General features: G+C 43.6%; 2 protein-coding genes across 2 annotated transcripts; both read left to right on the top strand.

Moving 5' to 3' along the window:
• Positions 1–21,872: 21,872 nt before the first annotated feature.
• aebp1b (AE binding protein 1b) lies at positions 21,873–45,810 on the top strand. Its single transcript, XM_064972123.1, has 23 exons — positions 21,873–22,787; positions 28,708–28,968; positions 29,115–29,162; positions 29,380–29,538; positions 31,283–31,366; positions 32,731–32,808; positions 33,731–33,787; positions 36,649–36,726; positions 36,861–36,970; positions 37,412–37,551; positions 37,896–37,980; positions 38,137–38,281; positions 38,386–38,477; positions 38,728–38,851; positions 39,025–39,221; positions 40,516–40,692; positions 41,211–41,395; positions 41,507–42,025; positions 42,332–42,462; positions 42,689–42,828; positions 43,732–43,831; positions 44,092–44,258; positions 44,348–45,810. The coding sequence occupies exons 1-23, from the start codon at positions 22,547–22,549 to the stop codon at positions 44,723–44,725; spliced, it is 3,696 nt and encodes a 1,231-aa protein (XP_064828195.1). The 5' UTR covers positions 21,873–22,546; the 3' UTR covers positions 44,726–45,810.
• Positions 45,811–54,593: 8,783 nt separating this feature from the next.
• npc1l1 (NPC1-like 1) lies at positions 54,594–68,776 on the top strand. Its single transcript, XM_064972109.1, has 20 exons — positions 54,594–54,967; positions 56,113–56,274; positions 56,524–57,729; positions 57,944–58,167; positions 58,329–58,429; positions 58,778–58,950; positions 59,190–59,318; positions 59,724–59,906; positions 60,086–60,200; positions 60,581–60,846; positions 60,963–61,052; positions 61,243–61,433; positions 65,669–65,796; positions 65,939–66,068; positions 66,168–66,223; positions 66,320–66,470; positions 66,616–66,847; positions 67,089–67,202; positions 67,356–67,518; positions 67,657–68,776. Exons 1-20 carry the CDS (start codon positions 54,911–54,913, stop codon positions 67,935–67,937), a joined length of 4,152 nt encoding a protein of 1,383 aa, XP_064828181.1. The 5' UTR covers positions 54,594–54,910; the 3' UTR covers positions 67,938–68,776.
• The last annotated feature ends 3,313 nt before the right edge of the window (positions 68,777–72,089 follow it).

Raw genomic sequence — 72,089 nt, 5'->3', positions numbered from 1 at the left:
GATGAAGCCAATGACTGATGTGGTGTACTCCTCAGTGGCTTCGGAGGAATCCCAGAACATATTCCAGTCAAAAACAGCAAAACAGTCTTGTATCTTAGCATTTGCTTCATCTGACCACTTTTTAATTGATCGAGTCACTGGTGCTTCCTGCTTTAATTTTTTGCTTGTAAGCAGGAATCAGGAATTTGCCAAATGGAGGGCGAGGGAGAGCTTTGTATGCGTCTCTGTGTGTGGAGTAAAGGTGGCCCAGAGTTTTTTTCCCTCTGGTTGCACTTTTAACATGCTGATAGAAATTTGGTCAAACGGATTTAAGTTTCCCTGCATTAAAGTCCCCGGCCACTAGGAGCGCCGCCTCTGGGTGAGCGTTTTCCCGTTTGCTTATGGTGGAATACTGAGTGCGGTCTTAGGGCCAGCATCAGTCTGTGGTGGTATGTAGACAGCTACGAAAAATACAGATGAAAACTCTCTAGGTAAATAGTGTAGTCTACCGGTTATCATGAGATACTCTACTTTAGGTGAGCAAAACCTCAAGACTTCCTTAGATATCGTTGACCAGCTGTTATTTATAAAAAGACATAGACCACTGCCCCTTGTCTTACCAGAAGCCGCTGTTCTATCCTGCCGATACAGTGTATAATCAGCCAGCTGTATGTTGATAATGCCGTCTTTCAGCCACGACTCCATGAAGCGTAAGATATTACAGTTTTGAATGTCATGTTGGTAGTTTACTCTTCCGCGTAGGTCATCGATTTTATTTTCCAAAGATTACACGCTTGCTAGCAGAATGGAAGGTAGTGGGGGTTTATTCGATCCTTATGAATTCTCAGAAGGCAGCCCACCCTCCAGCCCCTTTTTCTCCGCCTTCTCTTCATGCAAATGACGGGGATCTGGGCCTGTTTCCGGGAAAGCAGAATGTCATTCACTTCGGGCTCGTCAGACTCGTTAATGGAAACAATAACTCTGCCAGTTCGTGGTGAGGAATCACAGTTCTGATGTCCAGAAGTTATTTTCGGTCATAAGAGACGGTAGCAGCAACATTATGTACAAATTAAGTAAAAAAATAAGTTACATACAACACAAAGAAATGAACAAAAAAACCCACAATTGGTTAACTTTCTTCTCTGGCGCCATCTTTAAATGCTACATGGCTAATACAGAAGTCGGATTGACCATGCACCCAGATGCACAATGCATTTCTCTCTCCAGAATTCTCTCCCCTGCCAATTTGTACCCATTCATTGTTTCATAACTTAATTGTGTGAATTTTTTGCATTTGATTGTTTGTCTTTATCAATTCCCCATTGCATGCATTCAATATTATTATTCCAGTCATCCCCTTCTCATTGTCTGTGTGGACACATTGTTTGCAGAGTGCACAACCTATGCTGCACTTGTGAGAAACAAGTTTTGGTTTATTTCATTCCATTTACGAGTTATGTCAATTTAGTCATTGTCTTTTGTTTGGAGCGCTTCTGTCAATGTTGAGTACGGACGCATAGGCATAGAAGTAGGCCTATAGGCTACTTGAAAAATCTCTTTCAATAACCACTTAAAATGTAATGCTCTGATCCATTGGAAACATCATAAAATAGGCCTACCTGATTACTTCAGTGCTTGGCTTGGACTGAAATAGGATCCGGTACTCATTTTGGGTGCTGGTACTGTTTATATTTAGGTGCAAGATTTCTATAATACCTTTGAGCTAATAATCTACAAGAGGAAAAGAGGATCAAAGCAGTAGACATTTTGAGGTGCAGGTTGTTAAGGGAATTTTTATCAATGATGACTAATTATGTATACATTTCAATCAGGACTGACTAATCCGAATACTATTATGTTACTGTACATGTATGCATTTTCTCTCTTGCTCCCAGTATTGAATATAATGTAGTCAAGAGTTTAGAACAATGACGGTCTGTTCCTTGGTATAAATGAATGAACTATCTCCAGACTGTCTAGAATGCTAATCTACACTGACTGACCTTGGCTCTAGGCAAGGAGGGAAGGCTTGAGATCTATAGAGCCTTTCTACCAGTGTCAAGAAGAGACGGAACATTTAGAAAACGCTGACGTCATTTTCAGTTTATAACCTCTGGTAAAATGTGTATGAACTCAGTACTCTCTTGATTAAAGGCTGTGACTTGACTTTTAAGACCGGGACTCTGTCCATTCCTATGAAATAAGGGTCATACAAATCCTTATGCATTGACAGAGTGTTTAATTTTGATTGGGAATTAAAACAGAGGAATTAAATTCCTTCAACACAGGTACTCAGCTCCGGTGAGCTCCCGTCCAAGTCAGGCACTGCTTCTTATCCCTTGCGCAAATAGCCTATAGCTGTGTCTGTCCTGAGCTCATTGGCAGGGAACTCATTATATTTTATATAATGTTGCAAGTTCGCTAGCGCAAGCTTCGGAGCCTTGTAGACACAACTTAATAGTTGATACAATGTTTCACGTTCATTGCAGCCAGGCCATGTGTAGCCAATGTGATATACAGTGGGGCAAAAAAGTATTTAGTCAGCCACCAATTGTGCAAGTTCTCCTACTTAAAAAGATGAGAGAGGCCTGTAATTTTCATCATAGGTACACTTCAACTATGACAGACAAAATGAGAGAAAAAAAATCCAGAAAATCACATTGTAGGATTTTTAATGAATTTATTTGCAAATTATGGTGGAAAATAAGTATTTGGTCACCTACAAACAAGCAAGATTTCTGGTTCTCACAGACCTGTAACTTCTTCTTTAAGAGGCTCCTCTGTCCTCCACTCGTTACCTGTATTAATGGCACCTGTTTGAACTTGTTACCAGTATAAAGGACACCTGTCCACAACCTCAAATAGTCACACTCCAAACTCCACTATGGCCAAAGGACAGAAACAAAATTGTAGACCTGCACCAGGCTGGGAAGACTGAATCTGCAACAGGTAAGCAGCTTGGTTTGAAGAAATCAACTGTGGGAGCAATTATTAGGAAATGGAAGACATACAAGACCACTGATAATCTCCCTCGATCTGGGGCTCCACGCAAGATCTCACCCCGTGGGATCAAAATGATCACCTGAACGGTGAGCAAAAATCCCAGAACCACACGGGGGGACCTAGTGAATGACCTGCAGAGAGCTGGGACCAAAGTAACAAAGCCTACCGTCAGTAACACACTACGCCGCCAGGGACTGAAATCCTGCAGTGCCAGACGTGTCCCCCTGCTTAAGCCAGTACATGTCCAGGCCCATCTGAAGTTTGCTGGAGAGCATTTGGATGATCCAGAAGAAGATTGGGAGAATGTCATATGGTCAGATGAAACCAAAATATAACTTTTTGGTAAAAACTCAACTCGTCATGTTTGGAGGACAAAGAATGCTGAGTTGCATCCAAAGAATACCATACCCACTGTGAAGCATGGGGGTGGAAACATCATGCTTTGGGGCTGTTTTTCTGCAAAGGGACTAGGACGACTGATCCGTGTAAAGAAAATAATGAATGGGACCATGTATCATGAGATTTTGAGTGAAAACCTCCTTCCATCAGCAAGGTCATTGAAGATGAAACGTGGCTGGGTCTTTCAGCATGACAATGATCCCAAACACACCGCCCGGGCAACGAATGAGTGGCTTCGTAAGAAGCATTTCAAGGTCCTGGAGTGGCCTAGCCAGACTTTATGTAGGCTATTTTTACATAGTTGGCAATAGAAGTACATTTTTAGGTTTGTATAAATTTAATTTAGATTGAGATTGAATGTTCTACCTGCAGGCTGTAATTATTTAATTTTTTACATTTTTATTTCACCTTAATTTAACCAGGTAGGCTAGTTGAGAACAAGTTCTCATTTGCAACTGTGACCTGGTCAAGATAAAGCATAGCAATTCGACACATACAAGAACACAGAGTTGCACATGGAATAAACAAAACACAGTCAATAATACAGTAGAACAAAAGAAAACAAAAGGGCTATATACAGTGAGTGCAAATGAGGTAAGATAAGGGAGTTAAGGCAATAAATAGGCCATGGTGGCGAAGTAATTACAATATAGCAATTAAAACACTGGAATGGTAGATGTGCAGAAGATGAATATGCAAGTAGAGATACTGTGGTGCAATGGAGCAAGATAATTAAATAAATTATGTATGGGGATGAGGTAGGTAGATAGATGGGCTGTTTACAGATGGGCTATGTACAGGTGCAGTGATCTGTGAGCTGCTCTGACAGCTGGTGCTTCAAGCTAGTGAGGGAGATATGAGTCTCAGCTTCAGAAACTTTTGCAGTTCGTTCCAGTCATTGGCAGCAGAGAACTGGAAGGAAAGACGACCAAAGGAGGAATTGGCATTGGGGGTGACCAGTGAGATATACCTGCTGGAGCGCGTGCTATGAGTGGCTGCTGCTATGGTGACCAATGAGCTGAGATAAGGCGGGGCTTTACCTAGCAGAGACTTGTAGATAACATGTAGCCCGTGGGTTTTGCAATGAGTATGAAGCAAGGGCCAACCAATGAGAGCGTACAGGTCACAATGGTGGGTAGTGTATGGGGCTTTGGTGACAAAACGGATGGCACTGTGATAGACTGCATCCAGTTTGTTGAGTAGAGTGTTGGAGGCTATTTTATAGATGACATCACCGAAGTCGAGGATCAGTAGGATGGTCAGTTTTACGAGGGTATGTTTGGCAGCATGAGTGAAGGATGCTTTGTTGCGATATAGGAAGCCAATTCTAGATTTAATTTTGGATTGGAGATGCTTAATGTGAGTCTGGAAGGAGAGTTTAAAGTCTAACCAGACACCTAGGTATTTGTAGTTGTCCACTTATTCTAAGTCAGAGCCGTCCAGAGTAGTGATGCTGGACGGGCGAGCAGGTGCAGGCAGTGATCAGTTGAATATAATGCATTTAGTTCACTTGCGTTTAAGAGCAGTTGGAGGCCACGGAAGGAGAGTTGTATTGCATTGAAGCTCGTCTGGAGGTTAGTTAACACAGTGTCCAAAGAGGGGCCAGAAGTATACAGAATGGTGTCGTCTGCGTAGAGGTAGATCAGAGAATCACCAGCAGCAAGAGTGACATCATTGATGTATACAGAGAAGAGAGTCGGCCTGAGGATTGAACCCTGTGGCACCCTCATATGACTGCCAGAGGTCTGGACAACAGGCCCTCCGATTTGACACACTGAACTCTATCAGAGAAGTAGTTGGTAAACCAGGCGAGGCAATCATTTGAGATGTCGAGTCTGTCAATAAGAATGTGGTGATTGGCAGAGTCAAAAGCCTTGGCCAGGTTGATGAATATGGCTGCACAGTAATGTCTCTTATCAATGGCGGTTATGATGTCATTTAGGACCTTGAGCGTGGCTGAGGTGCACCCACGACCAGCTCTGAAACCAGATTGCATAGCGGCGAAGGTACGGTGGGTTTCGAAATGGTTGGTAATCTGTTTGTTAACATGGCTTTCGAAGACCTTAGAAAGACAGGGTAGGATAGATATAGGTCTGTAGCAGTTTGGGTCTAGAGTGTCACCCACTTTGAAGAAGGGGATGACCCTGGCAGCTTTCTAATCTTTGAGAATCTTATTCTCCATGGACTTTACAGTGTCAGGCCAATGCTAACACGCTAACAGTTAGTAGGCCGGGGCTAAACAAGCTAGCAGTTAGCAGACCGGGGCTGGCAAGATAGCAGTTAGCAGATTGGGGTGGGCAAGCTAGCAGTTAGTAGACCAGGGCTAGCAAGTAAGCCTTTGGTGGACGTCGCGATGGGGGTAAGTCTGTTTTTGCCTCTTTGTGTGGTGGCGTCGATAGACCAGTCATGGAATTAGTAGGGTTCCAAGTAGCTCTAGGTAGCTAGCAGGCTAGCAGAATGGGCCTTCAGCGGGCGTCGCGTCTGAGGGGCCTGTTAGAATCCTCGGGCAGATTATGTCGGTATTCCAGTCGTATATGATCGGCGGGGTTCCGTGCCCCGCACCGGCAGTAGAAGGGGTCCGGATATTGTAGCCCAGGAGTGGGCTTCGGTGGTAGCACAGGAGCACTGGCTGGGCTAGCTTCAGCCGAATTGGTGCTTGCTCCGGGATGAAAATGCTAGCCAGGAGTGGTCACCCAGGATTGCGGTTAGCTAGTTGTGAAGATCCAGATGAAAGTATTCTGAGTTTTGGGTCGGAATCCGCGGATATGAAGAGAAATAGGTCCGTTATACTCTGGTTTGAGTCACTTTGTTCGAACTGGCGAGAGCTTTCCGAGTTAAAGGTTAGCTGATGACCGCTAGCAATGGTTTGCTAACTGATAGCTGGTAGGTAGTTAGCTGGCTAGCTTCAGTTGTGGGATTCCAGATCCGAACTGAATAGAAATACTTTAGAAAAAAGCAGATCCACGCCACATTGGGTGAGGCGGGTTGCAGGTGAGTATTTAGAAGTTGAGGTTTAGGAAAATATTTTTAAAAGATATTTGAAAGAAAAGATGTAAAAAGATATATACAAGGGACACAACAGGACAAAGACGTCTGACTGCTACGCAATCTTGGAAGATCAGTAATGTTTTCATTTGTTGGTTTTATGTAGGCTATTTTACATAGTTGGCAATAGAAGTACATTTTTAGGTTTGTATCGTTTTCATTTAGATTTGGATAGAATTTTGATCAACCACTTGGCAATGATTTTGAGATATGAAGACATTATTATAAATGAAAATGAAATTAAACTGTTTCAGGAAAATGTGCAAATGAAAACAATAACTGGCATGCAGATCGGTAGAAATGGTAAGATAAATTGGCATTCAATATGAGAAAGGTTGCTGTCTCCTCGTGTAGCCTATTACCTGCAACTTCAGGAGAGTAATGGCAGAATCTGCCAAAGCCAGAAGGAGCTGGGATAGAATAGTTGGGTCTGGTGAAGTTTTGCACTTTGTGCATTCTGCTATTACAACTTTCAAGAGTAAGTTGAAGGCTGGACTGATTTCCAAACTGAGTTCCAAATTACCTATCTAGTTTATTGGCCTGTGTGAGGGTAGCTATCCCTCTGTCTAGGAATATGTGAATCAGTGGTACACATGGGTAGACCAGACATGGGGAACCGTAACACGTGGCTCAAACCTCTCCTCTGCTAGAGAAGGAGAGCAAGATAAAAATTAGGTATTGGGATGACAGGGTAGCCTAGTGGTTAGAGCGTTGGACTAGTAACCGAAAGGTTGCAAGTTCGAATCCCCGAGCTGACAAGGTACAAATCTGTCGTTCTGCCCCCGAACAGGCAGTTAAACCACTGTTCCTAGGCCGTCATTGAAAATAAGAATTTGTTCTTAACTGACTTGCCTAGTAAAAAAAAAAAGCAGACTTAGGTTAGAGACACTGTAAAGTAGTTTAACAGACTGCTTAGGAGTGCCTTTACAACCATGACATCAGACCCGTTCACCTCCATTTAACTGAAGATGATCTGTGACACTGGCGCTGAATCAAATATAATAAACTACTTTCTCCTCCAGGAGGAAATGTGCTTTGTGTTAGGCTACATAGACTGCTGTTTTCCTCATATTCTCCAGGTGTACAATGTCTCTCTAGGTACAATCAAATCTGGAGGGAGTGTTTTGAAGGAAAGTAAAGATGGCATGCTGAGATACAGCCAACCCAAGCTCAGTCCCATTCGTCATGGCCACTTGTGTTTTTCTAATAAAGAGACTATGGCGTCCTCTAGCTAAGCCAGAGTGGAGGACAGGACAGCCAGATCTGAGACCCATCCATCCAGCACCTGTTGCTCTTATCTAGAGTAGAACCAGGCACAATGGTTTCTCATCTATATTTTTTTCAAGTGTTTTCTCCATATTCAAGCAATGAAACAGTCAGTATATTTTATGTTTTTTTACAGTACATGGTTTGATATCCCTTAATTTAATTCCACTGGTACTGTAACTAATTTCAATTCATTTCTGCGGAAAGAATTTGTCCTCCATCAGTTCTGTCTGTAGCCCTGAAATGAGACCTGATGTAGTGTGATAATAGAGTGGAGATGACAGACAGACATATGGGCACTATTAAAACCCTGAGGCCTCTGAGTGCATTACAGTTTGCCTTTCAAATGGGTAGGCAAATGACACTTAACAAGCAATTGAAGGTGCTTTTGCACCGTAATAACGTTTTAAACTTCCCCTTCTTCCTTGTAAACTCTACAGTATAGCATACACCCTACAGCTGTGTTGTTTTTCGATCGGGTTAGATGGTGGTTCCAGCAGTCATTGGCCAACCAATGCCAGATGGGTAACTCCATAGTTGCCAAATTCTATAATAGTACATTAATTCTATATTTCACAGGTTTGCTACCTTCAGATCGAACACTATTTCTTTAAAGCCAGAAGTCTAATCACAGCCTATTGGCAGTCAGTGATAGTGATATAATTCCCCAACCACGCACCACAGAGAGGCCAGGCTGCCCTGACAGAGTAAAGGCAGGAACCTGCCAAAGGAGCTTTAGCTCTGCTCAGTTCTACATCTGTGTGTAATCAGGCTGGGAGTCATGGCTTGGGGTGACCAGCAGCAGATGACTGGGCTTTGGAGTCGCTGCATCAGGGCATTATGTGAAATGAAGCGCTGCTATATTCTCAGTTGACCTTAAGATGTGAATGCTACAGGTAACATCTCACAGATTAACATCACAGAAGGATAACTGTTAGATAATCCAACAGGAGGATCTCCATGACTGTTCTGTCGTAAGATGCACACAGCGCTGTTGCAGGTATAGATGTGAACAGTACCATTGTGGCCTCACTCCTGTCTTTAGTACCTCAGCCTCTGCTTAACGGTCTGCTGGACTTTTATGGCACAGGTTCAATGAGACATGTTCCCCCTAAATTGCTGCACTATGTACAGTCGTCATGCCAGCTAGGTCAGCTTATGGAAATCGATTTCACACAGTTGACGTCCACCGTTAAAACAATCAAATAAAAATGTATTTGTCACGTGCTTTGTCGACAACAGAAGAAGTGCTTACTTACCCATTACCAACAATGCAGAGTTAAATACAAGAAACACAATCTAATAAAAAATAGAAATAGTGACATGAGGAATAAATACACAGTGAATAACAAATCAAATAAATAAAAATAACATGGCTATGTATAGGAAGTAGAAAACGACATGGCTATATACAGTCGTGGCCAAAAGTTTTGTGAATGACACAAATATTAATTTACACAAAGTTTGCTGCTTCAGCTTCTTTAGATATTTTTGTCAGATGTTACTATGGAATGCTGAAGTATAGTTACAAGCATTTCATAAGTGTCAAAGGCTTTTATTGACAATTACATGAAGTTGATGCAAAGAGTCAATATTTGCAGTGTTGACCCTTCTTTTTCAAGACCTCTGCAATCCACCCTGGCATGCTGTCAACTAACTTCTGGGCCATATCCTGACTGATGGCAGCCCATTCTTGCATAATCAATGCTTGGAGTTTGTGGGTTTTTGTTTGTCCACCCGCCTCTTGAGGATTGACCACAAGTTCTCAAAGGGATTAAGGTCTGGGGAGTTTCCTGGCCATGGACCCAAAATATCGATGTTTTGTTCCCCGAGCCACTTAGTTATCACTTTTGCCTTATGGTAAGGTGCTCCATCATGCTGGAAAAGGCATTGTTCATCAACATACTGTTCCTGGATGGTTGGGAGAAGTTGCTCTCGGAGGATGTGTTGGTACCATTCTTTACTCATGGCTGTGTTCTTAGGCAAAATTGTGAGTGAGCCCACTCCCTTGGCTGAGAAGCCACCCCACACATGAATTGTCTCAGGATGGCATGACACGGGACTGATGGTAGCGCCCACCTTGTCTTATCCGGACAAGCTTTTTTCCGGATATCCCAAACAATCAGAAAGGGGATTCATCAGAGAAAGTGACTTTACCCCAGTCCTCAGCAGTCCAATCCCTGTACCTTTTGCAGAATATCAGTCTGTCCTTGATGTTTTTCCTGGAGAGAAGTGGCTTCTTTGCTGCCCTTCTTGACACCAGGCCATCCTCCAAAAGTCTTTGCCTCACTGTGGGTGCCGATGCACTCACAACTGCCTGCTGCCATTCCTGAGCAAGCTCTGTACTGATGGTGCCCCGATGCCGCAGCCGAATCAACTTTGGGAGACGGTCCTGGCACATGCTGGACTTTCTTGGGTGCCCTGAAGCCTTCTTCACAACAATTGAACCGCTCTCCTTGAAGTTCTTGATGATCCAATAAATGGTTGATTTAGGTGCAATCTAGTAAGATTGTAGGCAGCAATATCCTTGCCTGTGTTAACGAGAGAATCACTGACATGATGTCTGCTGGTCCTTTTGTGGCAGGGCTGAAATGCTGTGGAAATGTTTTTGGGGGATTCAGTTCATTTGCATGGCAAAGAGGGACTTTGGAATTAATAGCAATTCATCTGATCACTCTTCATAACATTCTGGAGTATATGCAAATTGCCATCATACAAACTGAGGCAGCAGACTTTGTGAAAATTAATATTTGTGTCATTCTCAAAACTTTTGGCCACAACTGTACAGAGAGTAGCAGTACCGAGTCGATGTGCAGGGCTACGAGGTAATTGAGGAAACTATGTCTTGTACATATACAGTAGGTAGGCGATTAGATAGGCAGTTGGCATGCTTAGACCAGAGGAAATGTCATCTTATAAAAACAAACTGTGATCACTTGGCTACATAGCTGATGCCTGCTGGACTGTCCATTAACCACGGTACTCCATTCTGTTTGTTTATGTTTTATCTGTCTGCCCCAGCCGCACTCAGGCTCTGTGTGTAGTTAATCCGACCCTCTATGCCTAGTCAACGCCATTTTACCTGCTGTTGTTGTGCTAGCTGATTAGCTGTTGTTGTCTCACCTACTGTTTTAGCTAGCTCTCCCAATCAACACCTGCGATTACTGTATGTCTCTCTCAAATGTCAATATGCCTTGTATACTGTTGTTCAGGTTAGTAATCATTGTTTTAGTTTACAATGGAGCCCCTAGTTCCACTCTTCATACCTCTGATACCTCCTTTGTCCCACCTCCCACACATGCGGTGACCTCACCCATTACAACCAGCATGTCCAGAGATACAACCTCTCTTATCATCACCCAGTGCCTGGGCTTACCTCCGCTGTACCCGCACCCCACCATACCCCTGTCTGCGCATTATGCCCTGAATATATTCTACCATGCCCAGAAATCTGCTCCTTTTATTCTTTGTCCCCAACGCTCTAGGCGACCAGTTTTGATAGGCTTTAGCCGCACCCTCAAACTACTGTCAAACTGTCCGTCAAGATAGAACTGCCAAAGTGGGAGGAGTTGCAGTCTACTGCAGAGATAGCCTGCAAAGTAATGTCATACTTTCCAAGTCCAAACCCAAACAGTTCGAACTACTCATTTTAAAAATGACTCTCTCCAGAAACAAGTCTCTCACTGTTGCCGCCTGCTACCGACCCCCCTCAGCTCCCAGCTGTGCCCTGGACACCATTTGTGAAGTGATCGCCCCCACATCTTGCTTCAGAGTTTGTTCTGTTAGGTGACCTAAACTGGGATATGCTTAACACCCCGGCAGTCCTACAATCTAAGCTCGATGCCCTCAATCTCACACAAATCATCAAGGAACCCACCAGGTACAACTCTAAATCTGTATCCCTTTTGGCACCCTCATAGACGTCATCCTGACCAACTGGCCCTCCAAATACACCTCCGCTGTCTTCAACCAGGATCTCAGCGATCACTGCCTCACTGCCTGTATCCGCTACGGATCCGCAGTTAAACGACCACCCCTCATCACTGTCAAACGCTCCCTAAAACACTTCTGCGAGCAGGCCTTTCTAATCGACCTGGCCCGGGTATCCTGGAAGGATATTGACCTCATCCCATCAGTTGAGGATGCCTGGTCATTCTTTAAAAGTAACTTCCTCACTATTTTAGATAAGCATGCTCCGTTCAAAAAATGCAGAACTAAGAACAGATATAGCCCTTGGTTAACTCCAGACCTGACTGCCCTCGACCAGCACAAAAACATCCTGTGGTGGACTGCAATAGCATCGAATAGTCCCCACGGTATGCAACTGTTCAGGGAAGTCAGGAACCAATACACGCAGTCAGTCAGGAAAGCAAAGGCCAGCTTCTTCAGGCAGAAATTTGCATTCTGTAGCTCTAACTCCAAAAAGTTCTGGGACACTGTAAAGTCCATGGAGAACAAGAGCACCTCCTCTCAGCTGCCCACTGCACTGAGGCTAGGTAACACGGCCACCACCGATAAATCCATGATTATCGAAAACTTCAACAAGCATTTCTCAACGGCTGGCCATGCCTTCCTCCTGGCAAATCCAACCTCGGCCAACAGCTCCCCCCCCCCCCCCGCAGCTACTCGCCCAAGCCTCTCCAGGTTCTCCTTTACCCAAATCCAGATAGCAGATGTTCTGAAAGAGCTGCAAAACCTGGACCCGTACAAATCAGCTGGGCTTGACAATCTGGACCCTCTATTTCTGAAACTATCCGCCGCCATTGTCGCAACCCCTATTACCAGCCTGTTCAACCTCTCTTTCATATCGTCTGAGATCCCCAAGGATTGGAATGCTGCCGCAGTCATCCCCCTCTTCAAAGGGGGAGACACCCTGGGGGAGACACCCAAACTGTTACCTATATCCATCCTGCCCTGCCTATCTAAGGTCTTCGAAAGCCAAGTCAACAAACAGATCACTGACCATCTCGAATCCCACCGTACCTTATCCGCTGTGCAATCTGGTTTCCGAGCCGGTCACGGGTGCACCTCAGCCACGCTCAAGGTACTAAACGATATCATAACCGCCATCGATAAAAGACAGTACTGTGCAGCCGTCTTCATCGACCTGGCCAAGGCTTTCGTCTCTGTCAATCACCATATTCTTATCGACAGACTCAGTAGCTTCGGTTTTTCTAATGACTGCCTTGCCTGGTTCACCAACTACTTTGCAGTTAGAGTTCAATGTGTCAAATCGGAGGGCATGCTGTCCGGTCCTCTGGCAGTCTCTATGGGGGTGCCACAGGGTTCAATTCTCGGGCCGACTCTTTCTCTGTATATATCAATGATGTTGCTCTTGCTGCGGGCGATTCCCTGATCACCCTCTACGCAGACGACACCATTCTGTATACTTCCGGCCCGTCCTTGGACACTGTGCTATCTAACCTCCAAACGAGCTTCAATGCCATACAACACTCCTTCCGTGGCCTCCAACTGCTCTTAAATGCTAGTAAAACCAAATGCATGCTTTTCAACCATTCCCTGCCTGCACCCGCACGCCCGACTAGCATCACCACCCTGGATGGTTCCGACCTAGAATATGTGGACATCTATAAGTACCTAGGTGTCTGGCTAGACTGTAAACTCTCCTTCCAGACTCATATCAAACATCTCCAATCGAAAATCAAATCTAGAGTCGGCTTTCCATTCCGCAACAAAGCCTCCTTCACTCACGCCGCCAAACTTACCCTAGTAAAATTGACTATCCTACCGATCCTCGACTTTGGCGATGTCGTCTATAAAATAGCTTACAATACTCTACTCAGCAAACTGGATGCAGTTTATCACAGTGCCATCCGTTTTGTTACTAAAGCACCTTATATCACCCACCACTGCGACCTGTATGCTCTAGTCGGCTGGCCCTTGCTACACATTCGTCGCCAGACCCACTGGCTCCAGGTCATCTACAAGTCCGTGCTAGGTAAAGCTCCGCCTTATCTCAGTTCACTGGTCACGATGGCAACACCCACCTGTATCACGCGCTCCAGCAGGTGTATCTCACTGATCATCCCTAAAGCCAACACCTCATTTGTCCGCCTTTCGTTCCAGTTCTCTGCTGCCTGTGACTGGAGCAAATTGCAAATATCGCTGAAGTTGGAGACTTTTATCTCCCTCGCCAACTTCAAACATCTGCTATCTGAGCAGCTAACTGATCGCTGCAGCTGTACATAGTCTATTGTTAAATAGCCCACCCAATTTTACCTACCTCATCCCCATACTGTTTATATTTATTTACTTTTCTGCTCTTTTCCACACCAGTATCTCTACCTGTACATGACCATCTGATCATTTATCACTCCAGTGTTAATCTGCAAAATTGTAATTATTCGCCTACCTCCTCATGCCTTTTGCACACAATGTATATAGACTCTCTTTTTTTTCTACTGTGTTATTGACTTGTTAATTGTTTACTCCATGTGTAACTCTGTGTTGTCTGTTCACACTGCTATGCTTTATCTTGGCCAGGTCGCAGTTGCAAATTAGAACTTGTTCTCAACTAACTTACCTGGTTAAATAAAGGTGAAATAAAAAAATAAAATAAAAATAGCTGGACAGAAATGCATCACTTTTAAGAGGACCTGGGGCCATGAAGGCTTACTGATGTCTACTAACACTTTCAGTCTCTCCACCGCTCTCTGCCTCTGTCCCGCCCATCTTTCATACCCATACTGTTTTAATGGGCAACACAGTCTCCGCCTACTCTAAAATTGAGATGATAAAAGTATGTTGAAGCATGCAAAAGGGATTTATTTTCCAGCAGCCAGACGGTAGCTTGGTATGTCGGAGAAGGGGTTAGGAGGGTTTCAGAATGTTACAAATCTAAAGGAAGATAAGGAGAATGAAGGCGTAAGGCTGAGAGTAGTTTAAATAAATATCGGTTTCCATGTGTACCTAGAGAGCCTTCTGGAATACGGCAGCACTCTCTCTCTCTCTCTCTCTCTCTCTCTCTCTCTCTCTCCTCATTCCTTCCCTCTCTACCTCTACCTCTTTCTCTCCTCTCTCTCTCTCTCTCTCTCTCTCTCTCTCTCTCTCTCTCACACACACAACACACACTTCCCCTCTCTCTTACTCACCCCTCTTTCCTTCCCTCTCTACCTCTTTCTCTCCTCTCTCTCAGGGCTGCTTGCTAGAGGTAGAGAATAGACATCAACAAAGCCATAGATATACAGTACATACCATATAATTATAAGTGATATGTTCAAGGAGCAGGCCAGCTGGAAGGAAGTCATTCCAACTCATATTATCCTGTGACAGACAACATGCATGAGCAATGATAAGACATGACAATGAACAGACATTGAGCAATGATCAACATAGTGTCATGAGAGGATAAGAGAATGAAGATGAATTTGCTTTTTCGACTTGGGTTAGAATGTGACCATCTGTGTCCCATTTTCCGATCAGGTTTCAGAAAACCTGGAAGTTGAACAAAGAAGTGTATTACATTTGTGTGCGTATCTGTGTTTCATTGAGTAATGAGACATCTGTATGGCATCTGTATGGCCTTTTATGCTCACATTTCCTTGTGGATCCAAGTTCTTCAAGTATTCAAGTGTGTGTACGGGCTAGTGCTCATGTGTGTGCACATGTGCGTGTCAAAAATATCTTGAAGTTTACATAACACACTGCTTTTACAGGTTCAGCTCATGAGAATGAGTTTTATAATTGTGGAGTAGTTATCTTTGGCTGGTGTCCATTAAGCATTGTGCCATGCAGTCCCACAATACCCCCACTGGGAGAACAATTCAAGAGAATTATGGAAACTACGCTGAATCAGATATAGTAATGATCACATTTGCAAAGAAGAAAGAAATGTTTTGAGGGAAAATGGAATGCTGTGCGTTATGGTGCTGTAGTCTAAGAACAGACATTTTTAAGGTGCTGAGAAACTTTTCAGCAATCTCGCATACTTTGATTTACCTTTTTCCTCTCACTTTTATGTTTAATCTCTGCATTGGGTCTGTTAAATCCTCCAGTGATGGGGTAGGGTAGGAGATCATGGGAAAACCACAGAAACGTATGAGGCTTTTGTCTCTGCTCCCCTGTCAAATTAGTAAAACTCCAGTCACTCCCCTCTGTGCCTGTAGCATTGCCAAATACGCTGACCTCTCAGTTTGACCTTACTGTAGTCTGAACAGGAATCGTAATCTACAGCATTCTTTGGCTGGAACGTCATCCCTGGAGTCTGAATCCCTCATAGAGAGCGTAGAGACAAACACAGTTTAACAGAGCTCTTTCTGAAATCTAACTCTGCATGAAGTCTTTATCTATTGTTTACCAGTATTTACATATTGGCCTATTTCTCTGCTCTTCGGCCCAGAGGCGTACAAAGTGAATCAGTTCACCACTCAGGGAAGTGTGTGTGTGGGTAAGGGTGCATGCTTCTCTGTGTGTGTGTCAAAAAATGACATGGACGATATTCAGAAATGCTACAGTAGTGTCTGCAGAAACAGGTTTCAAAACTCAACGCCTACTCATCTCCTGCTTTGAGGAGAATAACACAGAGCCATCGATGGGGCCACCCGCTGTTCATGAGGACTGTGGTATCTCCGTGGCCGAAGTGAGTAAAGGACCATATCATCTCTATCTTACCCAACACCCTCGACCCACTACAATTTGCATTCAGCCCCTACAGATCCACGGATGACGCCATAGCCACTGCATTGCGCACAACCATATCCCACCTGGACAAGAGGAATATATACAGTGGGGCAAAAAAGTATTTAGTCAGCCACCAATTGTGCAAGTTCTCCCACTTAAAAAGATGAGAGAGGCCTGTAATTTTAATCATAGGTACACTTCAACTATGATAGACAAAAATGAGAAGAAAAAAATCCTGAAAATCATATTTTTAATGAATTTATCTACCACTATCCTGAGACCCATGGTCATGCCATTCATCTGCCACCATCACCTCATTTTACAGCATGATAATGCACGGCCCCATGTCGCAAAAATCTGTACACAATTCCTGGAAGCTGAAAATGTCCCAGTTGTTTCATGGCCTGCATACTCACCTGAAATGTCACCACCCATTGAGCATGTTTGGGATGCTCTGGATCGCCGTGTATGACAGCGTGTTCCAGTTCCCGCCAATATCCAGAAACTTCGCACAGACATTGGAGAGGAGTGGGACAACATTCCACAGGCCACAATCAACAGCCTGATCAACTCTTTATGATTGAGATGTGTGGCGCTGCATGAGGCAAATGGTGGACACACCAGGCACTGACTGGTTTTCTGATCCACGCCCTTACTTTTTCTTTTAAGTTACCTGTGACCAACAGATGCATGTCTGTATTTCCAGCCATGTGAAATCCATAGATTAGGTTCTATTGAATTTTTTTCAATAGACTGATTTCCTTAAATGAACTATAACTCAGTAAAATCTTTGAACTAGTTGCATGTTGCATTTATATTTTTGTTCAGTGTAGAAAAAAATACATAATTAAATCATTATGGGGCAGTGTGCAGACCAAGCCAAGCCGTGACATTTTGAACCTGACATATTGCGCAAAAGTGTCATCACACAGTTCCGTCGTAAAGGCAATAGACGAGGGTATAGCTTACTATTTTACACTATTGTCCCTATTACAATTCTGTCCACTAATCTTCTAACATTACCATGGGCAATTTTCTGAATGAAACAAACCACTGTTTTCTTTTTTTTGTGCTTGAAGGTCCTCCAAACCTGTTTTTTATGATTAATAAATACTTACCAAATATTGAGAAGTGCGTAGGAAAGGTGTCAATTGTTAAAGTTGGAATCGGGCGCTATGTGCACCAGCCAAAATACTATAAATCCAGCTTGCTTTCATCAAGCAAACAGAAACAAAACAAGATTGGTCAAAAACAACCCTTCTTACTCACTTTAAGTAATTTCCATCCAGATGCTTATATTATACTTGATTTGTGGGCTATAACTCTAAACACATTTCATCAATAGGTCCTTTTGGCCAAATCTCAAGAGACAGTACTACTCATCATCTAAACAATCTTGTTTAGAATCTATTTTTGCTGTTTTGTTTTCTTCTGTAGCTGGTTGGCCGAGTCTGTTATGTACTTGAGTGAAGACCCAAAAGCGGTTTTAACAGAAAACAGAGTTCTTTAATGAAAAAACAGGAATGGCATAAATCCTCTTCCAACGTAGTCAATGGAACAAAAGAACGTAGTATAATGCAGGATGCACCTGCCAGGCAGACTCCGACAGGATAGGACAAGGTCGGGACGACAGCTTGCTTCTGGCATCAAAAACACAAACAAGAATCAGACACTGAAAGTAGCAGGAACAGAGAGAGAAATAGAGACCTAATCAGAGGGGGAAGAGAGAACAGGTGTGAAAGAGTGAATGAGCTAGTTAGGGAAGATGTAGAACAGCTGAAGAATGAGAGACAGAGAAGGTAACCTAAAAAGACCAGCAGAGAGAGACAGAGTGAAGAGAAAGGACAGGAACAGACATAACAAGACATGACAGAGTCTGTGAGTCAGACGATTTGTGTGTGTGTGTGTGTGTGTGTGTGTGTGTGTGTGTGTGTGTGTGTGTGTGTGTGTGTGTGTGTGTGTGTGTGTGTGTGTGTATATATATATATATATATATATATATATATATATATATATATATATATATATATATATATATACAGTGCCTTGCGAAAGTATTCGGCCCCCTTGAACTTTGCGACCTTTTGCCACATTTCAGGCTTCAAACATAAAGATATAAAACTGTATTTTTTTGTGAAGAATCAACAACAAGTGGGAAACAATCATGAAGTGGAACGACATTTATTGGATATTTCAAACTTTTTTAACAAATCAAAAACTGAAAAATTGGGCGTGCAAAATTATTCAGCCCCTTTACTTTCAGTGCAGCAAACTCTCTCCAGAAGTTCAGTGAGGATCTCTGAATGATCCAATGTTGACCTAAATGACTAATGATGATAAATACAATCCACCTGTGTGTAATCAAGTCTCTGTATAAATGCACCTGCACTGTGATAGTCTCAGAGGTCCGTTAAAAGCGCAGAGAGCATCATGAAGAACAAGGAACACAACAGGCAGGTCCGAGATACTGTTGTGAAGAAGTTTAAAGCTGGATTTGGATACAAAAAGATTTCCCAAGCTTTAAACATCCCAAGGAGCACTGTGCAAGCGATAATATTGAAATGGGAGGAGTATCAGACCACTGCAAATCTACCAAGACCTGGCCGTCCCTCTAAACTTTCAGCTCATACAAGGAGAAGACTGATCAGAGATGCAGCCAAGAGGTCCATGATCACTCTGGATGAACTGCAGAGATCTACAGCTGAGGTGGGAGACTCTGTCCATAGGACAGCAATCAGTTGTATATTGCACAAATCTGGCATTTATGGAAGAGTGGCAAGAAGAAAGCGATTTCTTAAAGATATCCATAAAAAGTGTTGTTTAAAGTTTGCCACAAGCCACCTGGGAGACACACCAAACATGTGGAAGAAGGTGCTCTGGTCAGATGAAACCAAAATTGAACTTTTTGGCAACAATGCAAAACGTTATGTTAGGCGTAAAAGCAACACAGCTCATCACCCTGACCACACCATCCCCACTGTCAAACATGGTGGTGGCAGCATCATGGTTTGGGCCTGCTTTTCTTCAGTAGGGACAGGGAAGATGGTTAAAATTGATGGGAAGATGGATGGAGCCAAATACAGGACCATTCTGGAAGAAAACCTGATGGAGTCTGCAAAAGACCTGAGACTGGGACGGAGATTTGTCATCCAACAAGACAATGATCCAAAACATAAAGCAAAATCTACAATGGAATGGTTCAAAAATAAACATATCCAGGTGTTAGAATGGCCAAGTCAAAGTCCAGACCTGAATCCAATCGAGAATCTGTGGAAAAAACTGAAAACTGCTGTTCACAAATGCTCTCCATCCAACCTCACTGAGCTCGAGCTGTTTTGCAAGGAGGAATGGGAAAAAATTTAAGTCTCTCGATGTACAAAACTGATAGAGACATACCCCAAGCGACTTACAGCTGTAATCGCAGCGAAAGGTGGCGCTACGAAGTATTAACTTAAGGGCTGAATAATTTTGCACGCCCAATTTTTCAGTTTTTGATTTGTTAAAAAAGTTTGAAATATCCAATAAATGTCGTTCCACTTCATGATTGTGTCCCACTCGTTGTTGATTCTTCACAAAAAAATACAGTTTTATATCTTTATGTTTGAAGCCTGAAATGTGGCAAAAGGTCGCAAAGTTCAAGCGGGCCGAATACTTTCGCAAGGCACTGTACATGTCAGAGCAATAACCAAGCCATGAGATTGAAGGAATTGACCGTAGAGCTCCGAGACAGGATTGTGTCAAGGCACAGATCTGGGGAAGGGTACCAAAACATTTCTGCAGCATTGAAGGTCCCCAAGAACACAGTGGACTCCATCATTTTTAAATTAAAGAAGTTTGGAACCACCAACACTCTTCCTAGAGCTGGCTGCCTGGCTAAACTGAGCAGTCGGGGGAGAAGGGTCTTGGTCAAGGAGGTGATCAAGTACCTGATGGTCACTCTGACAGAGCTCTAGAGTTCCTCTGTGGAGATGGGAGAACCTTCCTGATGGACAACCATCTCTGCAGCACTCCACCAATCATGCCTTTATGTTAGAGTGGCCAGATGGAAGCCACTCCTCAGTAAAATGCACATGACAGCCCGCGTGGAGTTTGCCAAAGGCACCTAAAGACTCTCAGATCATGAATGCCAAGCATCACGTCTGGAGGAAACCTGGCACCATCCCTACAGTGAAGCATGGTGGTGCGAGCATCATCCTGTGGGGATGTTTTTCAGCAGTAGGGAATGGGAGACTAGTCAAGATCGAGGCAAAGATGAGCGGAGCAAAGTCCTTGATGAAAACCTGCTCCAGAGCATTTAGGACCTTTAATGAAGCTGCCAGAGGACTTGTGAAGCGTCTGTTTCTCAAACTAGACACTCTAATGTACTTGCCCTCTTGTTCAGTTGTGGACCGGGGCCTCCTACTCCTGTTTCTAATCTAGTTAGAGTCAGTTTGCGCTGTTCTGTGAAGGGAGTAGTACACAGCCTTGTACGAGATCTTCACTTTCTTGGTAATTTTTCGCATGGAATAGCGTTTAGTTCTCAGAACAAGAATAGACTGACACATTTCAGAAGAAAGGTCTTTGTTTTGAGCCTGTAATCGAACCCACAAATGCTGATGCTCCAGATACTCAACTAGTCTAAAGAAGGACAGTTTTTTTGCTTCTTTAATCAGCACAACAGTTTTCAGCTGTGCTAGCATAATTGTAAAAGGTTTTTCTAATGATCAATTAACCCTTTAAAATTATAAACTTGGATTAGCTAACACAACATGCCATTGGAACACAGGAGTGATGGTTGCTGATAATGGGCTTCTGTACGCCTATGTAGATATTCCATTAAAAAAAATCTGTTTCCAGCTGCAATGGTCATTTACAACATTAACAATGTCTACACTGTATTTCTGATCAATATTATGTTATTTTAATGGACAGAAAATGTGCTTTTCTTTCAAAAACAAGGACATTTCTAAGTGACCCCAACCTTTTGTAGTGTATGTATATGTGATATTTCTGTATTTAAAAACATGTTTTCACTTGGTCATTATGGGGTTTTGTGCGTACTTGGGCGAGGAAAGAATATATTGAATCCATTTTGAATTCAGTCTGTAACACAACAAAATGTGTAATAAGTCAAGAAATACTTCCTGAAGGCACTGTATGTACAGCAGTAGGTATATTTGAGTGAGATATGTCAAGAATCCAGTATATAAATAAATATGTGGTGTGTATAAACAGTGTAACTAAAATGCAATGTACAGTGGTAGAAATATTAGAATGAACTATGTCGAGAATACAGTATGTAAAAACACAGTACAAAAGCCCAATCAAAATGGATATAATTGCAGGAAATTAGCTTCAAGACCCGAGTCAGGAATATAAATTATAAATGTGTATTTGAATGGTGTGTAAGGACAGTTTTTGAATAGATAATGGTGTGTATAGCAGTAGTTATGTAGTTATACTGTGTAGTTAGTTATATAATGTTCCTCTGTTCCTTAAATATTTGTGGGTTTCAATATTGTTAGCACAAACACACTGTCCTCGACTCCTCCCCCTATTCATTCCTGCCTGTTTGTGGCAGTCTGCAGAGGGGAAAGCAGGCGGAAGAATTGGAAGAAGTGCTCTGCTGCTGGACTAAACTCTCTTCACCTCTTCAACCAGGAGTTACAGCCTCTATAGAGCCAACCTGGATTCTTCATTCCCTCTCCTGGCTTCTCCAGTGAGCTGCTCTGCTCAATCTATGCTGAGATCTCCTTTTGATCTCTGCACCTGTTGAAACTCGTCAGCCAGGTGAAGGGGATTATATCTCTCTCAGCCATAACTTTTTCAGCTGTCGATCCAGGAGAGCTGTGGATCTCGTTTAGTTAAATTGCAGGACAATTGGACTGCTCTGCCTCGCTCTTCCTCCCTCCCTCACTATTTTCTTCTCTCTGTGTCCAGCCCTGCCTCATGCTCTGAGTGAGTCTGTGTCTGGCTGTGGCTTGGAGCTCCAGAATCTTCCTCAACGTAGAGAAGACATGGAACACTAGAAAACTAAGAGGTAGAATTCTGGGGTAGAATTCAGATATAGAACACTTCGGTAGAATTTCTGAGTAGCATTCTGAGCTGGAACTTTTGGCAAGCTTTTGGGAAATCTGAACTAGAATACAGAGCTGGAATACTTAATCGGAACACTGAGCTGGAACTTTTCAGTGGAATATTGAGGTAGAATCCTGAGGCAGGTAGAATAAGGAGGATGGGAGGTCATACTGCAGTGGTGTGGTTGGTTCTGCTGGCCATATGCTGTGTGCTACTGCCCAGAGCAGGGGAGAGTGCAGGAGGTATTGTCTCTTTAGGCCAGGCTGTAGAGGAGAGAGGGATGGAGGCCCTATATGGAGAGGAGTCCCAGAATGAACCAGCTAAAGAAGAGGAACTCACAGAGACACAAAGCCAAACTAGCAAGGAAAAGAGAGCCACAGAGGAGGATGCCATACCAGGTAAGAACAAAGCCAACCCACTGGGCATAGACGTCAGTTCAATGTCTAGTTTGTATTTACATTTGGTTGAGTTGTCAACTAGGATGAATTCAACTCAGCCAAAAATGTCACCCTGTCATTGAGGTTAAAAGTTTAATGAAAAAAAAATACAAAATTCTGACGTTGAAGACTTTTTGCAAATCCGATCAGTTTACCACGTTGAGATTCAAAGTTATCACATTGAATTTGGGGGTTGAAATGACATGGAAAATTTGATTCAACCAGTTTTTGCCAAGTAAGAACATTCATATTATAATGCTATATATTTTACTAAGTGGAGAATTGGATCCCATCTGAGTTGTGGCTAGAAACATGGATGGTTTTACCTACTAGATCGGACTCAATTCAGCTGGTGTACAGGCCTTTGTTCCAGCCCAGCAATAGCACATCTTATCATCATATCAGCTAATGATCAAAACCTTAATAGTAGAATCATCAACAGCATCTGGTTGTTGGGCTGGAACAGATGCCTCCTTCCAGGATGAGGATTGGAGAACGTTATATGACATCATCAGGCAGGCACAGGGGACAGGGGACAGGGCACAAGGCAGGTGGAGGAGAGTGTTGGTCTTGAAAGAAGCCAGCAGTTTCCTGAATTACCCACACACACCTTTCAGTCACTATGACAAGTCCAACAGTGTCTCCACACACACACACACACACACACACACACACACACACACACACACACACACACACACACACACACACACACACACACACACACACACCTGGACTGTCTCTTGGCCCAAAGCAGAGTAGACCTGGGACTGGGGAAGATTCAGTCTGCTGCAGTAACAGTCCTGGCTGGGCTCTGAGCTGAGCATCTTGGAGACAGATTTGTACAGCTAATTTGATTTTCTACTGTACTGTTCTGTACCACAGATCCCAGCTCCAAAATGGAAGGATTCATCCTCTGAGATGGGCTGATGATGCAGTGTTAGTTATAAAACACATTTTGTTTCTGAGATTCACAGCCTAACATCGAGTAAACTTCAGCACACACATCTGTTGGATTTAATCAGTCCCATTTCCCAATTAAATTGCACCAAAACCTTGTATTTACATGGATATTACATTAGCTAGTAGGTACTGTAACTATTTTGTGGGTACACATTGTTACATAGCTTGTAGTGCACTATGTAAAACTTACTACTACTGTTATAGGCTACATATTTATGGCTTGGACAATTGAAAAGATATTAGAAACACCAACTACACAGAATCAGATTTCTTAAGGACAGGGACAGGACAATGTTGATGATGCTCTGACAGTGTGCCATTACAGTTTGGCTGGGTTACGAACGGAGATGAATATTGAATACACATGAATATAACATGAATACAGAGCCTCTGTTCCACAGGTACAGTTGAAGTCGGACGTTTACATACAGTACACCTTAGCCAAATACATGTAACAATTCCTGACATTTAATCCTAGTAAAAATTCCCTGTCTCAAGTAGGATCACCACTGGATTTTAAGAATGTGAAATGTCAGAATAATAGTAGAGAGAATGATTTATTTCAGCTTTTCTTTCTTTCATCGCATTCCCAGTGAGTCAGAAGTTTACATATGCTCAATTAGTATTGGGTAGCATTGCCTTTAAATTGTATAACTTAGTTAGGTAAAACATTTCGGGTTGCCTTCCACAAGCTTCCCACAATAAGTTGGGTGAATTTTGGCCCATTCCTCCTGAGAGCTGGTGTAACTGAGTCAGGTTTGTAGATCTCCTTGCTCGCACACGCTTTTTCAGTTGTGCTCACAAATTTTCAATGGGATTGAGGTCAGGGCTTTGTGATGGCCACTCCAATACTTTGACTTTGTTGTCCTTAAGCCATTTTGCCACAACTTTGGAAGTATGCTTGGGGTCATTGTCCATTTGGAAGACCCATTTGCGACATTTACATTTACATTTAAGTCATTTAGCAGACGCTCTTATCCAGAGCGACTTACAAGTTAATTTTTTACCTTTATTTAACCAGGCAAGTCAGTTAAGAACACATTCTTATTTTCAATGACGGCCTGGGAACAGTGGGTTAACTGCCTGTTCAGGGGCAGAACGACAGATTTGTACCTTGTCGGCTCGGGGGTTTGAACTCACAACCTTCCGGTTACTAGTCCAACGCTCTAACCACTAGGCTACCCTGCCGACCAAGCTTTAACTTCCTGCCTGGTGTATTGAGATGTTGCTTCAATATATCCACATAATATTCCTTCCATGATGCCATCTATTTTGTGAAGTGCACCAGTCCCTCCTGCAGCAAGCACCCCCACAACATGATGCTGCCATCCCTGTGCTTCACGGTTGGGATGGTGTTCTTCGGCTTGCAAGCCTCCCCCTTTTTCCTCCAAACATAACGATAGTCATTATGGCCAAACAATTCTATTTTTGTTTCATCAGACGAGAGGACATTTCTCCAAAAAGTACGATCTTTGTCCCCATGTGCAGTTGCAAACCGTAGTCTGGCTTTTTTTTATGGCGGTTTTGGAGCAGTGGCTTCTTCTTGCTGAGCGGCCTTTCAGGTTATGTTGATTTTGGACTCATTTTACTGTGGATATAGATAATTTTGTACCTGTTCCATTCAGCATCGTCTCAAGGTCCTTTTCTGTTGTTCTGGGATTGATTTGCACTTTTCGCACCAAAGTACGTTCCATTCTAGGAGACAGAACGCGCCTCCTTCCTGAGCGGTATGACGGCTACGTGGTCCCATGGTGTTTATACTTGCGTATTATTGTTTGTACAGATGAACGTGGTACCTTCAGGCATTTGGAAATTGCTCCCAAGGATGAACCAGACTTGTGCAGGTCTAAAAGAAAATTCTGAGTGATTGCTTTTGATTTTCCCATGATGTCAAGCAAATAGGCCCTGAGTTTGAAGTTAGGGCTTGAAATACACCTACAGGGACACCTCCAATTGACTCAAATGATGTCAAATTGCCTATCAGAATCTTCTAAAGCCATGACATAATTTTCTGGAATTTTCCAATCTGTTTAAAGGCACAGTCAACTTAGTGTATGTAAACTTCTGACACACTGGAATTGTGATACAGTGAATTATAAGTGAACATGACTTGTGTCATGCACAAAGTAGATGTCCTAACCAACTTGCCAAAACTATAGTTTGTGGAGTGGTTGAAAAATGAGTTTTAATGACTCCAACCTAAGTGTATGTAAACTTCCGACTTCAACTGTAGGTCACTGGCACAGGTATTCAAATAGCCACGAATAGAGAGAGGGAAATACCAATGAATACACTCCAATGACTTATGTAATTACACAACTTATTGTTTCCCAAAACAAAACAAAACAATGCAATACAATACAATACAATGCCCTCCGTGGCGATTTAGGCAGTACAAGAGCACAATTACAACCACATCCTATACCTAGCATGCAGCATACTATGAATATGTACAGTGAGGGAAAAAAGTATTTTATCCCCTGCTGATGTTGTACGTTTGCCCACTGACAAAGAAATGATCAGTCTATAATTTTAATGGTAGGTTTATTTGGAAAGTGAGAGACAGAATAACAACAACAAAAAATCCAGAAAAACGCATGTCAAAAATATTATAAGTTGATTTGCATTTTAATGAGGGAAATAAGTATTTGACCCCTCTGCGTTTGGCCATCAGGTTTGCACACATCTCGGGAGGGATTTTGTCCCACTCCTCTTTGCAGATCTTCTCCAAAGTCATTAAGGTTTCAAGGCTGATGGTTGGCAACTCAAACCTTCAGCTCCCTCCACAGATTTTCTAAGGGATTAAGGTCTGGAGACTGGCTAGGCCACTCCAGGACCTTAATGTGCTTCTTCTTGAGCCACTCCTTTGTTGCCTTGGCCGTGTGTTTTGGGTCATTGTCATGCTGGAAAACCCATCCACGACCCATTTTCAATGCCCTGGCTGAGGGAAGGAGGTTCTCACCCAAGATTTGACAGTACATGGCCCCGTCCATCGTCCCTTTGATGCAGTGAAGTTGTCCTGTCCCCTTAGCAGAAAAACACCCACAAAGCATCATGTTTCCACCTCCATGTTTGACGGTTTTTGGGGTCATAGTCAGCATTCCCAGCATTCATTATTCAGCCCTTAAGTTAATACTTTGTCGCGCCACCTTTTGCTGCGATTACAGCTGTAAGTCTCTATCAGTTTTGCACATCGAGAGACTGAAATTCTTCCCCATTCCTCCTTGCAAAACAGCTCGAGCTCAGTGAGGTTGGATGGAGAGCATTTGTGAACAGCAGTTTTCAGTTCTTTCCACAGATTCTCGATTGGATTCAGGTCTGGACTTTGACTTGGCAATTCTAATACCTGGATATGTTTATTTTTGAACCATTCTATTGTAGATTTTGCTTTATGTTTTGGATCATTGTCTTGTTGGAAGACAAATCTCCGTCCCAGTCTCAGGTCTTTTGCAGACTCCATCATTCTTCCAGAATGGTCCTGTATTTGGCTCCATCCATCTTCCCATCAATTTTAACCATCTTCCCTGTCCCTGCTGAAGAAAAGCAGGCCCAAACCATGATGCTGCCACCACCATGTTTGACAGTGGGGATGGTGTGTTCAGAGTGATGAGCTGTGTTGCTTTTACGCCAAACATAACGTTTTGCATTGTTGCCAAAAAGTTCAATTTTGGTTTCATCTGACCAGAGCACCTTCTTCCACATGTTTGGTGTGTCTCCCAAGCGGCTTGTGGCAAACTTTAAACAACACTTTTTATGGATATCTTTAAGAAATGGCTTTCTTCTTGCCACTCTTCCATAAAGGCCAGATTTGTGCAATATACGACTGATTGTTGTCCTATGGACAGAGTCTCCCACCTCAGCTGTAGATCTCTGCAGTTCATCCAGAGTGATCATGGACCTCTTGGCTGCATCTCTGATCAGTCTTCTCCTTGTATGAGCTGAAAGTTTAGAGGGACGACCAGGTCTTGGTAGATTTGCAGTGGTCTGATACTCCTTCCATTTCAATATTATCGCTTGCACAGTGCTCCTTGGGATGTTTAAAGCTTGGGAAATCTTTTTGTATCCAAATCCGGCTTTAAACTTCTTCACAACAGTATCTCGGACCTGTAAGTTGTGTTCCTTGTTCTTCATGATGCTCTCTGCGCTTTTAACGGACCTCTGAGACTATAACAGTGCAGGTGCATTTATACGGAGACTTGATTACACACAGGTGGATTGTATTTATCATCATTAGTCATTTAGGTCAACATTGGATCATTCAGAGATCCTCACTGAACTTCTGGAGAGAGTTTGCTGCACTGAAAGTAAAGGGGCTGAATAATTTTGCACGCCCAATTTTTCAGTTTTTGATTTGTTAAAAAAGTTTGAAATATCCAATAAATGTCGTTCCACTTCATGATTGTGTCCCACTTGTTGTTGATTCTTCACAAAAAATACAGTTTTATATCTTTATGTTTGAAGCCTGAAATGTGGCAAAAGTGTGTGTCTGTGTCTGTGAGTAGAGGACCCTGTTGAACAGAACACCCAGCCTGTCTGTCCGACGTTAGCTCAGCTGTGCCCCCTGCTAGGGTGATTCTGTCTGGCAGATTTCCCCACACCTGTCTGGTCCGGGATTTCGGTCGTTCTGTCTGTCTGTTTCCCACTGTTTTTCCTCTGTCACCATCTCTCTCTCTGCCCCCTCTATCACTCTATTTATATTTGTTTATCTGTCTCTCCATCTCTCATCAGTCTACTTCAGTAGCAGAGAGTTGGTGTTGATGTATAGCCTTTGATTGAATGCCATCTTGTCATATCCTGGCTTATCCGACTGTTAGAGGATTGTTATATACTGTTAAACCTGACATTGGACCCTCAGGGATTAACATGTCAAAATGACCAAGTTTATTAACTTTCCTTCCCCCCGTTGTCCATCTCCAAGCCAGGGTCAGGAGAGCCGAAGAGGAGGGCAAAGGGAATAAAAAGAAGGGCAAGAAAGACAAGAAAGACAAGAAGAACAAGGAGCCCAAAGTGCCCAAGGCCACCAAGAAGCCTAAAGCAGACAAAAAGCCAAAGAAGGGCAAAGGAAAGGAGCCACGGACAGAAGCACCTACAACAACTCCACCACCTACAACTACCACACTACCACCCACAACTACCACACCACCACCTACAACTACCACAGAGGTGTACACAGAAGCAGGTAATGCAGTAACACACCACTCTACTACTGTAATCAACGTTTTCTATAAAAACAGACTAGAATTGGTTGATGAGATTTTTTAATGGTTTTGCATTGTGTGAGTAACAAAGTTGTTTGTAATACTTTGATCTCTGTCCCATCTGAAGCTCCCTCAGTACCTGACCCATACCCAGACTACCCCTACACAGACAACGGTGAGATCATGTGTACAGATGACAAACTTTTATATAATTTCTCTGAAGCCGGTGCCTGTGTTCTAACACCACTCAAAACGTTATAGTATAGCAACTTTGTTTATGATCTTATTTGTACCTTGAAAAACCATGTGGATTTTGTTTTATATCTTGCTTAAAAAAAACAAATCTACACACTAATAAAGTTACCTCTACTGTCCATGTGTCCCTCTGATAGAGGATGACTACTGGAGGCCAGATGAGGAGGAGCCCGGAGGCCCAGTGGTCGACCCAGAAGATGACTATTGGAAGGGAGAGAACCCAACAGCCACGCCCCCCACTCCTGTGGTGGATGGAAAGGTGGACAAGGGAGACGAGGACTACTGGGACTCCAGATGTATGTTTCATCCCTCTCTGTGTCCTAAAATGAATGACTCAATTGACCGAATTAATGAATGAGTCAGGGGAGAACGACTCCCTCTTTCATTGAAGCCATGAAGTTCAAGGTCGACCGGGGTACTACGGGCTGTTATTGCCAGAAAGCAAGGTCCTCCATTATAGGCAATTGGAAAATAGCAATCTTCATGGTCAATATTCGTGCTGCTATTACATCAGATGTATGTCCTATAATCGATTATTTTAAAATCACACACAGAATGCCTTTCTAACCAATCAGAAACGAGTACTCAACAATGTTGTGGTATAAATAAGGATAATATTGAATTGTATTGAAATATAAGTATAATTTAGTTTCTAATGGCAGCCTGGAATACTTGAGATATTCAATGAGAAGGGGCAGCACTGAGCTGTTACACTGAGTGCACAAAACATTAAGAACACCTGCTCTTTCCATGACATGACCAGGTGAATCCAGGTGAAACTATGATCCCTATTGACGTCACTTGTTAAATCCACTTCAATCAGTGTAGATAAAGGGGAGGATTCAGGTTAAAGAATGATTTTTAAGCCTTGAGACACTTGAGACATGGATTGTGTATGTATGCCATTCAGAGGGTGAATGGGCAAGACAAAAGATTTAAGTGCCTTTGAATGGCATATGGTAATACGTGCCAGGCACACCGGTTTGTGTCAAGAACGGCAATGCTTCTGGGTTTTTCACGCTCAGCTGTTTCCCGTGTGTATCAAGAATGGTCCACAACCCAAAGGACATCCAGCCAACTTGAAGCATTGGAGTCAATTCGGGCCAGCATCCCTGTGGAACGCTTTAGACACCTTATAGAGTCCATCCCCCGACGTCCATGCGCAACTCAATATTAGGAAGGTGTTCCTAATGTTTAGTATACTGTGTATATATACAGTCTATGGATGGAATAAATGAATGACAAAAAAGGCATCAATGACAAAAAAATAACAATTTCAAATAACTTTACTAACTACTTCAAAATTATTATCAAAGTATTTTTTCAAACACTAGCTATTAGTTTAAACGTGTACTAAAGGTATATAACCTACCAGCCAGATTTTTCTCAAATGTTAAATTGCTAAGTTGTTCCAAATGTTGAATTTCGAAGTGTTAAAGGTTAAGTTCGGGCATTAACTCTAAATTCTCAAAGTTTGGCAGGAACTCTGAATGGTTAAGGTAAGGTTTAAGGTTTCGGATGGGATGGGGTTAAAAATCAATAACTTTTTATCTCTCGATTTCTCATCTAGATCCACTCTAAATCGAACCCTTTATGATATTTGCCAACTGGACTCTTTAACCAATGAGTCAGGTTTTCCACCTTATATGATGGAAATCTCATCTCATGTGAAGGTTTGTCAGTGACATTCATTGCAAAGCTCAGCTCATCTGAACTTTGTGTGATAGCTGCAACAGGTTTTCATTACTTTTGCTGTGTCCATACCTCCACTACTGTTTCACTCTACCATTCCTCCAGATTTTCACTCCTACAGTATCTCTCTCTCCTGCACCTCTCCATTTCTCTCTGTTCTCACTCCACCATCTCTCTCCATTCTCAACCTCTCCTTTCTCTTATTTCTCTACTCTTACTTCTCCATCTGCCTCCTTCCTTACTCTCATGTGCCTCTTCGATCTTGCTCTCTCTTTTCTCTTTTCTGCTCTCTTTCTTCTCTGAGATCTCCATTCTCACTTTCTCGTTTTCTCCGTTCTCCAATAACAGACGAGGTGCCCGAGAATCTTCCTTTCCCTGATGGTACAGAGGTCGTCCCCACAGAGAAAGATGACTGGAGCTATGCTGTTACAGGTGACTTACATCTCAATTAATCAATCAGTCAGTCAGTCGGTCAATCAGGCAGTCAGTCACCGTTTAGAGGGCCACAGTGTATGCTGCTATTCCTCATTTCTAAGAATGAAAGACAACCCCTGTTTTAGGGTTTATAGTGTGGAAGTCGATCCTGTAAACCATACGCTTAGACCTAGATTCAATCAGATCAGTTGATGTTTTGGCAGTGTCTGAGGTGTACAGCAGGGGTAGACAGCAGGGGTTCAAACTGTAGAACCCAGTTCCTACATTTGAATATAAAAATCGATTTATCAAACAAAACGTTGCTACATTTTATCTCTGGGACCATCAGGATGACAAATCAGAGCAAGATTACTGAATGTAAGTACAATATTTACCTTCAGAGTTGAATGTATCAAACCAGTTGCTGTGATAAAAGTGTTTTGTTGTTGTGCACTCTCCTCAAACAATAGCATGGTATTTTTTCACTGTAATATCTACTGTAAATTGGACACAGGAGTTAGATTATACAGAATTTAAGCTTTCTACCCATATAAGACATGTCTATGTCCTGGAAAGTTGTCTGTTACTTACAATGTTATTCTAGTAACATTAGTGAATCTTAGCAACAACCGTCCCGTTTTAGGGACACCGATTCCGTAGAGGTTAATGCAACTCTGTGCAGCCAATGCCAACGTCTGCTTTAGGTATAATGCCTGGAGACGCTTGTGGATTTGATAGCTCTAATGCAGTTCCACCTCCAACACCACCAAAACAACCACCACGCTGATGTCGGCTAAAGCGGATCAGATTGAATAAAGCTCTTAGTCCAGGGAATGACAGAGTAGGAGGCTAGATCATCACCCTGCTTTTTAGAGGAGAGTGAGTGGGTGAGAGTGTAGTTCTAAACAGCCAAAGGCTTTTCATGGTTTTGTTTTTGAGCGAGAAGCCTTTCACAAGATGGCTGCTCTGTGATATTCCTTGTAAACTTAAATGAAACATTTAACTAGGCAAATAACAGGCAGCGTGTTATGCTAGCTTTATGTGGGTCCAAACAGAGTGTCTGTTGTCGCTGCAGAAATAAAGGCTCTGTTCCACCATCACTGTAGTGAGGATTACTGTATTAATGTTTTGAAACTACATACTGCATTTCAGCTTCAGAGAGCTTTGGAAGGCACACATGAAACCAAAGAGACACTCTCTGTGATGTTGTTTAGTAAAAATAGATTAGTACTACTAGACAGGCTGCAATTCTGTTTCTGCTTGAGCCAGGTTGTTGTGGCTTTGCCATGGTGGTTATGTACTGTTGAATCAATGCAGAAACAGTGTGCTACTCAATCTAGGATATTGTAATGATGGGTTTGTGTTTTCTCCTTCCAATACAGAGGAGCTTGTTACACCACCACCCACCTATGAAAGCCCATGGTACGAGGAGTATGACTACGGGCATAGTGGTGGACAGAGTACGTACACACACGGGCACACACACACACACTGTCCTTGTGGGGACCAAACAATTGATTCCCATTCAAAATCCTATTTTCCCTAACCCCTAAACCTAAACCTTAACCGAACCCTAACCCATGAACCTAAACCTAACCCTAACCCCTAAACCTAACCCTTAAACCTAATTCTAACCTTAACCATAATTGCAACCCTAAACATAACCCCTAAGCCTAAAATAGCATTGCGAAATGTCTCCACTTGTCTGTATTTTCCTTGATTTACTATCCTTGTGAGGTAAAACCAAAAAAATACACACACACACACACGCACTCTGCACTGTAAAATAAACCCTTGGCCAAATCTTCAATAGAAATATGTTTTTCATTTCAATGGGACCCTGTGGTGAAATAAAGATTAGATAGACACAATAAAGAACTGGGCCTTTACCACAGAGTCAAAAGTAATGGGCTAACACTTCTCATTCCCCACAAGAATGAAAAAAAGAAGTGTATACTGTTTCAATTATATGGTCTGTTGTCCAAGTTTGGGTTAAGCAAGACTTTGGCAGCTGATGTTCCAAACTCCCAAATAAGAAAATACCAAGTAACTGGAACAAACAACAGTCAGATCAAGATTATTACCCCCTTCAAATACTTTGTCATGTTTATCATTTGGATATTGTGGCAAACCTTAAGAAACACCTGGGCCTGTTCAGGAGGGGGAAACGTTACAGAATGTTTGTGTATATTATGATTGATTGTCTGTCAGGTACAATAGGAAATCATGACGTTATCTTTTATTCTATCTGCAACGTTCTAAATGTTTCACTCCACTGAAAACAACCCACATACACAGTATACTGGTACATGTAATGGGGAGGTGGGGGAAAGTAACCTCAAATTAAGCCACGATTGTTTTTCCCTCCTTTGTTTACCACAGCGAAAAACCAGGAGGAGAGAGAGATCCAAAGGAAAGAAAAGGAGAGAGAGGATAGAGGTATTGTGCACAGCCTATTTTCCATTATGATCTGAATGACAGTGATCTATCTATCTTCAGTTGTAGATACTTCACATATACAGTAACATGTGCATGTTGGTCATTTAGCAGACACTCTTATCCAGAGCAACTTACAGTCAACGCACTCACAAAAAAATGCTGGGTTAAAAACAACCCAATTTGGGGTTTTTGGTAAATATGGGTAAATATTGGACACACTGGGTTATTTTGACCCAGTCAACCGATTGGGTTACGTGACTAACCCAACATGTTGGGTTGTTGGGATTACCCAAACATTAATTTAACGATCAGTCGTTTAAAAAAAATTAACTTTCATTCTGGGTTGACGAGCAATTCTTGGAATCACGTTGTTGATTTTCATAACAAAGTCCACGACACAGAATTCCCTTTTGCAGAACAGAAAATGCGTTGTCAAAATGTAGTTGCCTTCTCAAAACATAAATACATTCATCAAAACTATATTATATCATCGAAATTGCAAATACATTCATCAAAAGGAACACAACTGTCCTGCAAAAAGATCAACGCAACCACACTTCTGTCCAAACAGACAAAACAGAAAGTTAGTCTTTCTTTTAAAAATCCCAGTAGATCAAAACATTTTCTTTGCAGTCACTAAATCATGATGATCAAAATTGGAAGTACAAAAGTATACTAAAGTGCAGAATTATGGGCAATTACTCTCCTTTTATGCATATTTCACCAAACAATTTAATATATATCAAATCAAATTTGATCCCTGATTAAAAAAATAATAAAACAAGCACATTGTGCAGTAGTCATTCATGGGAATCATCACAATCCATTTCCATAGTTTTTTAGTTTCCAATTGGGCACAGAAACACAATCCCACATTAGAAATAGGAAAGGTGAATACAACGGAGGAACACAACTGATATGAATGTACAGTATAGGCCTCAATCCACATCAAAGCAAAATTCTATAATGGAAGGTCACAAAGTTAAAAAAAAGAAAAAAATGTTGTTGATTTTTAAAAAACAAAGTGGCCCAATGTCTGCAACTCATCAGATGGGTCAGCCAACCAACCCAGCATTTTTTGTGTCCATTAAACTAAGGTAGGTAAAGCAACCACATATCAGAGTCATTGCAAGTAAAACTTAGTAACACTGCAATGTCATACTTTGCACTGTCAAAGCTCCCAGTCAAGCAGATGAACATATGACCATGTCACTCACTGATTCATAATGTAGTGGAGGAATATCAGTCCCTAATGGTTCATGTTTCCACTTAAAGCAAATGAGGAAAAAAACACAGATATCAGTCTCTACCTGGGCATTGCAAACATGTAGCTTTGAAGCTTCAGTATGGCTCCACTTGCTAAGACGAGGGACAAAAGTGAATTCTATCTAGAGCAGGACAAATCTGAACCATAGAGATGTGTTGTGAGGGAAGGTAGGGAAGGAAAGGTCGCTGGTTCGAATCCCTGAGTCAATTAGGTGAAAAATCTGTTTCTGTGCCATTGAGCAAGGCACTTAACCCTAATTGCTTCTGTAAGTCCCTCTGGATAACAGAGGCTGCTAAATGACTCAAATGTAAATGTCTTTAACCTGTATTGGTGCATGGAAGAAGCTTTGAGCTGGAGCAGAAAGAAAGGAAGAGACGGGACAGCAGAGAGAGGTTACAGAACATGCTAGAAGGAAAGATGAGGGAAAGAGAGAAGCAACATAAGGGATAAAAACAGAGGAGTAGCGAGTCAAACAGTAATGGAGGGGAGAGATGTTGAAATCATGAGCTTGGAATGAAGATCGAAACACTCGGGATAAGAACCAACAGCTGTTGCCACATGTTCCATTCTGTATTGTACCTCCTGCACAGCGGGGAGAGTAGAACCAGCGAAATGTATAATCAGAAGGGAACCAGGGACTTTTGTCTATGGGAGATTACACTGAGTGTACAAATATTAAGGACACCTGCTCTTTCCATGACAGACTGACCAGGTGAATCCAGGTGAAAGCTATGATCCCTTATTGATGTCACTTGTTTAATCCAATTTAATCAGTGTAGATGAATGGGAGACACAGGTTAAAGAAGGATTTCTAAGCCTTGAGACATGGATTGAGTATGTGTGCCATTCAGAGGGTGAATGGGCAAGACAAAATATTTAAGTGCCTTTGAATGGGGTATGGTAGTAGGTTGCCTGGCGCACCGGTTTGTGTCAAGAACTGCAACGCTGCTGGGTTTTTCACGCACAACAGTTTCCCGTGTGTATCAAGAATGGTCTGCCACCCAAAGGACATCCAGCCAACTTGACACAACTGTGGGAAGCATTGGAGTCAACATGGGCCAGCATCCCTGTGGAACGCTTTCAACACCTTGTAGAATGGGGGGCGGGGATACTCTGTCCACCACTATCCGTGATTGCACGTGTATGCAGAACAAAATCACATTTAATACAAAATGTGACAGCTTTCACATCCAGTTAGAGATGGACACTTTAAGCAGGGTTACCCATAAAATGTGACTGGTGGTTATGAAAGTTTGGATACAACAGTGTGCGGCCTGTCTTAGATTTACTGAAGAAAAAAAGAACAATCTGAATTTAATCAGCACATTCCTGAATTTGGAGAAACATAATACATCTGGTTTCCTGCCTATCTGCAATGTGGATCCTCTGAGGCATTACTGCAGTTGTCGATAAATACACACACACACACACACACACACACACACACACACACACACACACACACACACACACACACACACACACACACACACACACACACACACACACACACACACACACACACACAGAGAGAGAGAGAGAGAATACATTACTGGAATTGTAGTTAGTGATTGACTATGGTCCTGTTTGACAGAGAGAGCTCAGCAGAGGAGGGAGGAGGAAGAGAGGGCCAAAGCCAAGAAGAGAACACACGTATTCAAGGAGCCCAAAAGTAAGTAACTTGCTACCATCCAATGATACAATACTCGGTTAGCAAAAGTTTTAGCAAGAGCTTCAGAGGTTGTCCATTGTGGTTTGAAGTTTTTGTGACGTGTATGTGACTGAGATGTTTTCCCCTGGTGGCAGAGTGTCCTCCCCTGGGTATGGAGTCTCATAGGATAGAATCAGACCAGCTGCTGGCCTCCTCCATGTCTCACTACCGCTACAGCCAAGCCAGGGCACGACTCAACATACAGGTAACCCTAACCCTTACACACTAACACTAACCTTCACACACTGACCCTCACACACGGACCCTAACCCTCACCCGCTAACCTTCACACACTGACCCTCACACACGGACCCTAACCCTCACCCACTAACCTTAACACACTAACCCTCACACACTGACCTTAAACCTTCACACACACACTAACCTTAACCTTCACACACTAACCCTCACACACTAACCTTAACCTTCACTTACTAACTCTCACATGCTAAGTCGAACCCTCTCACACTAACCCATAACCCTTATACACTAACCCTAACACATTGACTAACCCTAAGTCTCAGTACTGCTCCAGCCAACACAGAGCATGACTCAAAATGCAGGTACACTCCTCACACTAATTCGAACCCGACGGTAAGCCCCCTTACCCTCATCTCCAACACTGTATGGTTTCCATGGTTTCCAGGCTTCGGATGATGAGGAGGACATGCATGGTGGGGCGTGGTGTCCTAACCCAGAGGACAATATTCACTGGTTTGAGATGGACGCTCGCAGAGCAACAGAGTTTACTGGGATCATAACACAGGGACGAGACTCACGCAACGAGTAAGACACACAAGCACACACACGTTTATTTTACTATCCTTGTGGGGACCAAAACATGAGTTCCCATTCCTATTCTAACCCTAAACCTAACCCTTAATCTTAACCCTGAAACTGAATCTAACCCTAACAGATCACCCTAAACCTAATCCCTAACCTTAATCCTAACACTAAAATAGACTTTTTCCTTGTTTTACACTCCTTGTGAGGACTTCTGGTCCCCACAAGGATAGTGAAACCATACACACACACACACACACACACACAAACACACACACACACAGTGAATTTCAGAAATATCAAAGACAAAATGGTGACAAAAATGTGTGTGCATCTTTCTGTTTCAGGAGTGACTTTGTGACATCGTACTACGTGCAATTCAGTAATGACAGCAGAGAATGGAGTACCATCCATGACGGTTACTCTGACTGGGTGAGTCTGTCAGCCTCGCTGCTTCAAATGTACTTTGGTCCCAGGGTTCACTCTCGTGCTTTTTTTTTTTAATGGGGCACAAAAGTTCACCATGTCAAATATATTTGTCTCTCCCTCTCTTTTTACCCCCCTCCTCCCCCCTCTCTCTGTCTCTAGTTGTTTTTTGGTAACTCAGATAAGGATACCCCTGTGCTGAATCAGTTAGCTGAGCCCATACTAGCACGCTACATCAGAGTTATCCCTCAGAGCTGGAATGGTAGTTGCTGTATGAGGCTGGAGGTACTAGGCTGCCCACTGCCTGGTGAGTGACACACGCACCCACCCTACTAGACCTCTGGTCCCCACAAGGATAGTAAAACATAAAACACATGCAAACGTTCACACTGTGCATTTTTATTTCCTCAGACCCCACCAGTGCCTACCAGAGGCTGCAGAATGAGGTGACTCCCGTCCAGTACCTGGACTTCAGACATCACAACTACTCAGACATGGTCACGGTGAGACGGAACACTCCCATTTCAGGGGACTTCAAACCTTAAGGTCGTCAGTACCAGCTGTTTGAACTTGAATCAGGTCTAATGTTTTGTCTGACAGATTGTGACAACTGACTTCAACTCTGTAGTGACACTTTGGGGATTCATTTAATAAGATTTGTTGGGCTTGAACAAAGACTTGCACAGACTCACTGAAGGTGTCCCGGACCAGAGTTGGTAAATACTGCTTTCCCCTGTGTGTCTCTTCTGATAGATGATGAAGTCCGTGTCTGAGGAGTGTCCCAACATCACCAGTATGTACAGCCTGGGTCGCAGCTCCAACGGACTGGACATCCTGGCCATGGTGATATCAGGCAACCCCACAGAACACGAGATAGGTGGGATGAAACAAATATTGTGTCTGCATCCACAGTTTTCAGAACATGCATCCATGAGTTATTCCAGGCTAACTGCACCCGTTTGTTATTCCAGGCTAACCTTCATAGAAAGCTCTGTACTCGTGTCCTCTCATGCATGGAAAGACAATGACAATCTGTGTTTTTCTCCTTAGGTGAGCCGGAGTTCCGCTACACGGCCGGTCTCCATGGAAACGAGGCGACGGGACGGGAGATGGTTCTTCTTCTGTTGCAGTACCTGTGTAAGGAGTACAATGATGGCAACCCCAGAGTGCGCCGCCTGGTGGAGGGAATACGTATCCACCTGGTGCCCTCACTCAACCCTGATGGGCAGGAGAAGGCCCTGACAGTGGTCAGTACTGGATATCATACAGTTCATTCTTGGATTGCGATGGTAAATGTTGTCCCTTGACTTTGGCACCATGTAAAAACAATTAAAAATGACCAAAACATTAAAAATAATACATTATAATTTTATTTCATTGTTATTTAATAATAAAAACATATGTAAGTCCTTTAAACTGCAAAACAACTATTTGTATGCATTGTTGAAACTACTGGGGGATAGCAAATTGGCTTGTCCCACTGGTGATGTGTAGGGGTGTAGTGACATGTTTTGGTGTTTAGAGATACTGTATCTATTATTTTGAATGCTAGACAGTAAACAAAAGTATTTAATATACTTTTGATCTCCCAAACTCAACTCTGGACCTTGAAGCCAGTTCTACTGTATTGTTTCATTGTTCCCCTCTAATCAGGGACTGATTTAGACCTGAGACACCAGGTGGGTGCAATTAATTATCAGGTAGAACAGAAACCCAGCAGGCTCTGGACCTCGTAGGGTCAGAGTTGAATAAACTTGCTGGAGATCTATAAAAACACCTATTGTTTTACTAGTATAATGTGTGTCCCTCAGTTTTATGTCGTTGGTGTTACCACTTTGAAAATCGCTGATTACAAAGATATACAAAGACCTTGAGCATTTTCTCCCGTCTTTTCTCCTCATCTTATCACGACCTTTCAGTATGTCATACATTTGAGAATTTAATTTATCATTTTGTGTCAGCAATTTAAATAAATGAAATAATGAATCACGTCAGTAAATTATTTTTAAAGGATTAACCTTAGATTTGAGCATTTGTGGCCTCCATTTCACAAAATCCTCATTGGTGTTACTACTCCACTGGTGGCATAATATTAACATAATGGTAAAAACATATTTTAAGTCATTAAGCTACCATATTAGTTGATTTAGAATGGGAAGATGTACCCAACTACATTTCAATGAAAAATCAAGTAATTATTTTCCAAAATGCCACCGGAATTCAAGAACGACCCTGACATGGAAATACAGCCTGTATTTATACTTTACACTTCCAGGGTGCAAATCTGTTTTCTTCTATTAAGGAAAAGGGGTGCCAGACAGTTTCTGATTTAGCCAACTTGTTGTCCTGTAGGAAAGTATTGTTGTATGCAGGAACAGTCTAGCACCCAACTTTATTTTCCTCAAGAGAAGAAAACATATCTCAAGTCAAGACTAGAAACATTCAAGCAAATCCTAAGACGTTTGGTTTTAACACATTGATATTACTGCAGTAAAAATGCAGCCCATATCTCCATAACATCCTGTCCCATTGACACCATAGGGTTCCGAGCTGAGTGGTTGGACAACAGGCCACTGGACGGAGGACGGCCATGACATCTTCCAGAACTTCCCAGACCTGAACAGTGTTTTGTGGGAGGCCGAGGACAAGGGCATGGTGCCCAAACTGATCCCCAATCACCATGTCAAGATCCCTGCAGATCAAGAGGGGGATGACAGGGTGTGTGGAGGAAGGAGGTGGAGGGAGGGAGAGGGGAGGGAGGGAGGGGATGGTAAGGGAGAAAGAGAGGGGGGAGGGAGGGGAAGGTAAGGGAGAAAGAGAGGATGAAGACAGGGTGTGTGGAGGAAGGAGGTGGAGGGAGGGAGAGGATGGTAAGGGAGAAAGAGAGGGGATGAAGACAGGAGGGAAGGAAATGTAGATGGTGTGAAGAGCAGAGACCGTACAAGCAAGTCCATATCTCTGTTTATCAACTTAACAAGGGGACCCGAGGGGCACAGCGGTCAAAGTCACTGCATCTCAGTGCTAGAGGAGTCACTACAGACCCTGGTTCGATTCCAGGCTGTATCACATCCAGCCATGATTGGGAGTCCTATAGGGCAGCACACAATTGGCCCAACATCCTCCGGGTTAGGGTTTGACCGGGGTATGCCATCATTGTAAATAAGAATTTGTTCTTAACTGACTTGCCTAGTTACATTTTAAAAAGACGGCTGCTGTTTGTTCTTCATGTCCTGCAGATTGCTGTGGAGACTCGAGCCATCATCTTGTGGATGGAGAGCCACCCATTCGTACTGGGGGCCAACTTCCAGGGGGGAGAGAGGTTCGTGGCGTACCCATACGACAATCACCACCTAACCAAGACCGCCGGCACCAGCACCAGAGAGGGCAAGAAAGAGAGGGCACAGAGTCGCAAGAAGAGACAGTACGGGGCGCTTCTTCTCTCTTTCTTTTCCTGCACTCTAGTTATTTTTGGCAAGAGTAATAATGATATGAAACCAAATAAACAAAAACTCCATTTAAATCATTCTTCTAGGTACGAGGAGTTTGACGTGACGGCGTGGGGGAGGGACTACGACCGTGAGGAGCCGGAGGAAGACGATAGAAACAGGGGATACCAGCAGCCAGAAGAAGACCAGTGGAACAGGGGATACCAGGAGCCAGAAGAGGACCAGTGGAACAGGGGATACCAGCAGCCAGAAGAAGACCAGTGGAACAGGGGATACCAGCAGCCAGAAGAAGACCAGTGGAACAGGGGATACCAGCAGCGAGAGGAAGATCAGTATAACAGAGGATACCAGCAGCGAGAAGAAGATCAGTATAACAGAGGATACCAGCAGCGAGAAGAAGATCAGTATAACAGAGGATACCAGCAGCGAGAAGAAGATCAGTATAACAGAGGATACCAGCAGCCGGAGGAGGAGTGGAGGGGACATGGCTATGGCCACAGGGAAGAGGAGGATGACAGAGGGAGAGGGGAGGATGACAGAGGGAGAGGGGGGTACGCAGAGCCTGAGGATGAACCCAGGGCCACTGCAGACGCCTCCTTTTTCAGGTGTGTAGCATGAAGTAAATGTTTTTATTTAACTAGGCAAGTCAGTTAAGAACTAATTCTTATTTACAATGACGGCCTACACCAGCCAAACCCGGACAACGCTGGGTCAATTGTGCGCCGCCCTATGGGACTCCAAATCACAGCCGGTTGTGATACAGCCTGGATTCAAACCAGAGTGTCTGCAGTGACACCTCTAGCACTGAGATGTAGTGCCTTAGATCTCCGTGCCGCTCGGGAGCCCAAGTTAACCACAGATCTAGGATCAGATTACCTATCTGACTGTGTGTGTGTGTTTGTGTGTTATAGGTGGTTGGCCATCTCTTATGCCTCTACTCACCTGTCGATGACATACACTTCCCATGGCTCCTGTCACGGCAATGACATCACTGGAGGAGTTGGAATCGTCAATCGCGCCAAGTGGCAGCCCGTCACCGGAAGTAAGGACCAACAACATCCCTTTTTTATTCCATTGTTTTCTGCTGTTCATTAAGCCATTTTTTATGATAGTCGACATTACATACAGTAGTTCAAAAAGGTTGAAACCTGTAATGTAACATTGATCAGAGTAAAGGACCCAGTTTTGGGGATAATGGCGCTCTCTGGTGGTTCATCATTTGCATTGGGGGTTCTCACCTATCTTCCCCCCTCTCCCTCCATCCTCAGGTATGAATGACTTCAGCTACCTGCACACTAACTGTCTGGAGCTGTCAGTGTTCCTTGGCTGTGATAAGTTCCCCCATCAGAGTGAGCTGGTCATTGAGTGGGAGAAGAACAGAGAGGCCATGCTCACCTTCATGGAGCAGGTACACAGAGACACACGTATGCACACACAGAGAAACTATTAACACATTTTGAGAGTATACCAAACACACACACAGTCCCGGAGTGTGGCCGTAGAGCAGTGGTATCCACACTTGGGGTTTACAAAATGTAATATTATGTATATATACAGTGCATTCGGAAAGTATTCAGACCCCTTGAATTTTTCCACATTTTGTTATGTTATAGCCTTATTCTAAAATGGAATTAATAAAAATGTTTCCTCAATCTACACACAATACCCCATAATAACAAAGTGAAAATAGTTTTTTTGCAAATGTATATAAAAAATTACCTTACTTACACAAGTATTCAGACTCTTTTCTATTTTTCTATGAGACTCGAAATTGAGCTTAGGTGCACCCTGTCTTCATTGATCATCCTTGAGATGTTTCTACTTGAGTGGAGTCCACTTGTGGTAAATTGGACATGATTTGGAAAGGCACACACCTGTTTATATAAGGTCCCACAGTTGACTGTGTGTGTCAGAGAAAAAAAACAAGCCATGAGGTCGAAGGAATTGTTCGTAGAGCTCTGAGACAGGATTGCGTCGAGGCACAGATCTGGGGAAGGGTAACCAAAAAATGTCTGCCGCATTGAAGGTCCGAAGAAGTTTGGAACCACCAACACTCTTCCTAGAGCTGGCCGCCTAGCCAAACTAAGCCATCGGGGGAGAAGAGCCTTGATCAGGGAGGTGACCAAGACCCCAATGGTCACTCTGACAGAGCTCCAGAGTTCCTCTGTGGAGATGGGAGAACCTTCCAGAAGGACAACCATCTCTGGAATCGCAAGAAATTGTGGGAAAAATGGGGTCCCCACTGAAAAAGTTTGTATACCACTTCTGTAGAGTGACTGACCTTTTGAACCCTGGTTTTCACCCCACCCAGGTGCAGCGTGGGATCAGGGGTGTGGTAAAAGACAATGAGGGGAACCCCATCGCTAATGCTACAGTTTCTGTAGAGGGGGTCAACCATGATGTCTCTACAGGTGGGTACAGTGTCTGGCTTTGTGTTAACCATGTACCATAGCCTACTGCCCTTGGCAATCTGACTGCTGTGAACACATGAATGTAGCTATGCACTGTTATATTGGTATATTCCTAAAATTTCTGCTGGGGTAGATATTGGTAACAACCTGTTGTCCCTTCCCCCTGAACAAACGTACATGCAGTGGACGTCCAGGAGCCTGCAAGTGCCATCTTTAGTGAGTGTGCAGTCTAATCCCTCTCCTCTCTGCTCCCTCCACAGCTGTAACAGGGGACTACTGGCGCTTGTTGAACCCAGGTGAGTACCGTGTGACGGTGCGGGCAGAAGGCTTCGCCCCCCTGACCAAGCTGTGTGTGGTGGGCTACGAGGCAGGGGCAACTACCTGCAGCTTTAACCTGGCCAAGTCCAACTGGGACCGCATCAAACAAGTGGGTACTGCTACACCTGCAATTATATTGCCTATTAGCCACTTTAGAGCCATTGAAGCACTATATAAATGCCATCTATTCATCCACAGATCATGGCCCTGCACGGCAACAAGCCCATACGCCTGCTCAGCCACGGCAACGGCGGAACAAGACAGAACATGGTCTCCAATGGCAACAGGCATGTGGGCCATCCCGAATGGGCCACCGCCATAAATCCTGTGTTGCGTCGCAAGCAAAAGCAAAAGATAGAGCTCGACGCCCGTCGTCGTCTACGGCAACAGAGACTGATGAGATCGACAACAACGTTGCCCCCGACGACCACGCCGGTTCCCACGACAATAGAGGCGGAGCCCACCACTGCTTGGTACGACTCGTGGTTCATAGGAGAGGGGCAAACGTCGGCACCGGAAAGTTTCACGGACTCCATCTTGGATTACAAATACGAGTACAAGATCGACGATTACTAAACTAAACACCAAGGCCTTGTTCAAATACATTTACAATACATCCTTCCTCCCCACTTCCTATGCATTCTAAGGTATTTGAACAGGAACAATGTCATAGTCCTGAGCCCAGGCTGTTAACTCAATTCTTAGAGTAGACAACTAAGTGACCCCTTAAAGGGATATTTGGCAATGATGCCCTTTATCCACTTCCCCAGAGTCAGAGGAACTCGTAGATACCATTTTTATGTCTCTATGTCAAGTATGAAGGAAGTTCGAGTTAGTTTCGCAAGCCAATGCTAACTAGCATTAACACAATGACTAGAAAGATGCTAGCAGATACCCATAGACTTCCAGTCATTGCGCTAAAGCTAGTTAGCAATTGCGCTAGCGCTAGTTAAGAACTTTCTTCAAACTGCACACAGATACATAAAAATGGTATTCACGAGTTCATCTGACTCTGGGGAAGTAGATAAATCCCAAAGTATCCCTTTAAAGAACTGACAGGTTCTTGAAACTCCAATAACTCTGGAAGCCCCCCAGCCATCCATTCTTTCAGATCAACAAAGGAGCCATAAGAAGTGTTTAGGTATATCTGCAAAAACTGATCAAAGGAACAATGCAGTGTTGAATGCAAAAACAGTCAGGCACACAAGCTAATGCCAGTGGTCTGTATAACTGCTCGAGTAGGTATTTTGATACAACGTTAACACACACAAAAATGTCAGTTTTGAGTAGAAAAATAGAACCACTAATATCTGGAAAATACATTTTATACCAATTCAATTTGAAAAGTTGTTGCAAAGCTTTCCTGGAGAATGTACTTCAGAGATCATGTAGATCTGGTGGTTGTGTATTACTATCACCTCCCACCCTTGAAGAGTCAAAACAAAGAATCAAAGTTTCTATTTTTCTTATAAATTGTGGATTAATTTACATTATTTTCACACATTGACAGCAAAGTCATAATATCGACATACAGTGACTTGACAAAATGTTTGTTGAATAGTAAGAGAGAAATCAAAAGAGATTTCCTTAAATGTTCCTCATAATTTAGCTGAGGTAGAGGAAAGACATTTTTTCAATTAATAAAGGCTTGTTTACATACAGCATTTGTGTTTTGTTCTTCATGTCCACACTGAGCAAAAATGTGACCGATCCCCTCAATTTGGTCTTATGTAGCAGAATTTGAATTTCTGTTTTTTTTTACATTGGATAAAAGTAGAGACTCAGAACTAGAAAATGGTATATCATACACTGCAGTTGAGGAATAATGGGAAAGTAATTCTGCTTTGAAAGTTGATAAAGTTAGTCCTTGAATGTTTTGGTATACTTACTGGAGAGCTCTGTCTACACCCATTCAGCATCTCTTAAGCCTTAGCCCCACCCATTTCTGTGGGTGGGACTAAGGATTCACATGTGAGGCCATGTGCTAAACAGATTGAGTTGTTTAGTAAACAACCAAAGATTAAGACTAAAAGTGGTAAAAGTAGTAGCCTGCAATAAGGAAAATCTCCAGGTAAAAATACACTTTCTCGTCCTTGGCCTATATCCTAACATGACTTTGGTGCAGGTAATGTTGTTCTTCACATTACCGTCTCTGGTAAACACACACTATATCAAATAACATCTAAGTTTATTTCTCACATGCACAGGACACAGAAGGTGTAAGTAAACTGCTCAGTGAAATGGTAACTAGCATAGTAACAATAGCAAAACCAGAAAGTGTCCAGGTAAAAAATGGTATAATTATTAGATGAAGCTTCTCCGACACATTTGTCTAAATTGATGGGTCATGTGAAGAAAATTCTATAACCACCCCCAAGCCACATCTAGCAGATGTGGATGGGTCACTATTGTCTAGAGATGTACACATGTTCATCAAATACATTAGATGGCCGTAATCACCCCCAGATACGACATGCTAACTTGATGGGTCATGTAATCATCTGGCGAAGTGGAGACTTTTGTTAGACTAGCTAGTTAGCTAAACAACAAACCGGCATAATCCCAACTCATACTACTACCAATACAAACATTGTCATAGGGATAGTATGAATCTGCAGGTGGCTAAAGCTAACAACTAGAGTCAACATTAGCTAGCTAACATTAGGCTATAACTAGCAATCCAAATGAATTTCTGATTTAAATAATATTACTACACAGATCAGACACATACCATTAGCTAGCGAGCCAGCAAGCTAACGTTCGCTAGCTAGCTAACAGTACGCTTTAACTTGCAATGAAAATGACTGAGTAAATTAGAAACGTATAATATCTGAAAATGTAGCTAGACATACTCATATACATGGATGAACGCTTTACGGTAGACTGGAACCATTTAACTCAGTTTTGTTTGTAGATACATATTGTTTGGACAGCGTTGTGTCAAGTCACTCCGGTTCACACTGACCGTGGCACGTGGTCAAGCCCATCATTTTTTCCAACTTATCTGTCGATAGTGCATGCTAAATTCAAGGCCTCAATGTCTTTGAGAAAAGTAGCAATACTTTTGTAGTTCTTGAGGACTAACGTTATATCTTTCAAAAACGGCCCGGTAGAAAGGACTATCAACACATACTGAACAGCTTATGTTATAGACAGACAAATCCAAACTCATCTCCTGATATGTCCAGCCCATCCATTATCTCAGCCAATCATGGTCCCATGCTTCATGAGCTGAAATAAAATATCCCAGAAATTCTCCATAGACACAAAAAGCTTGTTGTGCACAAATTTGTTTACATCCTTGTTAGTGAGCATTTCTCCTTTGCCAATATTAATCCATCCACCTGACACATGTGGCATATCATGAAGCTGATTAAATGGCATGATCCTTACACAGATGCACCTTGTGCTGGGGACAATAAAAGACCCCTCTAAAATGTGCAGTTTTTGTCACACAACACAATGCCACAGATGTCTCAAGTTTTGAGGAAGCACGCAATTGGCATGCTGACTGCAGGAATGTCCAAGGTATCTGAGACCAACAGATGCATATCTGTATTCCCAGTCATGTGAAATCCATAGATTAGGGCCTAATGCATTTATTTCAATTGACTGATTTCCTCACATGAACTGTAACTCAGTAACATCTTTGAAATTGTTGCACGTTGCATTTATATTTTTGTTCAGTATAAATTGAGAACCATAAGTTGACAAATACATTAGTCTGGGCACTGGCACAGATACAAAAGACTTAATTTGAAATGAAGTTCCATCACAATCCTGTTCACACCACACACCTTTCATTCATAAGAGCTTTCAACTCAAACCGAACTGGGATGCTGGGATGACTGCAGAGCATTGTTGAACTAACATATTCACTAAATACTTGTGTCATTGCTTGTCTTTGCTGATCAACATAAACCAACGAGAGACTTCAGACACTATGTCCCAGTCTATGAAGTCAAATGCATTTTGAAAAGCTTTCTGAACACTGCAAGGAACATGTTTCAATGTCAATTATCTCTCTGTCTGTGGCTTCTGCCAGGGCATTAGATATGAATTCTCTGTAAAACATGTGGTTAACATTTGGTCCAAACATCAACATTTGTAGGAGGTGAAACGTGTTAAGTTTATCTGTCAACACTGTGAAGGACAGTCCTTTGCTGAGCCATGTCCCATGAAAGATGAGTCCAGGTAGTGTGTGGTAACCTTGTTGGTTGTGGGGTTTAAAAACCTTACGTGAACATCCATTTGCGTTAGCTTGTTAGGTTCAAATCTTTCAGAGTAAATCATTCATGGACACTAGAGAAGCTTCACCAAGTTTAATTATTCCCAAAGGGTCGTTACAGATGTTATTCAGACAACAACAAAAAACATTTCTCACCAACACAAATATATATACTCCACTTTAGACACCCCTCCTTCTCTCCAATCCTTACATCTTATGGTTCAACAGTAAGAGGGTAACAGGATAATATAACAATTATTTCTCCCTTTGGGGGATCTGACCTGACCTCCTCAACTCAACCCCTCCTTTGCCTAATCCACAGATGTCCTCTCGTATCACCAGTCGCACTCGGTGACTCTCTCCCGTCCACCCAGCACATTCCACAGCAACTGTCTTTCTACAGATCACACTCCTTTATATACTATGCGTCTGATCTATCATGTCTTTAATATCTCAATGTTCAAAGTTTAGCCCGAATCCAACAAGCTGAAGCAGTTTGTTCTGCGATTCGTCAAAAAGCAGCACATAACAGTCCCGTGTGGCTCAGTTGGTAGAGCATGGCGCTTGCAACGTCAGGGTTGTGAATTTGATTCCCACGGGGGACAGTAACGAAAAATGTATCCGCTCACTACTGTAAGTTGCTCTGAATAAGAGTGTCCGCTATAAATTACTAAAATGTCAAATGTTATTTTGCAACTTGTCCAGGAGGTGGTGCCGCAAGTAAGGTGCAAGACCATAATTGATCTTGTAGGCGGTCTTCTCAGGCATATGACTTTTCTATTATACTGTCTGGAAACATCGAGTGGGAAATTGTGGTGTTGTCATCTGCCCTTTTGCAAGAGTAGTGGGAGACGACACTTCATTGTTCATAGGATCTCTGCACGCCATGAAATCGTTGTTTCGGATCCATGAAGAGAGTTTTGAAGAGGACTCAGGTTGAGGATTCTGCATGAAAGACATCTAATAACAATTCTGAACTTTTCTCAGTATTACCGTGGTGTCTCATTCTTTCTGAGAAGATGTCCACAACACAATACTTTCCGAATGCTCTGTATCTACCATACAATGCCCCCCCCCCGGACCTTGCAATACAGTACTCCCCTTATCCTGTTAATTGGTGTGGGGTCATGACTTTTCCACTCTATCACACCAGAATATCTCCACACAACTTTCAGATCTCCCATACAGGTGAAGTGTGCCTGCGATATTAGGTATTGGATGAGTGATGTTGCCCCGCTATCTCGTGATTAGACCTTTACACTACACAGATAGAAGGACCCCTGGCCCTGTCTATCTCTGCATAGACCACAGGGGTCTTATATCAGTGGGTTTACACATTGTTCAATTTGATCATAATAATTATTGGATAACCAGGCATTTAGAAGTATAGGCATGCGGCTGCTTGTGCTGCAAGATTGCATGTTTGAATCAGGATTAGTTAGGTTAAAGTTATCATTGAAATAAAATATTATTTGTGATACAATTGGTTTTGTTGATGCAATTGGAACAAACATTTCCTAGTGCAAGAGGAATGTTAACTTGTCAAGCATTTAAAAACCATAGCGTAGAATAGCCTGGCCTTGTAACAGTTCTCGTCTGTTGAAGGAAAAGCGGACCAAAATGCAGCGTGGTGGTTATTCATGTTCTTTAATGAAAGGGAACTCAACATGAAATAACTAACAATACAAAACGACAAACGGAACGTGGAAACCTATACAGCCTATCTGGTGAACAACAAACACAGAGACAGGAACAATCACCCACGAAATACTCAAAGAATATGGCTGCCTAAATATGGTTCCCAATCAGAGACAACGATAAACACCTGCCTCTGATTGAGAACCACTCCAGACAGCCATAGACTATGCTAGATAACCCCCACTAAGCCACACACCCACTACCTAACAAAACCCCAAGAAAAAACACACCACAATAAACCCATGTCACACCCTGGCCTGACCAAATAAATAAAGACAAACACAATAAACTTCGACCAGGGCGTGACAGGCCTGACCATAATAAAGTTTTGTTAATTATGATGTTTTATTTTGTATGTGGTTTACTTTTAGATTGGCCTGTAGGCTGTTCAAAGGCTACTGGCTGCAGAGGAGATGTGTCACGCCTTGGTCTTAGTATTTTGTGTTTTCGTTAATTAGTTGGTCAGGCCAGGGTGTGACATGGGTTTATGTTGTTGTATTTCGTATTAGGGTTTTGTACTTATTGGGATTGCGGCTGAGTAGGGGTGTTGTTTAGGCTTGGCTGCCTGAGGCGGTTCTCAATCAGAGTCAGGTGATTCTCGTTGTCTCTGATTGGGAACCGTATTTAGGTAGCCTGGGTTTCACTTTGTATTTCGTGGGTGATTGTTCCTGTCTCTGTGTAGTGTTCACCAGATAGGCTGTAATTAGTTTTAACGTTCCGTTTGTTGTTTTGTATTTATTTAAGTTATTTCATGTATCGCTATCTTCTTCATTAAAGACATGAGTAACCACCACGCTGCATTTCGGTCCGACTCTCTTTCAACAAACGAAGAACGCCGTTACAAGATGAACGATAGACTGTAAAGTTTACGGCTTTAGGGCAGCCACAGTATATGTACTTTAGCAATAAACCGATTATTATGTTAGAGTTTTCCTATCATGGGAAGTAAACAAATATACACATTTTTGTTTGGAGACTTATGTATTACACCACTTTTTTAATAGAAATTATAGCCAAGTGCATGAGTAATTGTGTGTGAGTGTGTGTGCATCCGTGCAGGCGTGTGTCCATGACTTCCCAATGAAGATGTCGGCCTACACAGCATCACGCCATCATGATTTCTGTGGGATGATAGGAGCCATGACGCTGTTTAGAATGAGAAAGAAAGGAGTGGCCTTCACAGTTGTGCTCTAAAGGACATGTGCCAGGGTTGTACCTTCTCTCACACACGCACACACTGGCAGGACGAAGAGGAAATTGTTATATTGCTGATGAGAATGGTATAAAAACCCGAAAGATTACTTTGGCATCATATTGTGTTGGCCAATAAAGAATGGTCAGCCTGTTTATTCACTTTTGTGCTCTGTCACCCCTCTACTCATTCAACTTTTCTTAAATATTTGATTTATTATGAAATTAGTTCACACTTTCAAAGTAAAAACATAATAATGATAACACTTAATTCTACAGCCCACTAATTACCTACAAACTATAACAGTGTGATTACATAATTATTACTCGATAATACTTAGTAATAGTATTCGCATCGAACACCAGGAAGTACCAATTGTCACCAAGACGTTACCAAATATTGTTGTGTGTTTGCATATGGGGAGTGTGCCAGACAGGGCTTTCATAGATACAGTATAAAGAGTGTGTGGAGAAATAGCCCCATAAAGACAACAATATAAGTACACTGAACCCTGCTCAAGGACAAGCCTGCTGAGGAAAAGATAGAGCGAGATAAGAGGAAAGCAATATAGACTACAATACCGCCAGATTTCACACATCAGTCTTGGTATTTCAACCAAAAACCCTCTATTAGGCTCTCTAGCCTTCTGGTATTTGTAGTTCAGCACAACAGTGGTACAAGCGGCACTTGTGTCAATGAATCCTAATGAGACCAGACTAAGAGCACCGATTTGTAAAAATGTCCCTTAGTTGTTCAATATAGGGACCACTACTATGAAATACTGCACCTGACATCACCAGTGGACTGTCCCCTATATCCACTGTTGAGGAAGAACTATCTCTGGCAGATCACCTCTTGTCTTATCACCCATATCTGTGTGTTATCACAGAGAGATTGAAGCATCTTTTGGTTCCCCATAGCCTCAGTCATGGAGCTGCAGAGGCTGTACCTCACAGATTACCTTGACGTGTAATAGTGATGGACACAGTCCAGGCAGGCCAAACATAAGCAGATCTTATGATGAGATGACTCTTGTCCTGTTATAATATCACGATAGGTTGCTACTGTCCTTTGGTCTAATTACCTACCTGAGAAGTGAGTGATAGATAGTGATCGCCCAGTTCCAAAAACATCCCCTTGGCAACTCAAGGTTTGATAATGTGATGATTGCTACCTCCCACTTCAGATGGCTTGCCAACATTTTCATCAGTCATTTTTGAAAAAGAACAGACCCCAGTATTTTCTAATAAGAAATATGTGAACCACCAAGTAAACTGAACAATATAGTGAAGCTTGAGAGCAAACACAAGTGCAATCGCTGCTGTGTTTCTGGGCCATGTCATGTGTCTCTTTCTGCTGATATGTTCTGATGCTACCCTGTGAGCCTGAAAGGAATGCCCTAACTGATAACAATCTAACATTCCTGTCCCTTTTACAGCAGCTCAGGGTATGACAACCATGTGGACAGAGAAAGTAGTCTCTGGCCATCATTATTACTTGATTATATATGGGTGAGAGAATAACAGACTAAGCTTTGTCAGACTGTATAAGGTGTGTGCAGAGAATGATCAGTGATCGCCCAGTGTCATCCCTCCCTCCTCTCCCACACAACGGGCACTATGGCCGGGAACAGGAATGGGACCTTGAGCCTTCCTCGGGCCATGGTCTAAGGTTCACACTCTTGGAGTAGAGACCATATCCCAAGCAGGTCCTGATAAGATTCATGAGAAAGGCTTTAGCTACACTACAAAGTCAAACGTTTGGACACACCTACTCATTCCATGGTTTTTCTTTATTTGTACTATTTATACATTGTAGAATAATAATGAAGACATCAAAACTATGAAATAACACATATGAAATCATGTAGTAACAAAACAGTGTTAAACAAATCTTCAAAGTAGCCACAATTTGCTTTGATGACAGCCTTGCACACTCTTGGCATTCTCTCAACCAGCTTCATGAGGTAGTCACCTGGAATGCATTTCAATTAACAGGTGTGCCTTGTTAAAAGTTCATTTGTGGAATTTCTTTCCTTCTTAATGCGTTTGTGCCAATCAGTTGTGTTGTGACAAGGTAGGGGTGGTATACAGAAGATAGCCCTATTTGGTAAAAGACCAAGTCCATATTATGGTAAGAACAGCTGAAATAAGCAAAGAGAAATGACAGTCCGTCATTACTTTAAGACATAAAGGTCAGGCCTCCTGGGTGGCGCAGTGGTCTGGAGCTAGCTGTGCCACCAGAGACTCTGGGTTCGTGCCCAGGCTCTGTCGCAGCCGGCCGCGACTAGGAGGTCCGTGGGGCGATGCACAATTGGCCTAGTGTCGTCGGGTTAGGGAGGGTTTGACTGGTAGGGATATCCTTGTCTCATCGCGCACCAGCGATTCCTGTGCCGGGCCGGGTGCAATGCACACTAACCAAGGTCGCCAGGTGAACAGTGTTTCCTCCGACACATTGGTGTGGCTGGCTTCCGGGTTGGATGAGCGATGTGTTAAGAAGCAATGCGGCTTGGTTGGGTTGTGTTTCGGAGGACGCATGGCTTTCGACCTTCGTCTCTTCCGAGCCCGTACGAGAGCTGTAGCGATGAGACAAGATAGTAATTACTAACAATTGGATACGAAGAAATTGGGGAGAAAAATGGGGTAAAATATATATTTTTTTTACAGAAAAAAAAATACATAAAGGTCAGTTAATCCAGAACATTTCAAGATATCAGAGGGACCCAAACACAACGTTAAACTAATCTCTGATACCACCTGTCCAACTGTAGGTCATAAAGTGCTCTGGAATAGAAGCTCCCATCGACCCAGAAGTATTTACATTCAGTTAAACAAACACACGTGCTCAGGAGATGGACATCAGCCTATGAATTACAGCAACTCTCTCTCTCCCACTCTCACTACCCCTCTCTCTCTCTCTCCCACTCTCACTACTCCTCTCTCTCTCTCCTAACTTTTCACTCTTTCTCTCTTGTAAACTCCTTTCCGCCACCCTCTTTCTCTTTCTCTGTTTCTCCCTCGCTGTCTCCTTCTCGTTTCCTCCCTGTTCATTGACACAAATACAAGTGAGGCAAACCTTGAGTTAATGGGGTAAAGCTGGAATGGGGGTAAGGGGGATAAGCGCAGGGGTTTTGTGGGCCGTAGAGGGCGGTGACGGTATGTTTGTTATTTTGTTTTCCCAGTTTCTCTGTCTCCTGGTAACATTCTACCATCCTCATTGCCCCAGTTAATTATCAATCAGATGAATGTCTCTTTGCTCGTTCTGATTGGCATTTGCTGCATCAGGCCAGATAAAACAGGTGACATCACACCACTGATACTAGTCATGGGGTGGGGTGGCTGATGTCTTCGCCTTTTCCTGCCCCTGGCTGTCATCCCTGGGACTTACAGACAGACAGGCAGGCAGACAGACAGAGAACGAGAGAGAGGACTAACACACAGAGGCCTCTCTCACTATATCATCCCGTCACTGGAAAAAAAACATCTAATTTTTGTTATTTATTCAAGTGATCGCATTGAGATTAAAACTCTATTTTGAAAGGGGAGACCTGCCATAGTACGACGGCAACTAAACCGACACTCCATCCTCATCTACCTGGAGTTCCAGGCTCTTTCTAAGCTGTGAGGTGCTGTGGAATAGCAGCATGGGTAGACCCACTATGAGCCGTGCCACTGCCCTGCTCACACTCCTGGCCTGTCTGGTAAGTCCTTCTGTTTCTCCCCGATGGCTGTTACCCAGAGGTAGAGACAGAACGTTTTGTGTTGATGGCGTTTCCATTTCCACCACTGGTGTTACAGGGTGTGCTAGTTAAACAACTTGCAAGTGTCTACGTTGCCATTCAACACTAACAGAATCACAATAACTCAGAATCCAGTACTCGAATGAGACTATATTTCTTTGAATATAATAATAGATTTAAAGGAAAGTGTAACTGTGCTGGGATGTGTTTATGTTAATGAAAAGTTTAGGTATATGTAATATTATACAAGTCATTGTAAAATAGAGGGACTGTAGTTTTTATACTTCTTCACTAAGGGGCGACCGTCATGTTTACTTAGTGGTCACAGTCCAATAACGTTTCCTCTATTTGTATAAAACAGAGATGCCGGGAACTTGACTGTATTGATGCAGACGAATGGACTAATTGAGGGAGTGAAGATATTCTTTCACTACCAATTTATTGCCACCTTACTAAACAAGGCAAACATATAATCCAGTGATTTAGCCATGTTGAATGCAGAAACAGAAATAGTGAGCTGATCTGACATTTTGTTTCCTTCTGTTGACAATTGTCTCTCTATTCCTGTACATACTAATACTATCTGTGCTGGTGATTAAGCCTTGAAACATACAGTAACTTACTCTCTCCACCCTCTTATTGTCATTACGTACAAACAGCAAAGAGCAAGGTAAAAAAAACAAACAAGGCGAATACAGAAGAATATTTGTAGGCCAGAAATCAGTTGAAAAATAGATAGTGGAAATTAGAAGAGTATCCCAACCAGAAGGATGAAAAGGTGAATGTGTATTATGGCTACACCACCACTATCTCCCCTCAGTCATACTAACTCTGTCATTTCACTAGGATCTTCATTTGAGCCAGTTTGCTCCAGCAGGAAATAATCCTCCAGCAACAGGAAATGTGAATTATTATGTGGATTATAATTAATGGACATTTTTGTAGGGGTTGATACACTTTTCGTTAGGGCAAATCAAGTCAAAGTGGTAATGACAACATTTTTAAAACTCAAATACACTACAAGTTTGCATTTCCTTCTGTGCAGAACAATTCTCAGCAACAAATAGTGATCAAATTGAGATCCTACGTGTGTATGTCTCCCCCAGGTTGTCTTAGAGGCCCGTCATGAGCCAGGATACTGTGCCTTCTACGAGGAGTGTGGTAGAAACCCAACGGTGGTGGGTTCCCTCCTCCCCCCCATAATCCCCTGCCTCAACTACAGCCGTGCTCGAGCCCTCGAGGGGGAGCACTACCAGCAACTCAAAAAGGTCAGTGGTTCTGGCCCAGTAACTCTCTGGGTGGTTCTGTCTGTTTGCTCTGGAGAGCGCGCGCACGAGAGAGAGAGAGAGAGAGAGAGAGAGAGAGAGAGAGAGAGAGAGAGAGAGAGAGAGAGAGAGAGAGAGAGAGAGAGAGAGAGAGAGAGAGAGAGAGAGAGATAACTGACATTGGCAGTGTTTTAAAGCGACAGGGCAATGTCAAGTTTCAGGTAAATGACCTTACTGTTGCTATGATTCTAGGTGTGCCCCATGCTGGACCGTGGAGAGGGCAGCACCACCGCCTGCTGCTCTATAAAGCAGCTCAAGTCCCTGGAAATGAGCCTGATGCTGTCCAAGGCAGTGCTCATGCGCTGCCCCTCCTGTGCTGACAACTTTGCCCACCTCCACTGCATCAACACCTGCAGCCCTGATCAGACCACAACCATTAACGTGACACGCACCATCAACATCACCACCTTGGGGATTGTCAAAGAGGCTGTGGTGGGTTACCAGGCCTACTTGTCCACCTCGTTTGCCGACAAATCCTTTGAGTCCTGCAAGAACGTGAGGATTCCCGCCACGGGGGGGTATGCCATCGCTACCATGTGCGGACGTTATGGCGCAGCACTGTGTACGGCTCAGCGCTGGTATGACTTCCAGGGTGACTCCAGTAATGGCCTGGCCCCATTGGACATCGACTTCAGGCTGATCCCAGAAGGGGTCACAGAGGGGATACCTGATGGGGTAGTGCCTTATGCTGGGAGGGCGCTGGGGTGTAACGAGATGACCCCAACAGGGGCAGAGGTTTGCTCCTGCCAGGACTGCCAGGCCTCGTGCCCGGTTGTACCCTCTCCCCCACCCCCCGCAGAACCCTTCACCATCGGGGGGGTGGACGGCTACCTGGTGCTATGTGTGATCTTCCTCTGCATTCTCATTCTAGCCTTCCTGCTCTTTGTGCTCTCCACCTACCTCCTGAGGAAGAAAGAGGGCAAGGACTCTGAGAAAGGGAAAGGAAAGGGGAAAGGGATGGATAAGAATGGGAACAACGTGAGTGAGAGGCTGATTGAACCGTGGGAGGTGACCTGTACAGACAAGAACAGCCTGGCTACTCAGGAGTTCCTGGGTTCTGGGTTCCGGGCATGGGGCACCCTCATCGCCTCACACCCCCTCAAGGTGCTGCTAGCGTCGGCTGTGGTCACAGCTGCCTTCGCCACAGGACTCATGCACATTGAACTGACCACCGACCCGGTCCAGCTATGGTCAGCCCCAAACAGCCGTGCCCGTATGGAGAAGGACTTCCATGACAAGCACTTTGACCCATTCTTTAGAACCAACCAGATGATCCTAACAGCGCCGGGCCGACCTGGTCACTTCTATGACTCGTTGCTGTTCGGGAAGCAGAACTTCAGTGGAATCATTGCCAAAGACCTGATCCTGGAACTTCTAAAGCTGCAGAAAAAGATTCAGGTAGAGTAGGACACCAACACTATTGGCACTACAATTGGTATTACTGAAATATCATGAACATTGTGTTAGTAGTAGTTCTACCAGTTCTATGATAGAGAACATGTGATTATTGACATATTGTATTTATTCTTAATGATTGTGATAATCAGAAATCACTAAAGTAATGCAATACTAAAATACTAAACTCCTTTATTGTTTCAACTCTTATCTGCAGAACATTGAGTTCTGGTCGAATGACCTGAACCGTATGGCAAGTCTGAAGGATGTGTGCTTCGCGCCCCTCAACCCCTCCAACCCCTCCCTGACTGACTGTGCTGTCAACAGCCTGCCCCAGTACTTCCAGAACAGTGTGGACAACCTCAACGCTAAAGTCAACATGACGGAGCTGGGAGTGACCAAGGAGGTGGACTGGAGAGACCACTTCATCTACTGCGTCAAGTAAGTCTGATTTGTGACGCGCCTCCCTTTCTGTCAGTGAAAACACAATCAGATTCTATAGCCGTTTTTAAATATTCATTTACCGTTGTTCGAATGTGTTTGTATCATTGACAGTAAGGCAGCTAAATGAAACATGATCTTGTATGCCCCATTCCCTGCAGCTCTCCTCTGTCGTTCAAAGACATCACTGACCTGCAGTTGAGCTGCATGGCTGATTATGGAGCACCAGTCTTCCCCTTCCTCGCAGTGGGGGGATACGAGAGTAAGGCTTCATGTCGTTTATTTTTTTTGTAATAATATTTGAATTAGTCCCTAGATTGCATTCTTCTTTGGCTCTGCTACCAATCCCGCAGAACAGATGCCGACACTAACCTAGTAGTTTGACGACACTTCATAGACTAGATGACTAGTGGTTCTCCGTAGCTCAGTCGGTCGAGCATAGCACAGCTTTGGCGCTTGCAACGCCAGTATAGTGGGTTCGATTCCCGGGACCAACCGTATGTAAAATGTGAGTCGCTTTGGATAAAATCATCTGCTAAATGGCATTTGTTATTATATATCAGATGAATCCTGTGTATTAACCCGGCTTTCGTAATCTCCCCCCTCTCAGATGAAGGCTACACTACAGCAGAAGCTCTCATCCTGACATTCTCCCTCAATAACTACCCTCGAGACAACGTTAAGTTCAAGGTGGCCCTGGAGTGGGAGCAAAGGTTCCTGGACATAGTCCAAGAGTACCAGAAGAGTCCAGGCAACCCATTCACCTTTGCGTACATGGCTGAGGTACGTACGTAAGCACACAGCCAGGGATATCTCCCATACAGACAGTCTACTTACTGATTACCTGCTATTTACCTTGGAAGACATTACATGGTCATAATATTGAAATGCATTGCTTTATGAGTCTACAATTACCTCTCTCTGTTCTCTCCCCTCTCTCCTTTTCTTTCATATCCTTCTCTGCCACTGCTCTCTCCCATCTCTCACCCCTTCTCCGAACCCCTCTATTTCTCTCTCTGTAGAGGTCACTGGAGGATGAGATTAACAGGACGACAGTGGAGGACATCCCCATCTTCATGATCAGCTATGCTGTTATCTTTGTGTACATTGCTGTGGCTCTGGGGGAGTACACCTCCTTCAGTCGAATACTGGTGAGACCGCTCGAGGAAATACAATGTGCCAATTTGCATTTCAACTGCTGCCATTTTAGCTGGACACACAAAGAAAACACTTGGCCCCAAGCAGAAAGTAAAATCAATAACCTTAGTAGTTACACAAGGAAAGAAAGGAGGAAACGACTGTATAGATACAGCATGTCCAGATGCAGGCAGTCCTATTCTCTAAAATTGCTGATTATTATGCCTGCTTAGCCTTTTGGAGGGCTAGATGGAACACAAATGGAATTCTCCGTAATGTCAAAAACTGTAACACTAGTTTGTAAAATAGATGAAGCACTGTACTGTATATGACTAGGGTGGATTTGAAAGGTTTTCCTATGCCATACAGGAAACTGTGGTCAACAGGAGCTGCCCCTGACCTCTGTGGTGTCCCTACAGGTGGACTCAAAGTTCCTGGTTGGTCTGGGTGGTATCCTGGTGGTGGGCTGCTCTGTCCTGGCATCCATGGGTTTCTACGCCTGGATCGGTATCCCCTCCTCTCTGATCATCCTCCAGGTTGTCCCCTTCCTGGTGCTGGCCGTAGGAGCTGACAACATCTTTATCTTCGTCCTGGAGTACCAGGTGTGTGTTTTAAACCTGCTTGTGCGTGTGTGTGCGTGTGCGTGTGCGTGTGGCTGCAAGTCACTTGACTGTTTTGGTATTCCACAACGACCGGTTGTTCAGTTGGTTCACTCATAATGTTCTTCGTCAGGTGGCAGTATTTTCTCTCTCCAGTAATAGTAAAACTCTCTCTCTCTCAGAGGGACGTACGGAGGCCAGGCGAGAAGACGGAGGAGCGGATCGGACGTGTCCTTGGAAATGTAGCTCCCAGCATGCTCCTGTGCTCTCTCTCCGAGTCTGTCTGCTTCTTCCTGGGTGAGCTCCCATTGGCGCACTCTAGAACATAGGAACAGAGCACACAGAAAAGACACTGGTATTTCTTGTCAGAGAGATGCTATTTTTCTTATTGACTCCTCTGAACCTGTAGTAATTCATCAGGTGTGCAAATATGTAGACTCGTCCACCAGCCGACTCTCTTTGTCAAACCTATGTGGTAGCAATGAGCCTGGGTACAAGGTTAGCAACAACGCGTTCTTTCAAAAGTCAATGGCAATGACAATAGTGGTCTATACATACCAGGATGTAGCCGACATTCCATCCATTTAATCAATTCAATACACATGGCGCCTGTGATGGGGGTTTACATACTCTATGTTAATGACTAACCACTCCTGTTCCTCACCTCTGTCCCCCAGGCGCTCTGAGCACCATGCCTGCTGTCAAGTCCTTTGCTCTGTACGCTGCCCTGGCTGTGCTCATGGACTTCGTTCTGCAGATGACGGCCTTCGTGGCGTTGCTGTCCCTGGACGCCAGACGGCAGGACGGGAACCGCTGCGAGCTGGCCTGCTGCGTCACCGTCAAGACCACGGCCCCCTCCAAACCCAACGAGGGTTTCCTTCTGCCCGCCATGAGGAAATACTATGCCCCCGTCCTCCTCCACCCCGTCACCAGGGTCATAGTGGTAAATAAGCTATTGTCTTTTGACCTTTTATACATTGGTGTTCCCTCTAGTTAGCTCAGTTGGCTGGTTTTGGTTGCGGTTGTGGTTGAAGTCCTCCTCCTCTCTCCCTCTGCCAGATTGTTGTGTTCATCTTTATGTTCATCTCCTCCATCTACCTGATGTTCTATGTGACAGTGGGTCTGGATCAGGAGTTGGCTATGCCCCAGGTGAGTGACACCTGGACTACTGCTTGAATGCACCTCCCATGACCCTTTATTCATTCATTCTTTCATTCATTCATTCATGAATAACATATAACAACATACAGTATGAACGACAGGAAACAGCCTAAATAACAGTACATTTTCATCCATGTACTGGCCACGTGACACCTTCTCCTCTCATCCTCTGTCTCAGGGTTCCTACATGTTGGAGTATTTCAAATACCTGTATGCGTACTTTGAGGTGGGCGTCCCAACCTATTTTGTCACGACAAAGGGCTTTAACTTCACCAGCATAGCGGGTATGAATGCAACCTGCTCCAGTGTGGGCTGTGACCCCTTCTCTCTCACTCAGAAGATCCAGTACGCCACTGAATACCCTGACCTGTGAGTAGTCATTAGATTTTAAATTAAACGGAGGATTAAAAATAATAATAATAATTACATTTAGAAAGCTAGTTATTTTCACCTGGTCTCAAAGCACTTTATATTGGGTGTGGGTAAATTGGCTTGTATACACTAAGTGTTCAAAACATTAAGAACACTTGCTCTTTCCATGACACAGACTGACCAGGTGAATCCAGGTCAATCAGTGTAGATGAAGGGGAAGATACAGGTTAAACTAATTTTTAAGTCTTGAGACAATTGAGACATGGATTGTGTGTGTGCATTCAGAGGGTGAATTGGCAAGACAAAAGATTGAAGTGCCTTTGAATGGGGTATGGTAGTAGGTGCCAGGCACATCCGGTTTGTGTCAAGAACTGCAATGCTGCTGTATTTTTATGCTCAACCATTTCCCGAGTGTACCGAGAATGATTCACCACACACACTAAGAAAAAAGTGCTATCTAAAACATTAAAGGTTTCTTCTTCAGCTGTCCCCACAGGAAAACCCTTTGAAGAACCCCTTTTCATTCCAGATTGAACCCTTTTGGTTCCAGGTAGAACCTTATTGGGTTCAATTTAGAACCCTTTCCCTAGAGGGTTCTACATGGAACCCAAAATAATTCTAACTGGAACCAAAAAGTGTTCTAACTGGAACCAAAAAGGGTTGCCCTGTGGGGACAGCTGAAGAACCCTTTTGCAAAGGACATCCAGCCAACTTGACACAACTGTGGGAAGCTTTGGAGTCAACATGGGCCAGCATCCCTATCTAACGCTTTCGACACGTTGTAGAGTCCATGCCCTGACGAATTGAGGCTGTTCTGAGGGAAAAGTGGGGGGGGGGGGGGGGGGGGGCAACTCAAGATTAGGAAGGTGTTCTTAATGTTTTGTATACTGAGTGCATATTCAAACACTACTTCCTTCTAACTGTGTTGTTGTTCTGTTTCCAGTCTGTCTCTCTGACTCCTCCCTCACCCTTTTCCCCACTGCACTCAACCTTGAACTTATTGATACCCGCAAGGCCACCTCACACACAGCCAATCACAACGCTTACTGATCAACCCAGTTACGCAAAACACATTCAAGAATAGATCAGGGACTATGTTCAAGAGGATAGAAAGGCTATATCATCAAATCTGATGAGCAAACTATTCAGTCTTAATCTAGGGTTAGGATTAAGGTTAATGTTAGGGGTAAGGGTTAAGGTTAGGGTTAGTGGTTAAATAGCCTTTGTGGAAACCATTTATCCGGAGGCTGCATTCATTGCTTCTGGGGATTTTAACAAGGCTAATCTGAAAACAAGACTCCCTAAATTTTATCAGCATATCGATTGCGCAACCAGGGGTGGAAAAACCTTGGATCACTGTTACTCTAACTTCCGCGACGCATATAAGGCCCTGCCCCGCCCCCCTTTCGGAAAAGCTGACCACGACTCCATTTTGCTGATACCTGCCTACAGACAAAAACTAAAAAAAGAAGCTCCCACGCTGAGGTCTGTCCAACGCTGGTCCAACCAAGCTGACTCCACACTCCAAGACTGCTTCCATCACGTGGACTGGGACATGTTTCGTATTGCGTCAGATAACAACATTGACGAATACGCTGATTCGGTGTGCGAGTTCATTAGAACGTGCGTTGAAGATGTCGTTCCCATAGCAATGATTAAAACATTCCCTAACCAGAAACCGTGGATTGATGGCAGCATTCGCATGAAACTGAAAGCGCGAACCACTGCTTTCAATCAGGGCAAGGTGTCTGGTAACATGACTGAATACAAACAGTGCAGCTATTCCCTCCGTAAGGCTATCAAACAAGCTAAGCGTCAGTACAGAGACAAAGTAGAATCTCAATTCAACGGCTCAGACACAAGAGGCATGTGGCAGGGTCTACAGTCAATCACGGACTACAGGAAGAAATCCAGCCCAGTCACGGACCAGGATGTCTTGCTCCCAGCCAGACTAAATAACTTCTTTGCCCGCTTTGAGGACAATACAGTGCCACTGACACGGCCTGCAACGGAAACATGCGGTCTCTCCTTCACTGCAGCCGAGGTGAGTAAAACATTTAAACGTGTTAACCCTCGCAAGGCTGCAGGCCCAGACGGCATCCCCAGCCGCGCCCTCAGAGCATGCGCAGACCAGCTGGCTGGTGTGTTTACGGACATATTCAATCAATCCCTATACCAGTCTGCTGTTCCCACATGCTTCAAGAGGGCCACCATTGTTCCTGTTCCCAAGAAAGCTAAGGTAACTGAGCTAAACGACTACCGCCCCGTAGCACTCACTTCCGTCATCATGAAGTGCTTTGAGAGACTAGTCAAGGACCATATCACCTCCACCCTACCTGACACCCTAGACCCACTCCAATTTGCTTACCGCCCAAATAGGTCCACAGACGATGCAATCTCAACCACACTGCACACTGCCCTAACCCATCTGGACAAGAGGAATACCTATGTGAAAATGCTGTTCATCGACTACAGCTCGGCATTCAACACCATAGTACCCTCCAAGCTCGTCATCAAGCTCGAGACCCTGGGTCTCGACCCCGCCCTGTGCAACTGGGTACTGGACTTCCTGACGGGCCGCCACCAGGTGGTGAGGGTAGGTAACAACATCTCCTCCCCGCTGAGCCTCAACACTGGGGCCCCACAAGGGTGCGTTCTGAGCCCTCTCCTGTACTCCCTGTTCACCCACGACTGCGTGGCCACGCACGCCTCCAACTCAATCATCAAGTTTGCGGACGACACAACAGTGGTAGGCTTGATTACCAACAACGACGAGACGGCCTACAGGGAGGAGGTGAGGGCCCTCGGAGTGTGGTGTCAGGAAAATAACCTCACACTCAACGTCAACAAAACTAAGGAGATGTTTGTGGACTTCAGGAAACAGCAGAGGGAACACCCCCCTATCCACATCGATGGAACAGTAGTGGAGAGAGTAGCAAGTTTTAAGTTTCTCGGCATACACATCACAGACAAACTGAATTGGTCCACTCACACAGACAGCATCGTGAAGAAGGCGCAGCAGCGCCTCTTCAACCTCAGGAGGCTGAAGAAATTCGGCTTGTCACCAAAAGCACTCACAAACTTCTACAGATGCACAATCGAGAGCATCCTGGCGGGCTGTATCACCGCCTGGTACGGCAACTGCTCCGCGCTCAACCGTAAGGCTCTCCAGAGGGTAGTGAAGTCTGCACAACGCATCACCGGGGGCAAACTACGTGCCCTCCAGGACACCTACACCACCCGATGTTACAGGAAGGCCATAAAGATCATCAAGGACATCAACCACCCGAGCCACTGCCTGTTCACCCCGCTATCATCCAGAAGGCGAGGTCAGTACAGGTGCATCAAAGCTGGGACCGAGAGACTGAAAAACAGCTTCTATCTCAAGGCCATCAGACTGTTAAACAGCCACCACTAACATTGAGTGGCTGCTGCCAACACACTGACACTGACTCAACTCCAGCCACTTTAATAATGGGAATTGATGGGAAATTATGTAAATATATCACTAGCCACTTTAAACAATGCTACCTTATATAATGTTACTTATCCTACATTATTCATCTCATATGCATACGTATATACTGTACTCTATATCATCTACTGCATCCTTATGTAATACATGTATCACTAGCCACTTTAACTATGCCACTTTGTTTACATACTCATCTCATATGTATATACTGTACTCGATACCATCTACTGTATCTTGCCTATGCTGCTCTGTACCATCACTCATTCATATATCCTTATGTACATATTCTTTATCCCCTTACACTGTGTATAAGACAGTAGTTTAGGAATTGTTAGTTAGATTACTTGTTGGTTATTACTGCATTGTCGGAACTAGAAGCACAAGCATTTCGCTACACTCGCATTAACATCTGCCAACCATGTGTATGTGACAAATAAAATTTGATTTGATTTGATTTGGTCAGAAAGCGCCACACTTCTGTCTTCTCTAGCGTGGAGATAAGGTCTCAGGGCTGCTGGTATCACCACCTCATTAATGCACCTTTGTTTTCAATTTGCCATATCAGCAGCTGGTGTTGTAAACGTAAAAGGTAGTAATCCTAAGCCAAAGTTCGGCTGACTCTGGGGGTTTGCGTGAACGTGGATGAAAGTGAAATAAAATAAGGGGGAAGTTCGTAATGATGCCAGAATGATAGGTACTTTCTGATACATAACGGTGATTGTTTTAATGAGTCCCAACTCATTGATATGATTAACAGATCTTACATGGCCATCCCAGCAAACTCGTGGGTGGACGACTTCATTGACTGGCTAAACCCTGGATCCAAATGCTGTCGGCTCTATTCCATCGGTCCTAACAAAGGGAAATTCTGTCCCGCGAGCGAATGTGAGTACCAAGTACCTCAGAGACAGCCGGACAACGGGAAGTAAAAACAAAGAACATTATCATCTCTGTTTGTTATGCATGAATAAAACATAAAGAAACATGATGTATATCTAACCTGATGTATAATGTGTTGTGTGCGTAGCGGCCTTCTTGTGTGGGCAGAAGTGTATGAAGACTCCCGTTAACGGGGTACTGAGGCCCGACAAGGAGCAATTCAACCGCTTCCTACCAGACTTCCTAGGCAACAGGCCCGACCTGCAGTGCCCTAAGGGGTGAGTGTCACAAACACACACACACACACACGCACGCACACATGCAAACACACGCATCCACACATGCATGTGTGTAATTGTCTGTTCTCTTCCTAACAGAGGTCTTGGAGCCTATGATAAGGCTGTGATCACAGATGAGAGTGGAGAAATTATAGGTGAGGAATACTGGATATTATTTATCACATTTTAACCTAATACACAGACAATAAAGCTTCGGAAGTCGAAGGTGACCTCTGTCTCTGTGTTGTTAGCCACCAGGTTCATGGCGTACCACACGGCCCTTACCACCTCCAAGGAGTTCACTGCAGCTCTAAAAATAGCCAGAGAGCTGGCCCACAACATCACCCTCAGCATGAGATCCATACCTGGCACATCCCAGGACTTTGAGGTCTTCCCCTACACGTATGTTAGCTCAGCGTCCTCCTCCTTTCTCCTCGTCTTTTTCTCCACTTCTCACATCTTTCCGTATACATCTATTCCTCCTTTCCCCTCTGGGAGAGGCTGTGGACAAGCATCAGTTAATCAGACTGTCCTCCTCTCCTTCCAGGGTGACCTATGTGTTCTATGAACAGTACCTGACCATTGTGTCTGAGGGACTGTTTAACATCTCCATGTGCCTACTGCCAACCTTTGTGGTGTGCTGTCTGCTGCTGGGCATGGACCTGCGCTCCGGCGCTCTCAACCTCCTCACCATCATCATGATCACCGTGGATACCGTGGGCGTCATGACACTGTGGGGCATCGACTACAACGCTGTGGCTCTTATCAACCTGGTCACGGTATGGAACCAGAGCACTACTTGTGTTGGCGCGGGTGCAACTTGTTGCAACGTGTCTCAACTTCAGCACCAGTTTGAAACCTCATAAATCCTGTTTGTAAACGTGCTGTAGATAGTGTCCCCTATCTTTACTTCCTGAAATGGACTATAAGCCACTGTCCCCACCCAAGCTGCACTTGACATAAGCAAACATGCGTTTTTACACCCTAACCCTCCCCCTTCCCTCTCTCTCTGGTCCTCAGGCGGTGGGTATCTCTGTGGAGTTTGTATCTCACATGACACGATCCTTTGCCATGAGCATCCAGCCTACACATGTAGAGAGAGCCAAGGAGGCTACTGCTACTATGGGCAGTGCGGTGAGTCCAAGGGCCAGACCACACAATCCCTGTACAGCCATTAGATACATGGCCTTGTCAAAACCACAAAGATATACGTGGACACTTAATGGACTTTCTTTTTTTCTTTTTTCTTTACGCTGAACGTATGTTTGTCCCTGTGCGGTCCTACAGGTGTTTGCTGGCGTCGCCATGACGAACCTGCCTGGCATAGTTGTGTTGGCATTTGCCAAAGCCCAGCTTATCCAGATATTCTTCTTCCGTTTAAACCTGGTTATCACTCTGCTGGGAATGGCCCATGGCCTCATATTCCTGCCCGTGCTGCTCAGCTACTTTGGTGAGAGTGTGTGCGTACGTACGTGTGTGCGTGTGTGGGCGCGTGTCAACCAACAGATTAGTCACTGAATGAAGGTTTTTTTCACTCTGTGACCTTTTTTGGACTGATACCTTTTTCCCAATCCTGTGTGTCTCTCAGGTCCTGGAGTGAATAAAGCATTGTTGCTACGGCTACAGCAGGCCAAGGCCCAGGAGCTGGAGCTGAGTAGCAACGCCAAGAACATCTACGACAACATCAGCTATGAAGACCAGGAGAACAGCCCCAACCCAGACACCACCCCCATCACCCCGTACGAACCCCACACCACTGAGAACCTCAAAAAGGTTGCGATAGAAGAGACAATACCCCCCCCCCCTCCCCACACAGAGACAATCTCTGAGGAACACCTGGATAAAGTGGTGAGAGTGGGCCATTTCTGAAAACCACCACCTAACCAACTGTTTCCAGTTTATCTACATATGCCTCCATAACCATAGGAACCGCAAGAGCCCGAAGCAAGGACAATGTATGTGGCAAAGCAGGGTCTAATAGAGATTCTATATATTGAGCCATATGTGCAGATCTTCATCTATGGCACTAGCGTCAATGTCCCATTATTCAGGAAAGGCAGGACTGAAGGCCGCAATAGACACGACCGTGCAATATCTACTACCAGATGAACTGTGTGGAGTGGAGATACATAACCACGTACTGAGCTGAGGGACCTACTGGTCGTTCAACAGAGACATCACTTATAATAGTATACTGTGTAATGTAGACATGTAGTCTCTCATCTCCATATTCTGTATGTGACAGTTTCTGCCTGGGCAGGAGGAATTGGCAGGATGATTTCTGCATTGCAAATTAGGCAGGCACAAAGTGGTTCCTAGTGAGAAATTACATACAAATATGCTAACAAAATTATTTTTTTATACTATTAGAATTGTTTTGTGTGTCAGTTAAATGTAAATGTATGAACAAAATCTGTTCATCAAGTATTCCCACGAATAAAAAAGAGATGTGATCATGTCTGAATGTAATCAAGGTAAGAAATTTTCAAATACAAATCTCTTTTTGGTTGTGGTCAATTTGCAGTGTACATATTATTATCATTATGTTTCGGTTCCCCTACCATCCACTCCGACAAAATTCAGCCAGCAGCTGAATCTAGTTTCTTTCCCCTAAATTACAGTAAGAGAAAACACTCCAGTAAATCATTATTTTCTGTATTGTTTGTAAAAAATATTGTGAAATGACTATTAAACATGACTGTAAAATATGCGTGACTTGACTTTGCAGGCTGTGGTAAACCCAGGAATAAAAAGGCATAATGATTTTCATAATTCATAATAAATGCATTACATAAGCACAATGGGGCCGATTCCAAACGAAGTTAGGCCGATGGAAATCAAAAGTAATTCCCTTTTAATGCACCTTTATCTACATGCATATTCTGACCTTGACCATAAGCATGAGAGTAGCATGCCATTCACCCGCTATTCATTCGGGTGGAGGTAGAATAAATTAAGGCGAGGCGGAGGTGTGTCTACAGATAATCTACTTATAAAGTGTCTACTTATAATCGCTGAAGACAAATGTGAAACCAGTCATATGGCATTAAACTGACGCATATTAACACATCAACCTTCCGACAGTAAAGTTTATGAAATGCTGTGCCATTATGCAGAATTGAAATTGTACGCCTATTAACTTTCAGGAATGGGAACTCTCGAATGTCTTAGTTATATGCTACCCCCGATTTTTTAAATATGTTAAATATTAGCCATTATCAGTATCGACTGTCAGTAGGCCTAATAACCACACATATTTAACTCCTGGTGGTTCCAAACTTCTTCCACTTAAGAATGATGGAGGCCACTGTGTTCTTGGGGACCTTCAATGCTGCAAACATGTTTTGTTACCCATCCCAGGATCTGTGCCTCGACAGACAATTATTTCGACCTCATGGCTTGGTTTTTGCTCTGACATGCACTGTCAACTGTGGGACCTTATATTGACAGGTGTGTGTGCGCCTTTCCAAATCATGTCCAATCAACTTCATTTACCACAGGTGGGCTCCAATCAAGTTGTTGAACCATCTCAAGGATGATCAATGGAAACAGGATGCACCTGTGCTCAATGTCGAGTTTCAAAGCAAAGGATCTGAATACCTATGCACAAAAGGTATTTCTGTTTAGAATTTTTTATAAATTTGCACAAATTTCTAAAAACCTGTTTTCGCTTTGTCATTATGGGGTTTGTATTTAATCAATTTCAGAATAAGGCTGTAACGTAACAAAACCTGGAAAAAGGCAAGGGGTCTGAATACTTTCCGAATGCACTGTAGGCTAGTTAACTTGTTATGGAGTGGAGCGCAGACCAAGCTGTAACAGTCTGAACCCAGCGCAGTACTTTGCCATGTCATCACAAACTTCCATGGTTAGTGCAGGCAGCTGGCTTACTATTGTACACTGTTCTCCCTATTATAATTACATGTACACTAAACTTCCAACATTACCATGGGTTGAAGAACTGAATGTGGCAATTTTCTAAATGAATCAAACCACCTTTTTCTTTCTTTAGTGCTTAAAGGCTATCCAAACCAATTTTTTATGATTCACAAAAACATTCCTATACCTAAATAATCTACAAGATCAGGGGATTTTTAAATCTACCAATTGATGCTGAAACTGAGACAAATATGCATATATTTAGATGGCTAAGTCTAAATACCAAATACTGAGAAGTGCGCAGGAAAGACATCAATCTCTGTCTGAATCGTCCCCAACATCAAACATCAAATCAAATGTTATTTGTCGCATGCGCCGAATACAACAGGTATTCAATTTCACCTTACAGTGAAATGCTTACTTACAAGCCCTTAACCAACAATTCAGTTATAAGAAAATTCCTAAATAAGTAAATAATAAAAATAAAAAATAATTAAAAAGCAGCAGTTAAATAACATTAGCGAGGCTATATACAGGCGGTACCGGTACAGAGTTGTCGGTGATCAGGCTGTTGTGTCATCAACAAATTTAATGATGGTGTTGGAGTCATCCCTGGCCATGCAGTCATGAGTGAACAGGGAGTACAGGAGGGGACTGAGCACTCACTCCTTGTTGAGGATTAGCGTGGCGGATGTGTTGTTACGTACCCTTACCACCTGGGGGCGGCCCATCAGGAACTCCAGGATCCAGTTGCAAAGAGAGGTGTTTAGTCCCAGGGTCCTTAGCTTAGTGATGAGCTTGGGTCGAGACACTGGGTCGAGACCCCGCCCTGTGGAACTGGGTACTGGACTTCCTGACGGGCCACCCCCAGGTGGTGAGGGGAGGCAACAACATCTCCACCCCGCTGATCCTCAACACTGGGGCCCCACAAGGGTGCGTTCTGAGCCCTCTCCTGTACTCCCTGTTCACCCACGACTGCGTGGCCACGCACGCCTCCAACTCAATCATCAAGTTAGTGGACGTCACAACAATGGTAGGCTTGATTACCAACAACGACGAGACGGCCTACAGGGAGAAGGTGAGGGCCCTCGGAGTGTGGTGTCAGGAAAATAACCTCACACTCAACGTCAACAAAACTAAGGAGATGATTGTGGACTTCAGGAAACAGCAGAGGGAACACCCCCCTATCCACATCGATGGAACAGTAGTGGAGAGGGTAGTAAGTTTTAAGTTCCTCGGCATACACATCACAGACAAACTGAATTGGTCCACCCACACAGACAGCATCGTGAAGAAGGCGCAGCAGCGCCTCTTCAACCTCGGGAGGCTGAAGAAATTCGGCTTGTCACCAAAAGCACTCACAAACTTCTACAGATGCACAATCAAGAGCATCCTGGTGGGCTGTATCACCGCCTGGTACGGCAACTGCTCCGCCCACAACCGTAAGGCTCTCCAGAGGGTAGTGAGGTCTGCACAACGCATCACCGGGGGCAAACTACCTGCGCTCCAGGACACCTACACCACCCGATGTTACAGGAAGGCCATAAAGATCATCAAGGACAACAACCACCCGAGCCACTGCCTTTTCACCCCGCTATCATCCAGAAGGCGAGGTCAGTACAGGTGCATCAAAGCTGGGACCGAGAGACTGAAAAACAGCTTCTATCTCAAGGCCATCAGGCTGTTAAACAGCCACCACTAACATTGAGTGGCTGCTGCCAACACACTGACTCAACTCCAGCCACTTTAATAATGGGAATTGATGGGAAATGATGTAAAATATATCACTAGCCACTTTAAACAATGCTACCTAATATAATGTTTACATACCCTACAGTATTCATCTCATATGTATACGTATATACTGTACTCTATATCATCTACTGCATCTTTATGTAATACATGTATCACTAGCCACTTTAATTATGCCACTTTGTTTATATACTCATCTCATATGTATATACTGTACTCGATACCATCTACTGTATCTTGCCTATGCTGCTCTGTACCATCACTCATTCATATATCTTTATGTACATATTATTTATCCCCTTACACTTGTGTGTATAAGACAGTAGTTTTGGAATTGTTAGTTAGATTACTTGTTGGTTATTACTGCATTGTCGGAACTAGAAGCACAAG

Source organism: Oncorhynchus masou, chromosome 1 (genome assembly GCF_036934945.1).
Source record: "Oncorhynchus masou masou isolate Uvic2021 chromosome 1, UVic_Omas_1.1, whole genome shotgun sequence".
NCBI classification, from domain to species: domain Eukaryota; kingdom Metazoa; phylum Chordata; class Actinopteri; order Salmoniformes; family Salmonidae; genus Oncorhynchus; species Oncorhynchus masou.
The sequence above is the reverse complement of the archived record's forward strand: the minus strand, read 5'-3'. Positions and strand labels throughout refer to the sequence as shown.

Coding starts and splice junctions, on each gene's coding strand:
- aebp1b (XM_064972123.1), top strand. CDS start 22,547: ATGGGAGGTCATACTGCAGTGGTGTGGTTGGTTCTGCTGGCCATATGC. Junction 38,478..38,727: donor ACTACTCAGACATGGTCACG/GTGAGACGGAAC, acceptor CTCTTCTGATAG/ATGATGAAGTCCGTGTCTGA. Junction 39,222..40,515: donor AGGAGAAGGCCCTGACAGTG/GTCAGTACTGGA, acceptor TTGACACCATAG/GGTTCCGAGCTGAGTGGTTG.
- npc1l1 (XM_064972109.1), top strand. CDS start 54,911: ATGGGTAGACCCACTATGAGCCGTGCCACTGCCCTGCTCACACTCCTG. Junction 58,168..58,328: donor CACTTCATCTACTGCGTCAA/GTAAGTCTGATT, acceptor CATTCCCTGCAG/CTCTCCTCTGTCGTTCAAAG. Junction 58,951..59,189: donor CCTTTGCGTACATGGCTGAG/GTACGTACGTAA, acceptor CTCTCTCTGTAG/AGGTCACTGGAGGATGAGAT.